Source organism: Brachypodium distachyon, chromosome 2, assembly GCF_000005505.3.
Source record: "Brachypodium distachyon strain Bd21 chromosome 2, Brachypodium_distachyon_v3.0, whole genome shotgun sequence".
Taxonomy (NCBI): domain Eukaryota; kingdom Viridiplantae; phylum Streptophyta; class Magnoliopsida; order Poales; family Poaceae; genus Brachypodium; species Brachypodium distachyon.
In genome coordinates, this window is record NC_016132.3 from 15,196,830 (window position 1) to 15,265,971 (window position 69,142).

Sequence of the window (69,142 nt, forward strand, 5' to 3'; positions counted from 1 at the left end):
ATTTGGCTTGTTACGGTAGAAGGTCATGTAATTCCTCCGTCCAACAATGGTGTCTCAACTTTGACTAAATTTCAATGTATCCATACACTAAGTCATGTCTAGATACATCCAAATTTTGACAAACTTGAGACATCTTTTGTTGTACGGAGGGAGTAATAGAGATCCACCCCAGACGGACCTAGATTGAATATATTAATAGCTTCATTTGGTATTTTGTCACCAAATTTTTATGTTGTCATATTGTTGTAGGAGTAGGTTCCATGCCAAATTATTTCAGATTATTTTGAGCAACATTTAATTTTATAATGATAAATTAATAAAACAAGAAAATGCTTTGCATAAAGCTTATGAATTTTCTGCTGGAAACTTGGCTGTGACAAACAAATGTAATAATACACTCAAAATGACAGGTGTTTTCTCAAGGAACACAAGGAATTTACGATGAATTTAAAACCTAATCTGGAGGGGGGTCAACAGTTACGGCTAGCATACTGGAAGCCGCCAAGAGGGCCACAAAGACTTAGCAACCCTAAGTCATGTGGGCATACAAACAGAGTGGCGGCTTTCTTTCGTAAACCCGCCACAGAAGGTGTCCAAAGTCCAAACCCCGTACCCCTTTGGGCACACAAACAGTGACGGCTTTGTTAGGTCGTACAAGCGCCACTGACGGGGTGCCGCATTTATATCCCCGGGAGCGGGAGTTGCACTACGCCAGAATGGGTTACTGGCGCACGAGCTCCAATGGCGGTACAGCTGGTCCAAAAAATTCACCGCCACTGGACGTCGTTGGAGGAATCCAAAACGAATACCAGTGGCGGTGAGCAACCACCGCCACTGCTAGTAGAGCACCGGTGGCGGTGAAAGCACCCGCACGACCAGCACCCCCACCGGTGCTCTAGCACCCGTGGCGGTGGTCATTCACCGCCACTGGAGCTCTTTAGTGGTCACCGGCCCACGAGCACTAGTGGCGGTTAAAGTGGTCGAAACAACAAACCGCCACTGGTAAGTCGTTAAAAGAATCTGAAACGAGTACCAGTGACGGTTAGCTTCCACCGCCACTGTTAGTGGAGCACTAGTGGCGGTGCCAGCACTGATGCGGCTTTCACTGCCACTAGTGCTCCTAGTACCAGTAGCCGCGTCAGTTAACCGCCACTAGTGCTCCTCAGAGATTCCCATCTCGGTTACCAGTGGCGGGCAGATTCTTTGAACCGCCACAGGTAAGTTATCTATAAAGCAAAGTTACTGTGGCCTTATCTTCCTTAGCTCGCGCGTCTCTGGACCAGCTGCGGCTTCTCAACACACAGGCGACGGCAAAGCTCTGCCAAAATTCCATGGCGCCGGCGACCGGAAGGTTGCTCCCTTTCCCTCTCCTTCTTCCTCCTCTCCCTCTCCTTTCCTCTAGCTCCTTCCTCTCTTCTCTTCTTCCTCGATGTGGCTGAAATGGCGCCAGTTGCCGGGAGAGCACGATCTCTCTCCAGGAGCTGTCCCGGGTGGCCCCCTTGCTGGGGAGGTCCCCCACTCTTCCTCTAGCTCCGTTTCTCCCTCACCTCTGTCTCTCTGGTTGCTGCGCGCGCCCCCTCCCCTCTGTCTCTCTGGTCCCCTCTCTCTCTGTGATTAATTAAGCTCTCTCTCAATAAAATATGTGTTGAATGTGCATGTTCCGCGACCATCTTGTCGTGTTTGTGAATTTTTTTGTTTGTACATGTATACGGGCCATCGTGCCGTTTGTGTTCACATGTGGGTGTGGGTGGGTGTTTATTTGACACGTTTTTGTAAAATTTGTAAATTTTATAGCAAAGGTCATGCTGAAATTTTGTGTGATACTATATGTAACTTGATTTATGTTTGTTTATCGTGTTTTAGCTCGATGAGCCGTGCTTGGATGTACGAGGAGACAAGAATTGCGAAGAGTGGATAAGAAAACTGAAGGACTTCACTGATGTCGCCACGGAACATATGCTGAGAAAAGGGGACGACATGACATGTTGTCCATGTAGCAATTGTTGTAACACAATGATGCTTCTGCCTAGCGATGTGGAGTTGCACTTGCTCCTACACGGTTTTGTGTTGGGTTATTCACGTTGGACTTGTCACGGCGAGGATGCCATTGAAGTTGAAAACGACCCAGAATGGAGAACATGGAGCATGATGATCCACCCGACGAACCATGCCGTGGCGAAGATCAAGAAGTTCCGCAAGGCAGGGTGGCCGAAATGCTAGATGATGTGCACCTGCGTAAACAGTTAGATGACGCTGACGATGAGATAGTATCCCGTAAATTCCAGAAGCTGAGGGAGGACGCAGAGACGCCGTTGTATGAAAATGTAAGGCTGGAGAAAACTGTACTGGAAGTAACGCTCGAACTTCTCCGAATGAAGGCAAAATATAACATCGTGAACTCGTGATTCACGGATATTTTGAGTTACCTTCGTACAGTTCTTCCTGCGGGCAACATGTTGCCTAAAAACACGTACGAAGCGAACCGCCACTGGTGCTACGAAAACATACCAGTGGCGGTGAGTCATGCTCGGACAAAATGCGCGCCTGAAAAGAGTCAAAGATATCGACTGCAGATACAGGTCACTCGATATATGCAAACAAATTTTGTCCTGTCAGCGGGCGCGTTTGAGTGCGAAGCTTCCTCGTGATCTGGAGCAATGAATTAAGTCCGGGACCAGAAGCTCGGATATATCTGCAGACGCGTTGCCACTTCCGCCTCCGCCGGCTGCCGGGATCCACCTCCACGCCGGCCAGCATGCAACGGGGGCGCAGCCGCGCAGGGATCGATCAGGAAACCGAGAATTTCTAGCAACTGCACCTTGTGTCCATGACTCCATGCATGTGCCACCATGAATTCATGATCCATCTTGTCTGCAAAACAAAGCCACACAGTTCATGTTCTGAGATTGGCAGCATCGTTGATTCAGCTAGCTAGCAATGCATGGCCATGCAATATAAACATGCACCTAGCTACATATAAAAGTAGAATGACACATATGCAGAGCAATATGGAAAATTAAGAAATCAGAACTGGTGAGCCGATTAAATTAAAAGCCAAATTGTTATGCTTCATCTAGTTCTGGAAGCAGCTGGTAATAATAGTTCACCACTAAGCACACGAAGTACAAAATCAACAGCTGTGGCACCGCCGGGCCGGAGTACTAATACAGACACACGATTTAAATTAACACCAGAATTTTTTGTTGCGTTCCTAGATAACACTAAGAGTAGATCTAGACGGGATTTGGGACTCGGAGAGAGAGAGACAGAGGAGAGGAGAGGAAGGGGAATACCTTCGCCTTGGCTAGACGACGAGCTCGACGGGGTAGACATCGGGACGAGAGCGACGGTGAGAGAGACGGTGAGGGAGAGCGACGGCGAATGGCGGAGCTGCTAGCGAGGCTTCCCGTTACTGCTGCGCCAACCTAGATCCGGAGGGTTTTCGGTGGGGTGTGCGGCACTGCGACCAACCTCGTGTTGCGTGCTGCCAGCCCCCACCTCTTTATATAGCGCAGTGTAACACGGGCCTGCCAATCATATTGGGTTGGGCGCCCCGATCAGGGCGCTGTAGATCTAAGGGCCCGGTGGGCCGTTGGGCCCACTCGGGAGGAGATCATCATCCTAACATTCTCCCTCTTGATCTCAACTTTTCTTTTAACTGTATACTTTTTACTTTACTTGTTTCACCACCGATTAGTACATAGAGCATGTTTCATCGTCCCAGCTCAATTGCCAATAGATTCAGACAGCTACAACATACATTTCTGTTTGAAACAAATTCTATTTCTTTTCAGGCCTTTTTTATCCAGGAATCATAGGCTTTCCCTTAAACCCAAGCCGGCTAAGTGTTCCTTGAACACACTGGGTGGTAAGCCTTTCGTAAGCGGATCTGCAAGCATATCTTTTGTCCTTATATGCTCCAGACGTATAGTGTGACCCTGGATTTTATCTTTCACAACATAATACTTTATCTCTATTGGTTTGGTAGCATTACTCGACTTGTTGTTTTGAGTATAAAATACTGCGAGCTGATTGTCGCAGTACATCTTTAGTGGTTTGTCAATACAATCCACTACTTTCAAGTCGGGTATAAATTTCTTTAACCATATCGCCTGCCCCGTGGCCTCAGAATATGCTATAAATTCTGCATACATCGTGGATGATGCAACTATTGACTGTTTGGAGATTCTCCACGAAATAGCCCGCCTGCGAGAGTGAATACATATCCTGACGTGGATTTTCTATCATCTTTATCTCCCGCAAAGTCTGCATCTGAATACCCTCTTATCTCTAGGGAATCAGATCTTCTATATGTTAGCATGAGGTCTTTTGTGCCTTGCGCATAATGCAATGCTTTCTATACCATTATCCAGCATGCTATGCCTGGATTTTCTTGATATCTGCCGAGTACCCCGGTGATAAAAACTAAGTCAGGGCGAGTGCACACTTGTGCATACTGTAGGCTTCCAACGGCCGAAGCATATGGAACCGCTTTCATTTGATCGATCTCATATTGACTTTTGGGACTTTGAAATTTCCCAAAACTGTCGCCCTTAACTATAGGAGCAGGTGTGGCATTGCTCACATGCATATCGTATTTCTTTAGAATCTTTTCTACATATGCATTTTGCGATAGTCCTAGAACCCCATTTTTCCTATCTCGGTGAATTTCTATGTCCAAGACATATGACGCTTCACCAAGATCTTTCATATCAAAATTTGAGGACAAAAACTTCTTTGTTTCTAATAGTAGACTGACATTGCTGCTAGCAAGCAGGATATCATCCACATACAGAATTAGGAAAATATATTTCCCACTTTTAAACTTTGCATAAACGCAGTTATCCTCAACATTCTCTTTAAACCCAAATTTCTTAATGGTCTCATTAAACTTTAGATACCACTGTCTAGAGGCTTGCTTTAATCCATAAATGGATTTCTTTAGGCGGCATCCCATGTGTTTCTTTGCCATCCATGATAAAACTCTTGGGTTGTTTCATGTAGACCTTTTCTTCTAAATCCCCATTTAGAAATGCCGTTTTTACATCCATCTGATGTAGTTCTAAATCAAAATGCGCCACTAGTGCCATTATTATTCTGAAGGAATCTTTGCATGAGACTGGTGAAAATGTTTCATTGTAATCTATTCCTTCTCTTTGTGTAAATCTTTTTGCCACGAGTCGTGCTTTGTACTTTTCTATATTCTCTCTAGAGTCATATTTGGTTTTGTAGACCCATTTACAGCCTACCGTTTTGGCTCCTTTAGGAATTCCTCTAAGTCCCAAACTTCGTTGGAACTCATCGATCTCATCTCATCTTCCATGGCCTCCAGCCACTTCGATGAGTGAGAACTATTCATGGCTTCTTCATATGAAGTGGGATCATTCTCCATATGAACTCTTTATGTATTATAAACTTTATAATCTTTTGGAATCGCTGACTTTTTAACTCTTTGAGACCTTCTAGGGGCCTCATTTTCTGGCACGTTCTGTGTCTCTACATGTCGCGCATGTTCAGGCTGCTGCAGCTCCCTTTCATGTGCAATAATGGGTTGAGTCGGCTCCTGAAGGACAGGTTCCGGACCTTCACTCATTGTTGCCATGTGTGGAGTTGCAACAGTTGTCGGCACCACAATCTCAGGGATTGTCGGTGCATCAACAACAGGTAGTGAAAAGAATGGCTCCTGGGTCATCGGATTACGTGCATGCACCCTCTTCTCCTCAAGATCAACTTTCCGAGCTACCGTGCTCCCCCTCATCAGTTCGTCCTCTAAGAAGACGGCGTGTCTCGTTTTCACAAACTTTGTGTATCTGTCTGGACAGTAGAAACGAAAACCTTTTGATCTTTCAGGGTAGCCAATGAAATGGCAACTTACTATGTTGGTATCCAACTTTGCAATATTTGGGTTAAACACTTTGGCCTTAGTTGGGGTCCCCCACACCCGCAGGTGTTGTAGAGAGAGCACTCTTCCTGTCCACAGCTCGTACGGTGTTTTGGGCACCAACTTGCTTGGCACTCTATTGAGAATGTGAATGTCGGTTTTTAATGCGTCCATCCACAATCCCAACGGTAATGTGGAATAACTCATCATACTGCGCACCATATCCATAAGGGTACGGTTACGCCTTTCAGCTACTTCATTTTGCTGAGGCTCGCCCGGCATTGAATACTGGGCAACTATTCCAGTCTCCTGTAGGAACCTTGCAAAAGGTCCAGGGACTTCCCCCCCCCCCCCCCCGGTCGGATCTTACTTTTATCATGCTGATTTTCAACTTCAGCCTTGAATATTTTAAATTTATCCAACGCTTCTGACCTTTCTTTTATTGGATAAATGTAACCATAACGGGAGTAATCATCTGTGAATGTTATGAACGAATCATAACCATCCACACTTTTCACAGGAAATGGTCCACAAATGTCAGTGTGAATAATTTCGAGTGTGCTGCTGCGTATTGCACCCTTTTTTATTTGTTTTACATACTTTCTTTTAATGCAATCTACGCATTGCTCTATTTTTGAGAACTCTAATGGAGGAAGAATTTCTGTTTTAACAAGTCTTTCTATTCTCCCCCTCGAAATATGGCCTAAACTACAGTGCCATAATTTCGATGATTCATTAGTCCTCTTTCTTTTCTTTTGTACTTTCTTCAACGCGGCAACATGTTCATTCAGTTTACACACAGAATATACTTTTTCACGTATGGATAATAAATAAAGCTCATTGTGAAGGAAGGCAACACCCACACAATCATTATTAAACCATATGGCACACTTGCCATGTCCAAAATGACATTCATAGTCAACTTTGTCCAAACGTGATACACTAATCAAGTTTTTGTGTAATGAAGAAACATAAAACACATCTCTAAGCAGGATCGTGAATCCATCGGGAAGCTCCAAGGAGATGTCGCCGACAGCTTCTACGTCCGCTTGGACTCCATTTGCAACTTCAATGCATCTTTCTTTTCTTTGCGTAGTCCGCGTCGAAAGGAATCCATGTAAAGAATTTGCAACATGAACAGTTGCATCAGAGTCAGTCCACCAAGTAGATTTCGAAAACTGTGTATAAAAGGATTCATTTACAAAGGAAATGGAGTTTATACCATTCTTTTCCATGATTGACTTTAGCCATTCCGGGCAATTTTTCTTGTAATGCCCAAAAGTCTTTTGCTGTTGCTGATGTTGCATGAGAGCTTTACATTGTGGCTTTGAAGGAGAACTTTGATTGCCTTGAGCAAAGTTCTTTTTCTTATTATCCCTCACATAGTTCAGTGAACCACCATATGAGGATTTAATTATGTCCTCTTCTTGCACACACATGGCTATAGTCTTTTCAATATCCCACCGCTCTGGTTGCATATTGTAGTTGACAACAAAAGTGTCAAACTTTTTTGGCAATGAAGCCATAACTAGATGAACAAGCATTACAAGCTTGATCTCTAGATCAGCATCCATGGGCTTCAACTTAGAAACCATGTTGCTCATCCTGAGGATATGCTCTCTTATGCCATGTCCTCCTCCTATGTACTTTTCTGTCACCAGCTGCTGCATATATCTTTGAAGACCAGTGAACTGGCTCTTTATCTTTTCAAGATACTCCCCTACAGAAGCACACTCTGCAATTGAGCCCACAATAGCGTGCTCAATTGTGTTCTTTATAAAAGCCATGCACTTTTTGTTGGCAGTGAGCCACTTTTTGTTCTCGAGGGTGTATGACATCTCCAATGGAGCATACTCCCTCTTCTTTTTCTCCCAAGCAGCATCATCATCTTTTACATCCCTGACTGGCTCTGTAGGCTTTGGTGGCTGTGGAGCGTCAACCACCCAGTCCACCTCGGCACAAACAAAAGCCAGGTCGACTTTCTATCTCCACTCGGTGTAGTTGTCACCCCTGAGAGTTGGTACGTCCTTGAGGCATCCCATCAAGTAGTACCCTCCTGAAACCACAATGACGTGAGAAGATAACAACAATTGCATGCATTAATCCAACGTTGGTCAAAATTAATTCATACAACTGTTTGTGCAATTTAACCTATAACACCGTTGGGCAGAAAATAGAATTAAATGCACACTTTAACCATTAATCATGATCATGCTTTCAATGACGTTGGTCAAGAAAAAACAACACGATCACAATTAACATAATAAACACTTTTAATCATTTTCTTTGCATATTTAAACAACACTTTTAGACTATTTGCAGCGGAAACTATGAACAAAAATTATAACTTTATACTTTTCAGAAGCATTAATTTTGCACTTTTCTATTTCCTCGTTGGTTCAGTTTGAATAGGACAAAAAACATGCCAAAATGTGCAAACACTGAACATATACTGTAAAAGAATGCCTCTGTAAAAAAAACTTTTGGCCCACAGCCTCCTTTCGCGCGCCCGCAGCCTACCAGGCTTGCGAGGCCCACGGCCCATTCCCGCGCGCACAGTGGCCTACGGCCGAGCTTTCTTCGTGCGCGCCCGGCCTGCCTGGCACGATGCGGCCCACGGCCCATGGCCTGGCCGGTCCGTGCCCAGCCCCACGTGGAGCCAGCACAGCCGTCCGCTGAGCGCCACTTTCGGCCGGGATATAAGGGGTTGGCTGAAAACCCTAGCCACATTTCCCGCCGAAAACCCTAGCCACACTTTCTCTGGCGACGGGGCGGGAGTTTTCGGCCGGCCGAGCCGGCCTGCTGGCCCTTCTCCTCCCGCCTCCCTTTCTTTCTCTGAGCATATTCGGCGGTGGCGGGGAGAAAGAATTTTGGCCGGCCGGAGGCACCGCCCACCGGCGACGGCGAGCAGCCCTGCCGCGCCCCCTCTTCACCCGCCACCCCGTCCCTTTCTTTTCCATCACCGGAGAGCACACCGGCGTGGTTAGAGCGGCGTCGTCCCCGGCCCCTTGCCGGCGGGCGTGCACCTAACGGTGCGCGCGTCGCCGTCAAGCGATCGGCGGCGGCACCCTTTCCCGGCGTCCTAGCGCCGGCGACCGGCGACGCCATTGAGACGACGGCCGGCGACTGCCTTCTTTCGGGTAAGTTGTTCTTTTAGGGTTAGGGTTCTTCTCTTTTGCTTTTTCTTTCTTCGGTTTCTTTTCTTTCTCTTTTTTCTATTCTATCCCGAGCATGATCTACCACTTTAACTTGCTCTGATACCATTGTTGCGTTCCTATATAACACTAGGAGTAGATCTAGATGGGATGATAAACTTTACTGTGAAAACGATTTGGGATTCAAGAGAGAGAGATAGAGGAGAGGAAAGAAGGTGGCCACGTGGACTTGATGTTGTAGTAACGGCGAGAAAACAGCACCGGCCTTTGCCGGCGGCAAGGCATACGGCAAAGATATTCTTTTCGTATTTTTCTTTTCTATCCCATTTCTCTTTTGTTTCAAATTATGATGTAAACCACCTCTTTTTGAGTTGAAAATTTTACTGTAGTTTAATTTGGCAATTATGGTGAGCAATGTGAATTAAAAACATATTTTTTATTTAAAAATAATTATTTATCAATTTCTAGAGCCGTTTAATAGGGGAAAATGAAAAAAAAATACTAAAACATTGTCAGAAAAGAACAATTTTTGGCATGGTGTCATTTTATAGGTATATAAACTTGGGATAAAAATTACTGGTCCATATACAAAATTTAAATGGTACATGTTTCACAAATTGCACCATCTTCGTATAAGTTCTCGAACTTAGCGCTCATACGTCCAATTTGAGTCCCGAACCAAGTTTGGCAATATATTTTTTCATTTTTTGAGTTGAAATTTTTACTATGATTTCATTACTGTTAATGATGAGTAATGTCAATTAAAATCACTAACCTTTATGTAAAACTATTATTCATCAATATTTAGAGCCGTTTTAGGGAAAATATTCAATAATACTAAAAATGTGTCAAAAATTAGCAAATTTTGTCATGCAGTCATATTATGGATATATAAGATTGTGATAAATTCAAACGAATACACAAAAGTGAAAGGGTACATTCTTCACAAATCGCACGACTCGAGAATGAACCTTCTAATTTGAGTCCCGAACCAAGTTTCGCAATGATGTTTCAAGTTTTTGAGTTCATTGTTTTACTGTGCTTTCATTTAGCATCAGTGATGAGTAATATGAATTAAAATCAACACCTAATATGTAAAAATAATTAATTATCATTTTATAGAGCCGTTTAATAGAAAAAAATGAAATAATACTAAGACTTTATCCAAAATGAACAACTTTTTGCATGGTGCCATCTTATGGGTATGTAAACTTGGGATAAAAATTACAAGCCAATATAAATAACTAAAATGGGTGAAACCTTACCAATTTTATACACGCAAAAGAAAAAGAAAAAAAATAGTCTTTGCCGGCGGCCTGGCCTTCGGCAAAGCCTGAAATTCTTTGCCGGTGGCTTGGCCTTCAGCAAAGACCTCGGCCACGTCACCGATCCGCGTGACCGCGCCACGGATCGGTGATGTGGCGCGATCCGGGCCGCTCATCTCTTTTCTGTCTCTTATCTCTTCCTCCTCCCATGTGCTCTGTGTCTCTTCCTCTTCCCGTGCACCTCTCTCTGTCTCTTCCTCCACTGTCTCCCTATCTCTCTCCCCCTCCGTCCCATCTCCCTGAATGGCGCAGCAGCACTAACGCGATGGCGAGTGGTGGCGCAGCAACAACGGCGGCCCACTCTCGCTTCTTCCTCCCTCCCTGCCTCTCTCTCTCTCCCTTCCTCCTCCCTGTTGCAGGTGAGAGGCAGTGCGGCCATGATGCCTGCAGCCGCTGCCCACTCCCTACTGCAGGCCGCGGTGGGGCGAGGGGCGGCGTGCGAGGTGCTGCGGCGAGGCGAGGGGCGGCAGTGGCTGCGGTCTGCGGCGTCGGAGCGAGGGGCGGCAGCGGCGGCGCGAGGCACGGTAGCAGGGGGCGCTCTCGGCGGCGGGGCAAGCGGCGGCAGCGCGCGCTCTCTCTCCCTCTCTCTCTGTGACCCGGCTTCGACCGACGGAGCGTGCGTGCGGCGGCAGGTGGCGCGAAGAGCATGGGCGGCGGCGAGGCGGGGCAGCGGTCATGGGCAGCAGCGGCAGGCAGGCGGTTCGCGGCGGGGCTGGGTAGCGGGCACGGCGACGCAGCGGTGCAGGAGGGCGACCGCAGCAGAGGCGGTGAGGCGCAGCCAGCAGCTCCGGCGGCGGGCAGACGCAGGCTGCCGTGGCTCTCCTCACGCCCCTATCTCTCCCCTTCTCTCCCCGGAGCAGCGGCGGCGGACGAGCGGCCCCCGAGCAGCAGCTTGACGGCAGGCTGCAGCAGCAGGCAGCTTTGTGCTGTTTTTATTTTTTTTTAAAGTTGGAATTTCTTTGCCGAAGGCCAAAAAGGGAGCCTCCAGCAAATCCACGCCGTGCCGTTTGTTCTCATTATCTCCTTTTTTTTTTGTTGAGAGCCACGAAATGCCGCCGGCAAAGGCTTTGCCGAAGGGCCCGTGAAAAAGCCTCCGGCAAAGAAACCTTTACCGGCAGGTCTTGGTACTGACGCCTTTTGCCGGAGGCCCCGATAAAAAGCCGTCGGCAAAGCCTTTGCCGGAGGTTCCAGGCCTCCGGCAACGCCCGTTTTTCCCGTAGTGAAAACAAGGAATTCAATTTTGCCACAAGATGAACAGTGCATGGACGCACCTTTATTTTGTTTTGGTCGACCGTCCTAGGATGCTTCATCGGACGGCATGGCAGCTTGCCGCCCGTCATCAGCATGAAATCCTCTTCTTTCTGATCCATACTCAGCTCAAGGCGGAACTTTGGCAATATCAGCTTCCTCTGCGCCGACATCGCTGCCAGCGTCTGTGCCACGTCATTGCCGGCCTCCGTCGCCGTCCGTCTCTTCTTCGGCACCGTGCTGGCCGTCGGCATCACTATTGCCTTACCTTTCTCTGCCGCCGTCGGGGCAGTTCTTCCTTTCCTCGCTGCCTCCCGCGGCGGCTGCTGCCGTCCGGGAAGTTCCCGAGCTGGCTGCCTCGCCACAAAGACCGGCTGCTGCTGCTGCGGCTGCCTCATCTCCGGGGCCGGCTCCTGCGGCGGCTGCCTCGCCACCGGCGCCGATTGCTCCTGCCCGGCAGAGTGAGAACGCGCTCCTCCATGGATCGCATCAATATGCGCTCCTTGAAGGATCTGCTCGTCATCATGTATACATGCATTTTGATCAAACAGTTTCAAACCCATCAAGTGTCTTTGTGCATGCATCCCTTGCTAGCTTTTTTAAGCTGCTGCTAGGGTAGCTGTACTGGTAGTACTAGTAGTAGCACCTAATCCCTCCTTTCCGTTCCTAAATACTTGCTGATGTTTTAGTCCAAATTTGCACTAAAACAACGATGCACTAAAACAACGACAAATATTTAGGAACGGAGGGAGTACTAATATGCATGGAAACAAAACGCTTTTCTTTTTCTTTGGGACTCAGGATGGATAAAAAAGGAATAGAAAAAAAAAGGTACAATGCCTGAAATGAACACGTTTCGGGTTTCTAAAGAATTAGAGATAGAACACATAGAAGGCTGTTCTAAGACCGACCGACCGGACCCGGCGCTCTCTGGCGGGAATTTACGTGGACTCGAGTAGATTAGCAGACTGGACCAGAAACCGACCTACCGAGGGCAAAATCGGTAAAACGAAAATTAACGATTAGGACACTAGACCTAGCTCTGGCGGATGACGGGCATGCCGCGGCGCCGCGACTCGCGCCGTCGTCTCCGACCAAATGACGGGGTTACTGTTATTAATTAGGGTAAGACGGAGGGAGAAGAAGGTTAATTACCTTTGGTGAGGGAATTGCCAGGTACGCCCGAGGAGCGCCTCTCTGGCGGCTTCTGGAGCGGGGATGAAGCCGGCGGAGTTGCTGGGCTTGAAGGTTGTCACCGACGCGGGCACGGGGGGCGGTTGAGTTGGAGCAGGCGACTTGGAGGACGACGAGGCAAAGGCACGGGAGCGCTTCTTGGAGCCCCACAGCGGCAGGGAGCCGCCGCTGGAGTTCCCGGAGCTGAAGTTGTGTTCTTCGAGCGCTGGGCTCCTGACGAAGGTCGGAGTCGGAGTGGACGCGAGCGCCGTGGCTGGGGTCGGGGGAGCACCCTCGTCGATGCTTGATGCGGGTGCCGGTGCAGGTGGTGGCGTGTTGCTGCCGCCGAGAAAATTGAACCCAGCAAACAAAATGAGGAAAACTTTCGATGAATCAAACAAGATCCAAGTCGAACAATCACAGTTTCTTTTCCCTTTTGAGGTCAAATCGACAAAATTCGAAGACAGATCTAGCTAGCACCTACACCAACGCACGCAGATCCAGAGAAGCAGAAGAGATCGAACGTATGCACGCCAAGAACACAGCGGCCGGGGCGCGAGAGACGGGAGACTGGCCGGGGGGAGATTTACCTGATCAGCATGTTCGTTCGTTGCCTGCACGTCCCGATCACGATCGAAGAGAAGCCTCTGATTTCTTTCACGGGCCGTCCCGGCCGGGGGGAAATGAGTCTTGCAGGCTGAGTTCTGATCTAATCACTAATCAGAGGCTATACCCGTAAGCATCGTCCGTTGCCCGTACAATGGTTTATAAGAAGAGCTTAGGCCGAGCTGCACCCCGTGTTGATTCTCTTGGTGCTCGAGTTCACTCTCTGCTAGCTAGCTGCTCAGAATATGCATTTGTGAAATAGCCCCCACCGGCCGGGAGTTTAACCACGTGAACTTGTATTAACTCAAGGAGAGGCTCCAAATAGGCTAGAGTCTGAGTTTGGTTAGATTGTACAGTTCCAACAAATCGAGTGTGGAGGCTAACTTTTGAGGATCTTTTCGAAAACTACTCAAAAGGTAGCCGCCACTCTCGATTTGACAGAACTACCTATCTGCATGTAATTCAGATTGTGTACAATCTCCGAACCAAACTCGGACTCTTGGGACCTCTCTTTTGAGTTAAAATACAAGTTTACGTGCTTAAACTCCCGATGGGGGCTATTTCACCAACGCCTATTTGGAGCAGCTAGCTAGAAGAGAGTGAGAGCGGGCACCTAGAGAATTAACGGGGTGCAGCTCGGGCTAAGCTTTTCTTATAAACTAGTGTACGAGCGACGGGCGATGCTTACAGCTTACGGGCATAGCCTCTGATTAGTGATTAGATCAGAACTCAGCCGAGGATCATTTTCCCCCGGCCCGTGAAAGAACTTAGAGGCTTCTCTACGATCAGGCTCGGGACGTGCAGGCAACGAACGAACATGCCGATCAGGTAAAACTCCCCTCCGGCCCAGTTCCCTCTCTTGCGCCCCGCTGTGTTCTTGGCGTATGTGTACGTTAGATCGATCTCTTGTGCTGCTGGATCTGCGTGCGCCGGTGTGGGTGCTAGTTAGATCTGTGTTCGAATTTTTCGATTTGACCTCAAAAAAGGTAAGAACTATACATGTTCGACTTGGATCTTGTTTGATCCACCGAATTTTTTCCTCATTTCGTTTCTTTGATTTATTTCTCTCGGCAGCAGCAAGACGCCACCATCAAGCAAAGACGAGGGTGCTCCTCTCCCGACCGCCGTCTTCCCCAGGAGCCCGGCGCTCCAAGAACACAACTCCGGCTAGATCCTTGAACTCCAGCGGCGGCTCCCTGCCGCTGTGGGGCTCCATGAAGCGCTCTCGTGCCTTCGCTTCGTCGTCATCCAAGTCGCCTGCTCCAACTCAACCGGGCCCCGGGCCCGCATCGGCGGCAACCTTCAAGCCCATCCTAGGCCGGCCCACGAACTCCGCCGGCTTCATCCCCGCTCCAGACGCGGCCAGAGAGGCGCTCCTCGGTCCTTGACCTTCGCTCACCAAAGGTAATTAACCTTCTTCTCCCTGCGTCTTACCCTAATTAATTCCATCATCCCTCGTCAGTGACGACGACGCCAGAGCGCTAGCTAGGTCTAGTTTCCTCCCCGATATTTCCGTTTTACCAATATTGCCCTCGGCCGGTCGGTTTCTGGTGCGGTCTGGTCCAGTCTGCTAGTCTACTCGAGTCCACGTACATTCCCGGCCGGAGCGCGCGGGGTCTGGTCGGTCGGGTCCGTCTTAGAACTGCCTTCCATCTTTAGAACCCGAAACGCGTTCATTTCAGGTATCGTACATTTTTTTTTCTCCTTTCGTATCCATTGTGAGTGCAAAAGAAAAACAAAGCGTTTTGTTTCCATCTTTAGTATACGACTGTACGTACTACTGCTGCTACCACTAAGTCATTGTCTTAGATTGACGAACTACAGACGCAGCATGTATATGGTCGTCCCGGAGATGAGGCAGCCGCAGCAGCCAGCGCCGGTGGCGAGGCAGCCGCAGCAGCCGGCCCCTGAAATGAGGCAGCCGCAGCAGCAGCAGCCGGTCTTGGTGGCGAGGCAGCCAGCTGGGGAAACTGCCACGACGGCAGCTGGCGGAGAAAGGGAAAGGAATAGTGATGCCGATGACGGGCCCAGGACTGAAGAAGAACAAAAGGACGGCGGCAGAGGCCGACAAAAGCGTGGCATGGGTTCCGGTCCGTGCCCAGTTTGTGTGCTACATTGGCGGCGTATGTAGCTGGTCAACCGTAGTCAACAAGTGTCACGTGTCACGCCATCAGAGTATGATAATGTATATGCATGCGAAATGACCCATATGTACATGGGACATTCACCAAGTTCACTGACCTCAGGTGTATTTTTACTCTTCTTTCTTATTCTATTATATGTTTAAATTCTAACATGGAGGGCCATCGATTCGACGTATATATCAAATAACAACGTAATAACTAAATGACAAATATTTGAATACGTGAAGTACTAACTAATAAGAGTGATATAATTTTTCACTTCCATTAGTATTAGATCCAACTTTATATTCAAAATGCATCTCAAGGTTATCTAGTACAAAAAATAACTTAACTTGAAGGTAAATAGAAAAGATAAACAAAAGGAAAGGAGTGAAAATGGGGAAAATGAGCTAGAAATTACCTATTTTAATATTACCTTCATTTTGTTTACCGCTTCTTCTTCGTTGCTGTGTACGATAAACGGAGATGAAAATGGTTCAACTTCTATCTTCGATGCCTCTCTCTCTCTCTCTGGAAACATGTTTATGTTTCCTTTAATATTTCATGCCAAGTAAGAGAACTATGATTAACCAATCTAAATAAGGACATAAAGAGAACAATACAACATAAAGTCTCCGTCGAGATCAGAAAGAGAATGTCATGATTTTATAGGATTAGAAGCCTCTTTAAGGAGATATGAAACTTAGACTACTAACAAACCTTAAGAATTTAGAATAGATTGTAATGGATCATAATGAAAGATTTTGAGAATAAGCGTGGCCCAATCCATATATAGATGGATATTCTAGAAATTAACAAGTAACGGTGAATCATTGTAGATCAGGGAATTAAACTTTTAGATCATGAATGAAAATCTTTAAGTGGAGGGGAGAAAACATACATAACCGACAAGGTGCTCGCAGCTGTGCACGCATCAGTATGGTGTTCTCCACCATCGAGGCCGCGTCCGTCATGCCAGATCTGTGGTTGTCGAGTGGAACAGAGGCAGCGTGCAAACCCCCCCCCCCCCCCCAACCCCCGCATGCCTCAAAACCCGTCCGCCATGCCCTCTCCGGCATGGTCCCCGCACACCACCGGAGGGTGGGTCGGGTTGTGCACGATTCAGATCTGGAGGTAGAGAACGGCGACCACACCTATGAGGAGGAGAGCGCGGTGGCACCTTCATTGAATATAGGCCCCGTTCTTTTGCGCTTCTAGACCAGCTTTTAGGTTCCAGGCAGCTAAAGCCCAAAAGAAGGAAAAAATTTCCGCTGGCTGCTAGTAGAAACCCAACCCAAATCATGTGAAAAAAGAGCTACCGGGAGAAACTGGTCTCGACTAGTTTTTGGGGCTTCTCCGCGTAGTATTTTCGGACTTACCCTCACGGTGAACCGTTTTTACGGTCAAAATGCCACCGCCAAGTTTCCGCAAACCCTTTTTTCCCGGACCCTACCGAGCGACTCCCGACCCCCTCCATCGCCTTCGGTTCCGCTCGCTCCCAGCGCTAGGTCAGTGCCGCCGCCGCCCCTCCCTCATCTCCCCGATGGCTGCCACCACCTCCTTCCATCCTTCCGCGCCCACCATCCTCCCCTGAACGGAACGCGCCGCCCTCCCCGTCTCCCATGGATCTGACGCCGCCCCTGCATCAATCCATCCGGCCGTCGCCACCCCTCCATCCATCCGGCTGTAGTCGTCCCTGCCTTCTCCGTCTGGCCGCTGATGCAGGTTCCCCGTCTCCCCATAAAGCCGGATCCGTCACCGTCCAGGAGCTCGGCGGCCCGTACGTGGTTAGGAGCTTGGCGGCCTGTGGTCAGAGCTCAGAAGCTCGTCGCCCCGCCGTCCACGAAGTTCCTTCTCCACCTTATGTGTTCCAAATTCAGATGCATATAGCAACCTCTTGCTATCTAATTGCACGGTTATTGAAGGTTCTGGTTCTGGATGCTTTGTCGGCAGTCCTCCCGTAGGAATTGCTTGATCTGGTGTTTGCTTCTTCTTTTTTACTCTCTTTTTTAGACAAGAGCTGATGTTTGTTTCTATGTATCTAGCTACCGTGCATGTTCAGATGCTCGTCTAAATTTCTATGTATTTAGTGAATTATCTTTGTTTTCCAAATGGGTTTGTAGAGATATGCGTAGATGAATGATCTACAGATGCAGATGTATTCACAGATATGTGTGTGTGTACAGTATTCATCTACAGATGCAGATGTATTCACAGATACGTGTGTGTACAGGTGAAAAAAATAATGTTCAAGTCTTATAGATGAATGTGTGAAGCAGACCAGATTCAAGAAATTGCAATAGAAGGTGATATGGATTAGATCCTAAATGTATGCATTGAGTAGTTGTATACATAACAATGTACATGGGTATAAATTGAACAAACTGGTGCCCAGTGGTATTATAGACTTTTTCTACTCAAATCAGAAAATAAGCCAAATTCCCAGAAGCCGAAAAGAAGGGAATAAGACAGTTTCTCGGAGCTTCCTGAAGCTGGTTTCTGGAGAAATTACAGCTGAAAAGAAGGGGGCCATAGAGGTGACGGAGGCGGCGATGTTTAGAGAATTAATGGAAGATCAGGAGTGGTAATTGGGGACCCGGCTGGTGTTGGAGATCGAGAGAGGTGGCGGCGGCGGAATCGGGGGTAGGAACATTTAAGGGGGACAAGGGTTGTGAGGGGAGGGGCAGTGGACCTAGGGTTTTGCATTGGGCTTTGTGGGCCTATCTATCAGTGGGCTTAATGTGGGCCTATCCATTACACATCTATGTTTCCAGGCGTCATCGGTACAATACTCACTACTGATTTTTTGAAATTTAGAAGCGTCGGTGGTAAAAACCACAGCAGCAATGGTGTCATTACCAACGGTTTTTGTTTTTGACATGTCAGCGATAAAAAAAATTTAGCTTTAACTATACAGCCTATATTAGAGTCATTTGTCATCCTACAGTGGCAAATGTTACTACTAGCTAGTGTGTCTAAGGTCCGTCTATAAGTGGTGGCCTTACCGGAAGAAAAAAAAGAGTTTCGTAGGTCTGCTGATCGAACTCAGGCAAGCGCTCCCCAGCGTTTGCAAATGGAGGCATGGACCCGCGCGCCGGCTCCGATCGGACTGCACCGGGAACTGAAGTCTTTTTGCTGGACCCGATGATGATATCACGAGAGATGAGTCATGTTCTAGTCGGTAGTTTGGTACTCACTTCGTTTCATAATTTTTGTCGAAATATTATATGTATCTAGACAATTTTAAGAATACATACATCAATTTTTAGACAAATTTAAGACAAGAATTATGAAACGACGGGAGCACCGTTTAATAATGAAAGGCAGCGCGACAAAATGAGCCTGGATGGAGGGAGGGTAGCAATGCAAACAAATTTCGTCCTGTAAGCTGCAACACATGTTTCGTTTGGCTGTTTTTCTGTGCAAATACATGGTTTTTGTAATTTTTTCTAAAAAGAAAATGTAATTAAAGAATGCCAATTGTTTTTCTGCTTCTTCACTAAGAACTACATCAGCGGCGTACCCAGCTGGACGCGATACAGCACGCCCTATATATTTGCAGTGGCGTCGTTGCTGATTGTGAGTGATCCAGCCAAAGCAAGCAACGCGCCCCTGGATCCTGCGGCCACCCGGTACCGTTTCGTTGGCACCGCGCGAGAGCGTTCGCAGATGGAGCGGCGATCGGTCTGCGAGCATGTTTTATGGAAGTGTCTGTTTCTCATTCGTCCGAGAAATGAGAAATAGTCGGTCGACAATCTTAACCATCCAATGAAAAAAAAATTATTCATCGAATCTGCATTAATCTTACATGATTTTTAATGATTGAATCAAAGTGTTGTTACCGTCGACTAAAAAATAGTTATTTCTCAATCGTCTAAGAAATAACAAAACTGTTGTTCTATTCTCTGCAGCATGGAGTGGTAACTGAAGCTAGCACGTACTGGCACGGGCTAGCCTCACCAGAAACAACTGAGGGCTTGTTTGGTTTTAGACCCAGCCGACCACGCCAAAACGGATGAATTCGCCGCCAGCTTTTCGCCCGCGCGTGGGCGTAAAAATGAACTGTCGTAGGCGTTTTTTTGCAGGCTTGGGCCGCTGATCTCAGAGCCAGCAAAGAAAGCTTACCTAGTTCCTACCGATTAAATACCACCTTTGTCGTTTTTTCCTCGAGAGAGATCGATCCTCAAGTTTTTGGTCCAGTTCACAGCTTGACAATTGGCCCAGTTCTTTTCGGCTTCCTGGACCAGTTTCTTCGAGAAGCTGTCCTTTTCCAGCTTCCCGGAGAAGCCGCCACCTAAATTTGATTAGGCCACCAAATTAGTTTGGCATAAACTACTTTGAAAACCTAGCTAAGTCTGAAATGCAGTTTTTCCAGAAAGTTAGGTGAGGACACCTTCTACGAGAAGCCGGTGTAAAAGCTGAAAAGAACGCAGCCAATTATATATGTGATTCAACTGCGTGCTTGCGTACCGTGTCGCCATCTCTTGATCGGCCCGATGGATATGGACACAAACACTTAGCTCTAATGCTGCCACATATGACGCAAGACACCTGGTGACGTCTCGGCGTGCAGCGACGGATGGAGCGGTGGTGGTTGCTGCGAAAATAGATGGGTGGGTGCTTTGCCTTTGCGTGCGAAGCTCCGTCGTCAGGAAAGAGATGACGCCCACGTACTTGGCTTTTTTTTTTACAGCATGTAGATTGGGTTGGGCCGTTGCAGCCACACGGCTAGCCGGTGGACCGAGCAAAAGCAACTCATGTGGATTGGCCTTGCGCGGTGGCCCCAAACAAGTTGATGGCCTCGGCTGGGCTTGTATATTCGTGGGCTAGGCCTGTGCGCTTCATGAACTAGACAAGGGCCAGTGGCGGAATGGGGCTTGGGGAGAAGAAGCATATGACCCAATGGCATGAGCCGCATCAGGAATCAGTCTTAATAATCGCATCAAAAGTCGAAACAGAAGCCCAAACAAGGGATTAATAAGCTGCAGCGCTCAAAAAAAGCTGCTTAACATCCTTTTCTTTACCCACTAAAAAAACATCATTTTCTTTTCTTTCGAGAGCAGCTTAACATCGCATTTTGTTTTTGCTTAGTACTTGAGAACAGAAAATAACAGAACCGCCCGGAGGGTGGATTCTATGGTTACGGATGATCTATGGCATATGCTAATAATGGGAAAACAAATACTATTCCTGCATACTGTACTATATGAGCCTTTTTATGCGATACTGTTTGGTCCTCTGTTTTGGTACCGTTTATTTTTAACTTCCGATAATGCCGAGGTTCTTGTCACAAAAAGTTTTGTTATGACATGACGATTGATTGTATCCATGAGTTGTTCAAGACTTTTTTTAGTGCATTCTTAGCATCTTCTAAACCCTAACCGATGGTGTTTTGGACACGGTCGCCTGCAACTTTACGATTGTCGGTGCTTATTTTGCTTCCTGAGCTCCAAGGCTCACTAGAAGCCGAATGGTTTCTTGTTTTCATCTAGTTCTCCAAGGCTCACTGAAGTAATAGCTAGCTCAACAACACTTATAGCGCAACCACAACCAAACACCAACACCAACATGCACCAACACCAAACAGTTGTGACAATGGCAGGGTACAGACGGAAAATTTAAATTAACCACAGAAATATTCACCTAAATGGAGCCTCAAAGGCTTAGATAAATAAAGAAAGAAAGAACAAGGTGCCGGCCGGCGACCACCCGGAGACGTGACCTAGGGATTGATCCATTTCTTAAGATGCCATTGTTCGTCGAGCGGTGTAGCGTTTCCCTCCGATTGACTACCTCAGCCAGAGTTGCTGCTGATATCATCAATCATCCCTTTCAGGCCCGTCTTGCGCTACTTTCTCCCGACAATCGCCAAAGAAAACAAAATATTCCGGGAAGATCTAAACTTATCGAGTGGGACAGTACTTCAAGTGTAGGTAAAATTCAGTAGTACGTAGCAGGGGATCAAATAGTGTATGTATATATACCTTCTTGGGTTTCCTCGTGCGCACGACGTACCTCCCCATGGTGAGGTTAAGTTGGGGAGATACGCCCTGTTGCGATTAAGTGCAAACACAAAAAATCAGTTTTAATGACACATTGTGGCATGCATGTATGTATGTACACGTGCACGTATGTTTATCTTTTTCTCCACAGTATTAGGATGCTTTTTGGGCGGTATGACAGCTTTCCGGCCGTCATCAACATATAATCTTCTTCCTTTTTGTTTTTACTCAGCTAGCTTGGTGCTCAACTTCGGCAGCACCAGCTTCCTCGGCGCGGACAGCGTCGCCAGTGCCTGCCGCGTCGGCATCAGAGAAAGGCAAATCCATCATGATGCCGACAGCAAGCCTGGCGACGAAGATGAAATGGAGGAAGCTGGTGGTTCCAAATGGAGGACTGAGCTGAGTAAAAATGAAAATTAAGAAGATTATATGTTGATGACGGGCGGCAAGCTGCCATACCGCCCGAAAAAGCATCCCAAAACGGTGGAGAAGATAAACGTACCGTGTGCGTACATGCATACCACACTGTGTGTCATCAAAACTGAATTCCTGATAGCTTGGTTTGCTCTATTGCTTTCTGTGTTTGCAGTTAATCCCACTGGGGGGCGTGTCTCCCCGATCTCACAGTGGGCAGGTACGTAGTGCGCACCAGAAAATTCAAGAAGGTATAGATATACATACACTATCAATCAGCCGCTAGTATGTACTGGCTTTTTACCAACACTTGCAATACCATCTCACTCCATAAGTTTTAGATGTCCCCTGAATCTTTTGTTTCTTCGCGATTGTCAAGAGAAGCAGCGCAAGGCCAGCCGGAAAGGGATGATGATGGACGAGAGCAGCAGCGACCCCGACTGAGCTCGCTCTCGACCGGAAACGCAACACCGATCGACGAACAATTGCATCCAGCAAGAGAGAAGATATGGATCGATCCCAGTGTCGCGTCTCCGGGTGATCGCCAGACCGCGTCTTGTTCTTCCTTCCTTTATTTATTTATCTAAGCCTTTGAGGCTCCATTTAGGTGAACATTTATGTGGTTAATTTTAACTGTCTGACAGAATACTGACGCTCATTAAAACTGTCTGACAGAATACTGGCCCTTGACAGAAGAAACGATGAGAAAGAGAAGAAATATTCTGTCAAGGGCCTGTATTCTTCTGTCAAGGGCCAGTATTCATGCGGGGGCTCCGCGCGGCCAGGCCAAGAAGCGAAAAAGGAAAAAGAAGAAACGATGAGAAAAAGAGAGATGGGCCAAGGGCCCATGGCTCGGCAGAAGCTCCTGTGCGCAAGAAGTTCGGGAATTTATTCTAGAAAAAGAAGTTTGGGAATAGTGCACCACTACGCAATGCTTTTAGTCCGACATCGATGGGGGACAACTAGCGGTGTGGAATGGATGCAAAAGCTGCAGTCCGTCAAAGAGTAATGCAGGGTTGGTGTGGAGGCCGGTTTTTCCTAGTCCAGTGATGGGGTGGTCCTGTGCGCTTAAGGGCGTGTTTGGACGGGCTGATGCCCACAGTTCATATTGTAGCGAGGATGCAGCGGCCGGGCTGCAAGCATGGTGGATGCAAACTGAAGCTGCAGCCCATTGTTTGGTGAATCTTGCATGAGCGGGCGGCGGCAGAGGAACAGCTGGCACCGGTAGGGGAGGCAGAGGAGCATGAGGCGGCGGCGGCGTTGTAGAGAAGGAAGAGGTGCTCGCAGCGGTGACGGAGGAGGAGATGCAGCCCACTGTTTCGCATGCGGCTACGCCCCTCGCCGCTGGTCACACCTGCCTCCACTCTGCCACTGGATAACTCCGCTCTATCGTCCTCGCCGCTCTCGCCGAGACAAACCGCAAGTCGCCTCGCCCTCGCCGAGAGGAATTCCAAGGCCCGTCGCCTAGTCGCGCGTCATCGGGCTGGGGCGAGACGTGGATGCGGCGGCAGAGAGGAAGGGAGACGACCACGAGGGAAGAGAACAGTGGGGGAAAGGAGGCGGCAACGAGGGAAGTGATCGTTCGGTGGAAGGAAGCGGCAATTGGGGAAGGGATCGATGGGGAAACGAGGCGGCGACGGGGAAAGGAGAATGTTGCACGAGAAAAACGCCCAAATCGGCCATAGCCCGAATGCAGGCTGAGGGACCTCGTTTTGCATCTGGACTGCAGGTGCAAAACAAGGCCCAGGAAACAAAACATCCTAACATTTGCATTGGGGTGCGGGCCAAGGCGTGGTGCAGGCGTCCAAACAGCCCCTAATAGACCGATGAGGTCTCCGGTTCCGGTTCAACCCGTGGTCCGGTCCGGTTTCAAAAAAATATTCGACGTATATATCAAATATATAAGTAATATTTTAATACGCGAAAATAACTAAACAAGAGGCATGTCATACTACGCTTCCATTTAGTATTAGATCCAACTATAAATTGAAAATAAATACCAAGGATATCTAGTAAAAAATTAACTTGATTGGAACATAAATAGAAAACATAAACAAGGAAAGTACTGAAAATGGGGGAGAAATAAGCTAGAAATTACCTATTTTAATATTGCCTTCATCTTGTTCACCATGTGTTCTCCGTTACCGTGTACAATAATAAGACATGAAAATATTTCAACCTCTATCTTCAACGCCACTCTCTCCGTGCTATGATTTATAAATCTAAAGAAGGAATAAAGAACATACGGTCTCAGTCGAGATCAGAAAGAAAATATGTGTCATGATATTTAGGATGATAAGGTATCTTTAAGGATATATGAAGTTTAGACAACTAACAAACCTTAAGATTGTAGAATATATTGTAATGGATCATGAAGAAAGATCTTGCGGAAATAAAAGTGGGATGATCCATATACATAGATCTAGAAACAAGCACATGTGAATAATTGTAAATCAGAACATGAAACTTTTAGAAGAAATTGTGATAAATCGTCAATGGAAATCTTTGGGGGTGGGAGGGAGGAGAGAAAACATACCTCAATGACGAGGCCGCGTCCACCTCGCCAAACCCGTGGTTGCCAATGGACGGAAAGGAGGCAGCGTGCAACCACCACCACCATGCACCCCGGCCCCTGCTGCCGCCTTTTGATACCACGTCCTACATGCCCTCGATGCGTAGTCCAGCGTGCCACGAGAGGGTGGGCCGAGTTGTGCATGGTTTAGATCTGGAGGGAGAGAGGCGGCGATGCCTACTGAGGAGATGGTGGAGGCGGCTATGTTGAAGATAGAGGTGGCGGAGGCGATGAGGTTCAGAGAATGGAGGATCAGGGTTGGAACTGGTGGCACTCATCTTGGAGAGAGCGAGGGCGATGTGGCGGCGGCGGCGGCGGAATCGGGGGTGGGAACAAGGGGGGTTGTGAGGCAGGAGGAGAAGACCTAGGGTACATTTTATAGGGTTTTCTAGCGGGCTTTTCATGGGCCTATTGGACCAGGAGGTATGTAGGCTTTGAGCGATGACACATCTAGGTTTCTAAGAGTAAATGGTACAATACAAAATACTCACTGCTAATATTTTACAATTTAGAACTGTCAGTGGTAAAAAACAGTCAGCGGTGTCATTACTGACGCTTCGTGTTTTTGACACCTAGACAATAACATTTTTTAGCTCTACCTGTAGGCCGTATTAGATTCATTATTTACGTTCGAATCCTGAGGCCACTCCATCGATCTGTCTATCCTCAGGCTAGCGCTGGTGCTGCACTAGAAACTGAAGCCGTCCGTGCCGATGATCCCTGCTAGCTCCGCCTGGTAGCATTTACTGAAAGAGAGTGTGACAAATGGAGTGTGATGCAACCAAACTTGTGTACGTGTACCATGCTTAGCTGGTCCACCAACATATTTTCTAGATGACCAGGGAGACCTTCTCCCCGGTTCCATTTCCATAGAACACGAAACCACACAGAAACCTACTCACACTTGCATTTCCGTCATCAAGAATACACCAAAAATGCAAAGGAAGAAAAACGAATAAGAAAATATCACACATGAGGCAAAGAAAAAAGAACTAAAAAAACAGGGCATCACCATTGCCGACAACAGAGGTCAGTCGATCAGTACGTGGGCGTGGGAGCGCTGTCCTTAGACCACCTCGTCCAGAGCATGAACTCCAACGCGATGACGGCCACGAGAAGAATGGCAAGGTTGAAACCATAGCCAATCTGCCACGAACTGTGGTTGCCTCCAACATGGATCCCGAGCACAATGTTCACAGCCGCGAAGAAGAGCGTCAGCCTGCCCGCCCAGTGGTGGTACCAGTTCCAGTACTTCCGGTACTTGGAGTCCGTGTTAGGCCTCAGGAAGAATGCCAGAACCTGCACCCAATTCATCCAACATTATTCAGGTGTGTTCATTTCAAACATGTTTTGGAGCATCTCAGTTGGTGGGTGACTGAACTCTGAAACTTCAGAGAAACTTTACCTGAAGGATGCCGAGGAAGAGGACGAAGATCCCGAGGCCTCTGTGGGCGGGGATGTCGGCCTGGATCTTGTTGTAGAGCGCGACGCCGGCGACGACGCCGGCGAGGCCGATGATGAAGCCGACGAACTGGATGCCGACGTGGAGGTAGAACCAGAGCGGATCCATCCGCCGGAAGTAGCGCGCCAGGATGGCCCCGATAGGCATCAGGATGCCCCACGCGAACAGGTTGAGCCCCCCGTGCGCACGCCTCAGCGCGTACGGGAATGCCCCGTCGGCAAACGTTTTCCCTGCAGACCATCAAAGAGCACATGCCACATTCTTAGAAGATAAATTTGAAGGGGAAAACAGAGTACAGTAGTAACTTTGTTGATCAATTCCAAGGGGAAAAAGAACTTTGTGAGAACGTAAGATGTCAACAACAGAGGTTGATTTGGCAACTAACCATAATTGGTACTACTTTGCATGATTACGACCGTTGCTTCAAGAAACGACAACATTAGTTTTCTGCTAACCGACGCACATGGCAATTCAAAATTTGTGGCCGAATCGAAAATTTTCCAAACAAGCATATGAGCGCGATTACACTGATGGAGTACCTGTGGTGAAATCGAAGGTGAAGGAGGTCTTGTCCTGGTGCTTGGAGAGCTTGTTGTTGACGGGGATCCCGGAGCCGAAGGCGAGGATGATGTGCTGGTGGGAGAGGCGGTAGGGGAAGCGGAGCTGGAAGGCGACGAAGATCTTGGCCTGGCTGACCACGACGGTGTGGTCGTGGTCGTTGGAGACGAGGAAGCCCCTGTCGACGGCCACGTCCTTCTTGGACCCGGACTTGCCGCGCAGCGCGAACTGCCGGATGTGGGGCAGGCCCTTGCGGCCCATCCAGCCCACCATGGCGCTCGAGCCCACCATCAGCCCGTCACGCGAGAAGCCCATCCCGACCCACCCCGTGCTGTACATCGTCGACAGCACCACCCGCAGCACGTTGTTCTTGTCCTGGTGGTACTGCACGCCCACACGAGAGCCCACAGGTGTGTAACATCAGGAAACCATGGGATGGATGCGAGCTTCATGTTGGATTAGTACATCATGTTGCTGTGGCTCATTATTGATTGCTGGACCCCTTTTGTAATTATGGATTGATGGCATGCACTAAACTTTAACTGGATCTTAAACTGCATTCTTACAGCTAACAGATCTCAACCCATTTCGAGCCCAGAGAGAAACACTACTGAATTGAACCATTCACCTTCAGGAGCAATGTTCAATGTTCAATGTTCTAACAGCACTGCAGAAGCTCAATTACCAACGCAATTATATGCATATGCAGACCCAAAGGCGCGACCAATGTTCTAAGGGTAGTAGTACCAAAGCTGTTGTTGCTGAGTAAAGAGGAGATACGTACCCGGAGCACGAAGTTGTTCCAGACCGGCTGGCAGGCCAACCCGGAGTAGTTCCCGACGAGCGACGGCGGCAGCTCGCCGCTGCAGCTGTCCATCTGCGCCGTCGCCGCCGGCGCGAGCACCGACACCAGCACGGCCACCAGCGCAGCAGCTACAACCGCCGCACGCTCCATATTCAACAACCTCTGTTCCTCGAACAGAGCCAATGGCAGCAAAGGCAAGCAGCAATGCCAATGGCACGCTGACCTCCGAAGAACTTGGCGCACGCTCAGATAGCTGGCTCGATCTGCAGATTGTTGCCAGAGAAGGAGAGAAGAAGAGTTTAGGAGGAAGGGTCGCTGGGAGGTTGCGGTCAGTTGGTGGCGCAGAGCTTTTTAATCCCTTGCTGGTATTTCGGGTAGAGTCGGATAGGGGGGGTCGAGGAGGTTGTTGCTGCTGCTGGTGGTGTGTCACAGGCTTCATCACAGCAGTGTCTCAGTGAGGCTGGAGCTTATGATTGATTGGTGTCGGGCACAAGGAAGTGTGGTTGGTGGTGTAAAATCGCAGATCTGGAGGCTCGAGTGACCGGCCGGGGCAGGAGATGGAGTGCGAAAGAGGCAAAAGTAAACTGGGGACGGTTTGCTCGTGCAATCGTTTGTACGTACCACTGACTGCATATGTTACACTGTGAGATTAGATCGTGTTCTTTCTTGGAGTGGGTCTCTGGATAGTAGTGGAGGTCATGTGCTCTGATGTTGGTGTCTGTCTAAGCTGCTGGAAGCAAGCAAGGAGCAAGCGGGTGCCGGGTGCTTTGAGCCTTTGAGGAAGAAGTAGAAGACGGAGACGACTCGATGTGGGCAGTACGGCGGACTACGGAAAACGTTGTTGTTGGGGAACTGTTGTAAATGACAGATGACCTGAAATCCTTGCAGGGGAAGAAGGACTCTGGCGTACCGTCAGTCACGCGTAGCTCGGCCATCGCGAACACGATTTGCCTTCGGGAGTTGGGACAGCCTTGTCTGGGCCAGAACCGTAGACACCGTGCTCGGAAATCTTCCATGTCAGCACTGTCATCTCATCCACTCATTGGCTGCAGAAAAGTGACAGACAGGCAGCTGCTGCAGACCACAGAAACTGAACTCGCTCTCGTGTAACAGGCCGGACAGGCAAGGGGATCACAGTTAAAATTCTCCAAATTGAGCATGGCAACGATGAAAACCAATTGAATGTCTTCCATTAATTTATAGCTGTTTACAACAAATTTTTACGCCTGCCTATTTCGTGATTTCCTGGGAGAATGTACATGTACAGTCGCCAGCCAGGCTACCGAGTACTATCTGAAAGTATGGATATTCTCTGTTTTGCCCTCTACTACATTTTACCTAAAATACAAGTCTGTATATCTCTTACTGCTATTCTACTGAAGCTGCTGCCTGACGCACAAGCCTGAGGGACTCCGCGAAGTCGTCCAGCAGCTGATGAGAGTCCGGGAACTGCTCGTCATCCACCGCGAGGACGAGTTTCACGATGTTCGAGTAACTTTGGAAATGTACGGTCAGAGCCTACAAACAGATCAAATCAAAAACATTTGAACTCGTCAGAATCAGGAACCTATGCAAGTGAACGACCTTGTCATTAACGAGCTAAAACTTACATGTGGATGCCCGTAGACGCTGGTGGCAATGTAGACGATCGGGTGGCCATAGAACTCCACCTTCTCTGCCGGTCCGGCCAGGCTCGAGAATGACATGGTGGTGTTGGTGAACATGCCGTAGCACAGAGCTGCTGCTGCCTGTATAAAATTGCAGGTCATGAACACAATCCCATGCAGACTAGTCAGTTTTTTCCACTGAATGCAGACTTGTCAATTAAAATTGGTATCTGTAAGTCAAGAGATTTCCAGAACATTGCTAAATTCAGTGATGTCAAAATTAGGGAGAAGACAGTACCTTGATGCCAAAAAGCTTGACCACTAGATTCCCGCTCCAATATGTGAAGACTGCTTCCAACGATCTCTTCTTCCTGTCCGCTGTCCTCTTTCCCCGTCGGATGTATTCAAGAGGATCGTCGTGCATCACTATATGGAACGGGAGCACGATGTAGCCAATCTGGTTCCCCCATTTCACCGTGTTGTTCTTACTATTATCCATCATCTCTGCCAATGTCTGCTCAGAGTAGAAACATAGATGTCAGGAATTCAGAGTTGATCATGAACAGTGTAACTTGCTATAGGGTAGTTTGTACATTGCAGCTATCATTCTTAGGCATGATCAATGGGTGTGCTTTTTTCAGGGTGATAGAGCAGTTTAGGATTACATGTAGGCCAGGCGTTTTTCTAATGTTGACGAGCAGAGCCGCTCGCAGGCGGATGTCCTTCTGCGGTTTTGTCCTATCGCCGCTGGTGTCATCTGTTGAAGCTTCAGAAAAGTGACAGATCAAATCAGTACAGTTTTTCTTCAGTAAGTACACTGCATTAGGAGTATATATGATCAATCGAACAACACCACTCACCGGTTTTGCGGAAATAATAGCGCGACAGTGCTGCCGAAGTCACTCCAATCAACACATCATTCACAGTCTGCCAATTGCCAAAGCAGAGATCATGAGAAAGCAGCCAAGCCAACACCCAGTCGATCCTTTCCGGACTAAACTGAGAGATTTATACTGACAAAATATGAGAAGGTGCTATAAGATCTTACACACTTCAGGGCGTTCTTGACGAACTTGACGTCGTCGAGGCTGAGCGTGCAGTTGAGGAACCGCTTGCGGCGGAACTCGACGCCCGGCACCCCCATGAACGGCGTGCGCTCGTCGCGGAGGAACCACGACGTGGCCACGAACCGCGCCACGTCGACCAGCGTGTTCCACGCCAGCACGAGGAGCGCCCACGCCCACGCGGCCCAAGCGGCTAGCATCGCCGCCAGGCCCCGGCCTGGGCCTGGCGGCGGCGTGGGCTGGGCCGGGAGGGCGGGCAGCCGGGCCGGGTCGGCGGCGCTGCGGGTGCAGGCCATGAGGAGCGAGATGAGCGAGACGCCGTCGCCGAGGGAGTGGTGCATCCGGATGGCCACGGCGGCGCGCGCCTCGGAGGTCGGGAAGTCCAGCACGTGGAACTCCCACAGCGGCCGGGAGTGGTCCATGGGCCGCGTCGACAGGGACGACACGTAGTCCTCCATGGCCTTGTCCGGGTCCGCCGACGTGGCCGCCGGGTCCAGGTCCGGGAAGATGACGTGGTCGTCCAGGTTCACCGTCGTCCGCACCCACCGTGGCTTCGCGTTCTTGTTTGCCTCGTCCAACACCTGCAATGCCATATCGATTTCAGTTATCGGCGTCAGGAAATTCATGGGTCGTTAAAGGACAAAATTAAACAGTATCCAGATATGAGATGATCGTTAAAACAACAAATTAAGCGCATGGTGCCTGGTTATATGGCCGGGAGACGGCCAACAGGTTTTCTGAAACTTAAGTCTGGACTTCCTTCAGATCTTTGGCTTGATTGCTGCCTGAGAAGTGGTCGCGTACGGGCTGCAGTATCTTGTTTTAGTGCTTTTCTAAGAGCCAGATTCACTTCGGCAGAATGCAGAGCAGCACTTCCGTCATCAGTAATACTAAGCTCTTCCGTGTTTTCAAACGCCCTGTTCTCTTCCTTTCTGGCCACCTCAAACTTTCCAAACCAAGTGAATATTTCTTTGATGTACTCCAAACATATGGGTTGCGCTCTGCAACCTTTGCAGGGCAGAAAGCTTTCTTCGTCTTGACATGATGGCAACCTCCACAGCTCAATCATGTAACATCCAAAAGTCTGCATCTTTTTCAGATCGTCGCTAAATTTGCTGTTTACCTGTGCAAACCAATCTGCTACCAAGGTTTTAACTTGGCAGACAGTCTTAAGCACCTTTTGCTGACATTGGTCAAATGGTAACCAACATGACCCCCACTTCAGCAAAAAAAAAAAAAAAGAATGACATGCACTTTAGGGTCTGGATCAAGCCAGAAAGATACGAAGATGCAACCTTTTCTACTAAGGAAAATATATAAGATGCAAGCTGACAGCAGTGCCACTAACTTCAACAAAAAAAAGAATGACACGCACTTTACCATCGCCAATAACTGAGAGCAGGCGCTTTCTTTATCACAAGAATAGGATTCCACCTAACTGTCGGTGCAGCATCTACCAACAATGAAGAAGATCCACACGTTACGATTTCTTCTCTCTAGATTTAGAACTAATTGCATCGGTCTGTCTGCACGTAATTGTCAGTACAGTAGTTACTGTTTTTGGAGGGGCAGAAAAGATGTCACGTAAAACGGTTTGTTATGCCCGGTAAACGTCTAGTCGATACTCGATAGCCATTTCCAGATCGTGACAAGACCGCAGACAGAACCGGGAACGAAAGAGGCAAAGAGAGTCCGTCCGGCCCCCGATTTGGTTATGGAACTTTGATTTGGACGTGTAACTGCCGTCTGGTCCAGCATGATCCACGGCTCCCGTACGTCCACACGCCCGTGATCAGATCGATCGAACACGACATGACCCATCGCAACGAATTAATTAATTCACTGTAATTTTTTCAGAGCCCGGGCTATGCCGGAATGATTTGCCGTGTTCGCCGTGCGTGTCTCCGCGGCTGCTGTCTTCTCAGTTTTCCAGTCAAACGCATGAATTATAATGGTCGGTCGTCGTGGTTATGGCCATGGTACGTCTCGAATGGCTGCTATGAAATTCCACATAATTGAAGGCTGGACGGAAATTAATTGGCAACGTACCGTTCGTGCGTACGTGTACTTCAATTGAGCCCCACAGTGTCTGTCCTCAGCCAAGGGAGCTAGTATTCCAGTTTCAGACATCGGTAGGCCTCGTGCTGACACGAACGAAAAAATGCCGGACCTGGACGGGGACTTTGGGGAGGAGAGAGTGAGACGGAGCGATCGTCTGCCACAACCAACAGGCAACAGCGAAGCCGAATCTGGCTTGGAATTTGTTTCCGAAAATACTCCGTCTGTAGCTATCTAGGCGACCAACTTTCGGTTCCCGTTGGCGACACGGCGACAACCGGAAAGGAAGGGCGAGTGTCGACATGGGTGGCACGGGCCACACCGTAATTTACTGGCGCCAATTTAGCGTGTGGAATCAATCGGCCGCAAAGCTCGCAATCGCGTCCATCGATGGCCTGAAGCATCTGATCTGATGCCTTGCGACACGTAGATAGGAGGAGAGTACTGTTTCAAGTCTGCAACGCATGTTTGATGATGGGGGCGCCGGCCTCTCCTGCCGTGTACGCCGCTGCATCCTCACAGGCAACAACCGGCAGCCATTCCGAGGGAACAGACTGGCGTCAGAAAACTTGAATTCGGTCGTCCCTGCACAGTATGAACATCTCCTGGCTCCGGCCTCTGATCCCGGCTTGCGCAGTCGAGAGCTCGGCTAGTCAACGGGGCATGTGCTCTGCTCTCCCTCTCTCGATCGATCTCGGCAGGACAAAAAGAGAAAAGAGACCCAAATGCTACGACCGACCGGGGGGAACCGTAGGCGTACCTGGACGCTGGAGAATCGCGGGTGGCGGACGAGCGTGTCCAGGAGCCCGGCGCGCGCGGCCTCCACGTCGAGCGGCGCGCCCAGACCCAGCAGCGCCACGATGTAGCAGTTGAAGTGCGCCTCCCTGAACAGCCGCCCCGCCGGGCTCACCGGCTGCTCCATGTCCGCCGTCTCCGTCTCCTGCCGCGCCTTGCTCTCCCGCTCCCTGACCACCGGGCTCCTCCTCCTCCTCCGGGGCCCTGGCGTGGCCGACGTGTCCACGGTCAGCGCGGCCGCGGCGGCGCGCTTCCGCGGCGAGGGATCAGGAGGAGACGCCGCGTCGGCCGTCGATTCGAGGGGATCCATCGGGGGCGTCTGCGTGTGCGTGTGTTTTATGTGGTGGGATGCGGGGTGATCAGCGGCTGCTTGCCGGTGGTGAGAGCGACGGCGGCGTTGGACTCTGGGGGGCGGAAAGCTTTGCGGGGAGGGGGGCTCCTGTTGAGTTCCCGACGACTTTGGTTGCTGGTGTCACGGTTTTCATGACTTTATCGTGTCCGGACTCCGGACCGGGTGGGCTGGGTTGGGTTCGGTTGGCCGGCGCTCGAACGGGCAACGGGGCCAGGGGCTTGGTTGGGTTCGGTACTTGGTTTGGTTGGCGTCGTGACTCGTGTGCGGGCCTGATTGGTGCACGGCAGGAACGAGTCCTGGTTCCTGGAGCAGTGCACGGTTTGAGCACTCGTCAAAGGAGGCAGCATCATTTGACTGGACGGAAATTGCTCTGCCTTTGGCCGGGTTGATTTGACTGGGGAATGGCATGGCCTTGTCCTGTCTATACGGTGTTGCTCTTCTCTTTCACGGGCGCCCCTGCCCGGGCACACGGCTCGATCCCGAGCTCCGAATGATGATCGTTAGATCCACTGCAAAATATTGTAGTATATGTCGATATTTTATGTTCTGAGTCTCGTTAAATTTTAGAAAGTTTCCCGGTCGACAGAAATACCGTTACCGGATTCGACATTTGAATACACATTATGCAAGAAAGGTGTACCACTATGTAATTGGACGTTTTTGTGGAGTGCCTGGGATACTTGCCAAAGGCCATATATCACACTCGACAAAGGTGTTGTGGTTCGATTAAGATCTGGTATGGTCAGTCGTGTCGACTTATCTCTAACTAAAAAACATACGACTTACAGTATCAAAATTGTAAAAAATTTACATGTTACCGAATATCACGAACAGTACAATCCAGCTTAAAGGCGTGTCTGCGTAAAACCAAGTAGTACTAATTTTAAGGAACCAAACCTCAATCCAACTAAGACAATTCGATAACAAAAACAGAAATGCATGCTAAGATGGTAAACTGTTACCATTTGACTTGATTCATCTACCACGCCTCGATCAGATCCAGAATGCATGCACCTTGTAACCCTCCACAAATCTGGAGAAGTGGAAGAAGCGATCGGGCCGGCTCGCAGTGGTTACAAGGTCACCATTCTTGTCGTACTTGAGTCGGAACGTGGCCACACGAACGGCGCTTCGGTTGCCGACGCTCCTGTAACGCTTGCTCCATAACTTTTCGTGCGACAAGATCTCCACGAGGGAGTAGGTGCTGTCGCCCATGTATACTAGGCTAGGACCGTGTTCGTGGCGATCCGGGTGGAATAGACGATCCTTCTCGCACAGTTTCCAGGCAGGCTGCGTGGGGCTCTTGTAGGGAGATGGGGCGTCGCAGGAGCAAAGGAGGCCGTCTGCCCTTGCCCAATGAAAGCCAGACTCGGACGTTTCTCCTTTGTGGAGGCCAATCCATGCGCCAAGCTCGTCGTCGTAGTGTGCTTGGCCGTAAAACGGCAGGTTCCACCCGCCGAGGTGCCTCCACTCGCTAGTCTGGGTGTCATAGGAGAAGGTTTAAGAGGTGTGGATGAAGCGGTCTTCGTCGTCTGTGGGCACCGGCTCTTCGACATGCCCGCGCACACAAACAGGTGGCGCCCTCCTCTCTCCGGGTGCGTCGCGATTGACTCCATGTCGCCGACCCGGAACGGGAGCGGCGTCGCGATGCCGTCCCAGCTCCAGTACCAGTGGGCATCGAATCTACTTGCAGATGACCGCATCTTTGAGGCTATACATGCCATTGTCAGTGCAACCCACACGACCATCCGAGTCGGTGCCGAACATGTACGGCGTGTTCCCGACGGCCGCGGCGTGGCGCCAGCCAGACGGCGCCGGCGGGAAGCCGGGAACAACGGACAGCCCCGCCGTCTCCGTGTCGTAGGCAAAGGGGATGTGATCGCCCACGAATTTTATCGGGCCCATGGAGACGATCTTGCTGCCCAGGGCGGCGAAGCTCCAGAGATCGGGGCTGTCCGTGGACATGCGGTGGGCCGGAGCCTGCCATGCCAAGTCGACTTTCTCCGCGCCGTCGTAGAGATCCAGCTTGTGGATGCTGAACCCCATCTGCCAGTCGTTGAGCACCACGTACAGATGCCGGCGCCGGAAGCCGTAGCCGTAGCCGTAGCCGGAAGGCGCAGCAGCAACTCCTTGCACGTCGTTGGCGTCCGTGTCGTCCTCCGACGACGTGTATCCACGCGACGGGGTCCAGTCCGCGCGGCGCCCTAGCTGGGCCACGGCCCATGGAGCGGCAGTAGTCGTGGTGGGGATGACGAGGGAGATGGGAGAGGATAGGCTGGGGGCGAGCGAGAAACGATCGCAGCATTGTGACTTGCTGTGCAAGCAGGCGCCGGGCGGCGCGGCGAGGCTGGCAGTTCTGGCTGCGGGGGGGAAATCGATCGGGGGGAGGCGGGAGCTAGGGCTGCTCACTGTTGTGCCTTTCGATGATCGAGATCACATCGGCCTTTTGCGATTGTGATCCCTTGCTTCTGGGCCTTGATTGATACGAGAAGTTGATTGGTGGGCCATGTGTTGTGGCCTCGTGGGTTACGTGGGTATGCATTCGTGACCTGGTTGGTTGTGTGTTGCACGGGAAGGTGCAGTGGGGCGCGATCAAATTGTGGTGCTAGCAAAAAGGAGAAAAGGAAAACAACTATTCTCCCCTCAGAAAAGAAAAGAAAAGAAAAACAACTACTCTCTCCGTCCCATATCAAGTGGCTCAAATTTGCCAGGTATGGATGTATCTATGTATAAAAAACGTCTGGATACATGTAATAAAAAGTCACTTAATATGAGACGACAGAGGGAGTGCATGTTGACCATAGAAAAATTAGTGGAACCTCGAATTTGTTAACACAGGTAAGAAAAGTAGAAATGAATTAAAAAGGAACACTTCAAGTAGCATCTACAAATATTACCGACTGCATTGTAAAAATACTTTGTCGTGAGGGTTTTATTGAACGTGTTGGAAACATCAGGAATGTAACATCTTGGTTTTAACTTTGGGACATAAGGTTGAACAAAGTTACTCTTTTAAAACAATACAAACACTAGCGTTTGCATCGTGTATAGGCCACATGCAGGAGTACTTGTGTACTAGGGCTAAAACCGTGTTCGCGGCGAACCGGTTCGAACGGATGATCCTTCTAGCAGAGTTTATGGGCCGTTAGGGCTCTTGTAGGGAGACAGGGCCCACGACGCACAAGCAAATAAAAGGTGGCCATCTGCCATTGCATGGTCAAAGCCAGTCGTTTTCCTCTTTTGGAGGCCAATCCATGCGCCAAGCTCGTCCTCGTAGTGGGCTTGGGCTAAACGGCAGGTTCCTCTCGCCCACAGAAAAAGTCTGAGAGTTGCGGATGGAGCGGTTGTCGTCGTAGTCGTCTTTGCGCCCCCGACATCTTCGACGTGCCCACCCGTACAAACGTGCGACACCATCTATTTCTCTGAAGAAGAAAAAATTGCTGGCTTGGGGACATCATAGGCAATAGAACTGAAGACGATGCGCTCTCTCATGTTTACATATAGGTGGATTTGTTGTCATGCGGAAAATAGTGTTTGTTTTCATTTGCTGGTTTTTCCGTCTACACATTGTTAGACCATTCAGGCTTTAGCTCCTTGTCATGTTGAACAGGGAAGCTTATTTTGATCTGCCAGAAAAAAAAAGAGCAGTCACAGAATTAAATCTGGTCAATTCAGCAACTTCACAAGTTCAAATTCGAACTGAGCAAGCGGTAAGATCCAACAGCAGGGGTCCACCGACCGGCCCCACCCAGCCCGGCACTTGCTCCCCGTTTCTTCTCCACGAAGAAGCCTTCCCAAATCCAAACCAACTCCTACGCGCACACGCCCGAGCACCACGACCATCTCGCACCATACAGCTCGAGCCCGACCGACGCCCACCTAGACGCGGCTCGGCAGTCGGCAGTCGTCAGTCGTCTCAGCTCCCTCCCTCCCCACATCGATCCCGCCCACCTCTCTCCGCCAGACGCCTCGCGCCGCGCGATCCGATCCGACCAGATCTCGCGCCGGCGGCAGCTGCGGCGGCCATGGAGAACCTGATCTCTCTCGTCAACAAGCTGCAGCGCGCCTGCACCGCCCTCGGCGACCACGGCGAGGACAGCGCCCTGCCCACCCTCTGGGACTCGCTCCCGGCCATTGCCGTCGTCGGAGGCCAGGTGCGTGCCCATTGCTTTTACGGCTTCTCCCTGCCGGATCTGGTGCTGGTGCCTCAGCTGTGCGGTTAGCTGCGGATCTCGTGTGTGCTGCTGGTAGAACCGCGCGATTTAGTTGTTGAAGTTGCCGTTTAGCTGCCGCTTGGATCTGCGATTACCTAGCGCTGGTTACTAGATTTGGGCCGCTGTTACTTCGAATCTGCTACCTCTGTTGCTCCTAGCTGCCCAGGCGACCAGTAATTGTGTAGCTAAGCTAGATACTACTACTTGGGATCAACTAGAGTGCTGTTTAAATGTTCACGTAGTGAAAACCCACGTAGTTTAAAGCAATTTTGCATCAACTTATGTAAGCTTATCTCAGTACGAATGGGTACATGGACACATGGTTCTGTATTTTTGACACCTGTACTTTTTTGATGCATATGATAGAGTTCTGGTAAATCTTCAGTGCTTGAGAGCGTCGTGGGGAAGGATTTCCTACCCAGGGGTTCAGGTATGGTTGTTCAAGTAGCAAGAGCTGTAAAGATTGGTGCTATTTTTGTTTTTGTTTTTGTTTGGTTTGATGCATTATTTGTTTGTTTCATTCTGCAGGCATTGTCACTCGTCGTCCGCTGGTCCTGCAGCTCCATAGGATTGATGGGGATAGGGAGTATGCAGAGTTCATGCATCTTCCTAGGAAGAGATTCACAGATTTCGGTAAATCCTCTAATTTTCTTTTTTTTTCAGCCATTTGATTATGAGATCATAGTCAAATGCTTGATTGAAGAGATATCATGATGATGTTGAACTACATCATTGAATGTGGAGGGGGACTAAAATGTAATTTGGGCTTGTGAGGCTCATCAAAACATTTGATATCATGGTTTACAATTATTCATTCTGTTGCACTAAGTCGTAGCTTATTGCAAGCTAACACATGCAATGGCAGAATGGTCTGTTATGTGCTAAGTTGTTTTTTATCTGTTTTCTCCAGCCCTCGTGAGAAAGGAGATAGCCGACGAAACTGATAGAGAAACCGGTCGTTCAAAGCAGATATCATCCGTCCCTATACATTTAAGCATATTTTCTCCAAATGGTAAGATCACAATGCTGGTAAAATGTCTCATTTGGTTAATGCTTTGATGTTGTTGCTTTGTCACGTAGTCATACACCTCCGTCTTATCTTCAAAGAAAAATACACCTATGTTGGTTTTCACATTTAAAAGATCCTTTGCTTATGGATTTGTGAAACTGTGATTTACCATAAGCCTAACCCCTTTATCAGTTGACTACTGATTCATCTCTTCCATTGATAAGATAGCCTTACTTTCCATTTATATAGTCTTTCTTGTTTGTGTTGTTTTCTTTATTTTGATTAGTGTCCTAACACTTTCAATCATTGCAGTCGTGAATCTGACTCTTATTGATCTTCCGGGGCTTACTAAAGTTGCTGTTGGTAAGTTGTTACAAATTATGAGCTATTTTCTGTTTATGTGTTCTTGTTTAAGCTGCGCACTCTTTATTTGCTACTGGTTTTATAATTCTTAGAGGGCCAGTCCGAGGGCATTGTTCAGGATATTGAAAACATGGTCCGAGCATTCATTGAGAAGGTATTTTGCTGTAACCTGCTTGTGTGTTACACATTAATATGTATCCAATATCCTTGCTTAGTATTATTGCTTTAACTGGATAAGATGGTGCTTTATCTATTCACAAATTTACAGGTACTTAAATAGTGCATATCTAATCTAGCATGCTCTGCTCTCTACCATACTGTAGCATCTTTGAGATAGGATTATCGTGTCATGCACTTTGTTAATGTTGCAGAACTTAATTCAATTGGTTAACTTTTTTCTTTCAGCCCAATTGTATCATTCTGGCTGTTTCTCCGGCCAATCAGGATCTTGCAACTTCTGACGCAATCAAGATTTCAAGAGAAGTTGATCCAAAAGGTATACCATTGTTGCATCCAGTCCAATGAATGGCATGTCTGTTGATGTGGTTAATATCATATTTTGTTCCCTTCTGTTAGTAATGCCTTCAAAGCTTATTATCCCAGATTCTTTACTTTTGATATGTTTGGAAGCTTCATTGTGGTGTTATCTTGAGAGCTAACTACTGCTAATACCTATACCCCATAGTCTATCTTTGTTGAGTAGTATGAATCAATACTGCTGGCAATCACTTTTTTGTTTAATACTCCCTCCAATCCATATTAATTGTCTCAAATTTGGCCAAATATGGATGTATCTATGCCTAAAAAGTGTCTAGATACAATATTTCGACAACTAATATGGATCGGAGGGAGTATGTTTTTTTTGTTTGATGCTATTTTTTGCTAACTCTATAGATGTAAAATCAAAATCACATAGTATAATTGTGTTTCATATCAAATTCAAATGCCCTCGGCAAGTTTATATCATTTTACGAGATTAATTTTATTTTTTGTCGACTCAGGTGAAAGAACCTTTGGGGTGCTCACAAAAATTGATCTAATGGACAAGGGTACCGATGCTGTTGATGTAAGTTGAGATCAGTTACAAATCAAGTTCTAAATGCTTACAACTCATGTAGTTAGGATATCTTCCTTACCAGGATTTCACTTACAGGTTACAGCTTGTTTGGCACCCATCATTTGGGGCTAGAATTGAATTCTAGAAACTAACTTGTTTGGTTGGCACGGAATTGGCTACATGAATTCAATTTGCAATTCCATGGAATCACACTACAACTAACCTCAATCCCTCTCTAAAAGCCATCATTTCTCTAGAATTGTCTCTCACTCTACAAATCTATGTGGTAGACAAACATGATTTTTGAACTCGGAATTCAAATGCAACCAAATGGAATCCTATCTAAAATTTGATTTCATTTCATTTCTACCAAATGAAATGAATGGAGGGTTGCCAAACAAGCTGTTAACTGTTCTGTAGTCCAATACTCCAACGACCAATCAAGCTTGTTGCTACTATCGATCTCTCTGGACATTTGTACATCACTATACCCCACCTATTTGTAACTTATCCCTCATGTTCACCGTTTTCAATATGAATATGTGGACTATTAATCTTTTCACTTGTAGATCTTTCTTGATATATTCGTCCAATGTTTAGTTCCTATTTGTTGGAAAAACACACACTCTAGCAACTGCCCAATTCTTGGGCTGTGCCCCCCCTTCACCCTCAAGTAGTGATGATAAACATATCATGCATGTTGACGAATGAGGCATAAGTTTGCTAATCTTTTATTGTGCAGATACTAGAAGGAAGATCATACCGTCTCCAATTTCCATGGATTGGCGTTGTCAATCGATCCCAGCAAGACATCAACAAAAATGTGGACATGATTGCTGCTAGGCGTAGAGAGCGTGAATACTTTGCAACTACACCTGAATACAAGCACCTTGCTCATAGAATGGGATCAGAGCATTTAGGAAAGAGTCTCTCAAAGGTATGTCTTTCCTCTTTAATGCAGAATATGTCTTATGTTGTTCTGCTCTTTGACTTCCTTTTGGTGTGTCTGCAGCATTTGGAATCTGTTATTAAATCAAGGATCCCAGGTCTCCAATCTCTTATAACGAAGACAATTGCAGAGCTGGAAACAGAACTTAAACGACTTGGAAAGCCCATTGCTAATGATGCTGGGGTAAGACTGTAATTTGCTTATCATTTAATCAGAACCCAGTTTGCTGGACCTAATCCAGTACACATATATTTCCACAAGTCTTTGTTTCATGGTGTTAATCAATTTGTATATGATGAACTTATTTTATGCTCTATGTAAAGTACGATTCTCGTTTTTTTAGTTCCTGCCTGTCACCTTTCCAATTTTACCACTTATGGCATATGCACTGATGTTTTTTCACTGTAATGTTTGGGATTTAGTGCCACTTTCTTTTTTTCTGGTATGAAGCACTTCGGATAGTGTCTCGTTCTCTAAATTTACTTTGCATACACCATGACTGATCACATGTTTTGTGACATGCAGGGAAAGCTGTACACGATTATGGAAATATGCCGCATGTTTGACGGAATATACAAAGAGCATCTAGATGGAGTGTATGTGTCAAATGAAAGTTTTCTTCTGCTCAGTTCTTCTAAATATTATGCTTGTTATGTATGGCAGGCTGTCCTGAGTTTTAAATGATTGATGTTTTATCTTTTCTTGTCTGTATAGGTATTCTAGAACTAGTAAAAAATTCGAGTTCATTTGACTTATTTGGTCTTATGGTGTTACGCAAGTTAATAATCTATTTTTAGTTTCTTGGCTAGTAACTATTCCTGTCTTATATTTTGTACAGAGAGAATGCTTTTTGTTTGGTTTCTTTTGAATAAACGTAGGTTTACCAGGCTTTAGATGCATCGCCATGCCTTTTTTGTTTATCAATACTCACTACCACTTAGGATCTGTCCCTCTTTATTTCTTCCGACATTGAAAGAACCATTATGTTGTTAGTAGGAACCTCAAAATTGCTTGCTAAATGAGCTACTAAATTGCTGCTTTTTTGTGATATTTTACATGTTTCGAAATATCATGCAACATTCTCAATCCTTACCACTGTTCGCAACTTGGCCTATGTGGTATTCTTTTGTGATGGTGCTATACTATTGGTTTAGTACTCATGGTCACCAACCGAATGTTCATCCAGGCGCCCCGGTGGTGAGAAAGTTTACCATGTCTTCGACAATCAATTTCCTGTGGCAATTAAACGGTTACAGTTTGATAAGCAACTGTCAATGGAAAATGTGAGGAAGCTCATAACAGAAGCTGATGGATACCAGCCACACTTGATAGCTCCAGAGCAGGGCTACCGGCGCCTCATAGAATCTTGTCTTGTTAGTATCAGAGGTCCTGCTGAGGCAGCTGTTGATGCGGTATGCTAACTATATACATTAATCTGAGCTTCAAAACTCAAATTTGTTTATTTTTATCACTCAGAACTCCACCAAGCATTAAGCTTCTGACATATTGGCAAAGCTGTTATCGATAATTTGAGAATGTGAGTTATTTTTCTGTCACATTGGCAGGTCCATGGAATCCTCAAGGAACTAGTCCACAAGGCTATCAATGAAACACATGTAAGTCTTCCTACTGATCCTGTCACTTATAGTTTCTTACGCTTTCTGCAGGATGCAAGCATAATTTAGAGTAATGTTTTATACACTGGGGCATGTGCGCTCTTTGGTGGTAGGATGACTTGCATTAATTTCCTATTAGGAGGGAATACATTTTTAAATCAGGATAAAATTATAACTTCTGATTTTCTAATAAGACTAGCATCATATAGCCTCGTTCTTATTGAAAATGAACTTACATTTTGTTCACAACTTTGAGCATACAAGATTGCTGGTGAAAAATGAATGACATTATTCTGCTGGATTCCTGTCCCATCTGAGGTCATTTGTTCCCATGTTACGGTCTTGTGAGGACTGGAGTTCCAGTACTGAAGGTCAATGTAAACTGATGAACTATAAAGAAACAATTGAGTATGCTTTGTTGAAAAGTCACCTGAAAAAGTGAAGAAATCATTTTTTTTCAGTGTAGAAGGTTGACCTCTCTTTTGCATAATATAATTACACACCATTCCTAAATGTAAGAAGTCCTAGTTATGCCTAAGTCAAATTTCTTAAAATGTGACCAAGTTTATAGAAAAATATATCAACATTGACGACCCTAAATTCGTTTTATTAAATCCATCATGATATACATTTTGGTACTTCCTCCGTCCAACAAAGGATGTCTCAACTTTGACTAAATTTGAATGCATCTATACACTAAGTCATGTCTAGATACATCCAATTTTTGACAAACTTGAGACATCTTTTGTTGGACGGAGGGAGTAGTATACTTATTTGATATTCTAGATGTTGATACATTTTTCTATAAACTTGGTCAAACTTTAAGAAGTTTGACTTACAACAAAGCTCAGTGTATAGCTTGTTTCCATATCAACTAGCTTTAATTTGTTTTTCTTGCTTTCGTAAAATGTGATTATGAAGTCACATTCAGGAGGAAAATAAACATCAATAGAATAGGAAAAATAACACAACACTTAATAATGATGTTCGGAAAGTGCTGACTAGAAATGTTCAATTACCTTTTTTCAGGAGCTTAAGCAGTTTCCCACTCTTCGGGTGGAAGTTGGCAATGCGGCCTTCGAGTCATTGGACAGAATGAGGGATGAAAGCAAGAAAAACACATTAAAGCTAGTTGATATGGAAACAAGCTACTTAACTGTAGATTTCTTCAGGAAGCTTCCTCAGGATGTTGAGAAGGGTGGAAATCCAAGCCACTCTATTTTTGATAGATATAATGATTCGTATCTTAGACGAATTGGTAAGAAGTCCACCTCTTACTCAATCGCTCAATTATATTTCTTCAGAGGGTGATACGGTAAATCAAGAACTAGCTCAAAGAATTTTGAAGTTCATGTTGATTTAATAGCTTCTGGCAGCAATAATTTCAATTATTGATGACAATTGAGTTACAGCTGTTATAGATGTTCCATATTTATTACTTGATAACTTATACTCCCTCCGTCCCAAAATAAGTGACGGAGGGAGTATATATTTGAATGAATCATTGCTTGATAACTTATATATTTTTTATTTACTGCTCAACCTCAGGAACGACTGTTCTGGCCTATGTTAATATGGTATGTTCAACCTTGAGGAACTCCATCCCAAAATCTATTGTCTATTGTCAAGTCCGGGAGGCGAAGCGCTCACTGCTTGATCATTTCTTTACTGAATTGGGGGCAAGAGAGGTAGGATTTTCTCGAAACATGCAGGTCTTTTGTCTTTAGCTTTCACAACATGTTCTAATTGGTAATGATACTATAGATCTGTTCTAGTGTTCTGTTACTGCATCATGTTTCGTTTTATCTTCTGTAGACTAGCTGGTGGTGTGCCTGTAATTCTTAGCACATTCTAAGATGAAATATTATGTTCATGTAACTCTTACCATGTTCTATGATTAATGCATGTGCATCGCATGCTCTAGAAAGCCCCTAATTTGTTGGTTTTAAGTACAGTCCCATCAATGGTGCATTTTACTCTTATGTGCATTGACTACTGTACGTTGATTTGGATGAAAACCTTTCATGTCTAGTCAATTGTCAAATAACTATCGTTTCATAACTGGATATGCAGATTAAGCAACTTTCAAAGCTTCTTGATGAGGACCCCGCGGTTATGGAACGAAGGACAAACCTTGCAAAGAGGCTCGAGCTATACCGGAGCGCTCAGGCAGAGATTGACGCAGTTGCGTGGTCGAAATAGTCTTGGTTGCTGAAGTTCACCTTTTGCCCTTGTTCGATGATTCTCTCCCCTATCCCTGGGGCATATATAGCTGATTCTTTGTGATGTTTATGCTTGAGGATCTAGTAGGTTCTAGCTGCTGTACCTTTTTTTGTATCACGAACAAGTTGGCATATTATGTTTTTCATAATGCAAATCCACTCTTGTTTTCGTCTTTAGCACCTCTACTCGGCTCCATTTCTCGTCAAGCTACGTTCATTCTCTTCTATTTACACTACTGTACATTTCTGCAATCAAAGTCAGTGCAAGCAACACTGCAACCTTGTTTTTTTAGAGGGGGCAGGGAGGAGAATTCATTATCTGTTAACAGAGTTGCGCCAGGTATGAGATCCTCTTTGATTTGCAGGATTTTAAAATAGAAAAAAAATGCCTGAATCAAATATAATGCAATTAGGCAGTAGATAACATGACTAGTATGACCAAATAACCTGATCATTAGGGGTAAAAATATGACAACAATAAAACAACGTGAAAATATGACAACAATAAAACAACGTGACAACTAGACAGTAGACAATATGACTAGAATCAAATAAACTTGTCACAATAGAGTAGAAAAAAAGGCAACTAAGAAAAAGTAAAACAACATGACAACTATGACCAAATAAATTGGTCACTACGGATAGAGATCCCACGTACTGAGAGCAGCTGCGGTAAAACAACACCACACCGTAACAATAACATCATGACAATATGTAGTACGCAACATGGTAACTAGTATGTTTTTTGTTCTCGGCAAATATTTACTATCACACCGTAACAATACAACATGACAATATGTAGTACGCAACATGGTAACTAGTATGTTTTTTGTTCTCAGCAAATATTTACTATCCACCAAGATAATTATAAAAATCATTATTAATGGTCAATGAATCAAGTCAAGTTCACTAATTCTCTTCGTGTACATTTAATTGAGTCAACATGAGCGAGATTGAGAGAAAATATGTGCATTTTATGGGGCAAAGGCGTGTGTCACATCCACAACAAAGCGTCCTCCGGAACCCCGACCTTCGAGATCCTGCCCGGGAGACGGTCGATAAGGTTTTTGGGGAGCGTTCTCACGCGACTGCTCGCTTCTTCACGTCTCTGTTTCGTCGGCATCTTCATCACCAATGGCCGACGACCTCGGAGATCCCGCGGCTCAGGCTGCTGCTCTAACTCAGCAGCAGCAGGCTGCACAACTCCAAGCACAGCAGCAGGCTGCCCAACTCCAAGCCCAGGCAACTGCTGCTGCACAGGCGCAAGCGCAGGCACTGGCCGCTGCTCAGGAGGTAGTCAAGGCTGCAGCTGCTGCCGGCGTGAACATCGACGCCATCGGACTCGTCATCGACCTCAACAAACAAACACAAGAAAAGAGCACAGCACCGTACGTAATCTGCTCTTTCTTGTTGATTTTGATTAGTAGTTCTATTATTCATGCCGTGAAATTAGATGAGTTTTATTGCTGTGCGTTGCTATTTAATTTGTCTAGTTTGCATGATATAATGTGCTACATGTTTTACACACTGTCCTTCTGGATTAAATATTCATCAAAATTACCTAATTTTTCAACAATCCAAAAACCTTACGCGTGTAGGCAATTTTCGATGTCTCACTTTGTTGTCGCATTGAAACCACTTGTGTTTACTGCACTTTAAGAGGTGGCAGTATAAATGTCATATGTGGCTCGTGGCTATGGGCGCATGGTGGGTGGTACAACACGGGAAGACTCAAACAATTGCTTCTCAGCAGTTGTATGTTGAGGCTTGTGTTGTAGTCGTCGGTGCGATCTGCAGTGTGCTGGGAGATAAGCTCGCTGATGTTTATATGCACTATCAGGATGCCAAAGAGTTGTGGGATGCGCTCAATGCCAAGTTTGGCGCATCTGACGCTGGCAGTGAGCTGTACGTCATGGAGCAGTTCTTTGACTATAAGATGGTTGCAAACCGATCTGTAGTGGAACAAGCTCATGAGTTACTGACTATGGCTAAGGAACTTGAGCAATTCAAGTGTCCACTACCCGACAAGTTTGTCGCCGGGGGCATCATCGCCAAGCTTCCTCCCTCGTGGAGGAACTTTGCTACTTCACTAAAACACAAGAGATAAGAAATCTCTGTGGAGAACCTGATTGGGACTCTTGATGTTGAGGAGAAGGCGAGAGCAAAAGATGCTGGCCCCAAAGGCAACACACAAGAGGGTACGTCCACTACCAACATGGTTCAGAGGAACAACCACAACAACAGTAACAATAAGGGAAAGGGAAAGGCATTCAATAATGCTGTACCAAAGAACACTACCACTTTCAAGAAGAAGAAGAAAGGAGGCAACAAGGACAAGGATTCTTGCTTTGTGTGTGGAGGACTTGGCCATTGGGCTGCAAGGAGCGCAAAGGAGGACAGATTCGACAAAAGTTTGCTAATTTGACCATTGGCAACAATGAAGATGCAGGCAGGTATGGTAATTTATTTACTGTATTTTCTGTATGTCAGTCCACCGGTTGGTGGGTCGATACAGGCGCAACTATTCATGTGTGTGCTGATATTTCCTTGTTTTCTTCATATCAGGCCATCTGCTCCTCAGTGATGATGGGGAACGGCGCCCATGCTTCTGTTCATGGTGTTGGCACGGTGGATCTGAAGTTTACTTCGGGAAAGATCGTGCAGCTGAGGAACGTGCAGCATGTGCCCTCCATTCAGAAGAATCTTGTTAGTGGATCCCTCCTTTGCAAGGACGGATTTAAGTTAGTGTTTGAGTCCAATAAAGTTATCGTGTCTAAGTATGGACAATTTATTGGTAAAGGTTATGAGTGCGGAGGTTTGTTCCGCTAATCCCTTTCGGATTTTTGTAATAAGGTCGTGAACAGCGTCAATTCTATTAATAATGAGTCTAATGTTTGGCATTCACGACTTTGTCACATTAATTTTGGTTGCATGACGCGATTAGCAAATCTGAGTTTAATCCCTAAAATCACTGTGGCTAAAAGTTCGAAGTGCCAAACTTGTGTGCAAGCGAAGCAGCCTCGCAAGCCTCACAAGGCTGCTGAGGAAAGGAACCTAGCACCGTTAGAGCTCATACATTCTGATCTTTGTGAGATGAACGGTGTATTAACCAAAGGTGGAAAACATTACTTTATGTCTTTCATTGATGATGCGACTAGATTCTGTTATGTGTATTTATTAAAATCAAAGGATGAAGCATTGCATTATTTTAAGATCTATAAAGCTGAAGTAGAGAATCAACTTGAGAAGAAAATTAAACGTTTGCGGTCTGACCGCGGTGGAGAATATTTCTCCAGTGAGTTTAATTAATTTTGTGAGGAACATGGCATAGTCCATGAGAGGACGCCTCCCTATTCGCCCCAGTCACACGGGGTTGCTGAGAGGAAAAACCGCATGCTGACTGACTTGGTCAACGCCATGTTAGACACTGCTGGTTTATCCAAGGCATGGTGGGAGGAGGCGCTATTGACTTCGTGTCATGTCCTAAATCGTGTTCCCACAAAAGATAAAGAAGTCACCCCATACGAGCTATGGGAAAAGAAGAGACTCACACTTTCTTACTTACGGACTTGGGGCTGTTTGGCGAAAGTCAATGTGCCAATCACCAAGAAACGTAAGCTTGGACCAAAAACGGTTGATTGTGTCTTTCTTGGCTACATATTTCGAAGTGTTGGCTATAAATTCTTGGTTGTAAATTCTGGAGTACCTGACATGAGCCTCGGTACAATTATGGAGTTCAGAGATGCTACATTTTTTGAGGACATATTTCCCATGAGAGATATGCATAGCACATCTAGAGAGGATCATGATGTACCTGCTGAACCCGTCAGTTCAGAGGAACATCAGGATCATGGTGTAGCTCCTGAACCCGCCATCTCAGTGAAAAATCTTGAACAAACACGCGATGAGATTCTTGAGGAGTATGACAATGAAGCCCCTCTTAGGGGTAAGCGACAAAGGATTATTAAATCCTTTGGTGATGATTTCATTGTGTACCTTGTAGATGACACCCCTAAAACCATTGATGAGGCTTTTGCATCTCCGGATGCAGACTATTGGAAGGAAGACATTCGTAGTGAAATGGATTCTATCATGGCTAATGGTACGTGGGAGGTCGTTGACCGTCCGTACGGGTGCAAACCTGTAGGATGCAAGTGGATATTCAAAAAAAAGCTTAGGCCTGATGGTACTATTGAGAAGTACAAGGCGCGACTTGTGGCCAAGGGTTTTACCCAGAAAAAAGGTGAAGATTTCTTTGATACTTACTCACCTGTAGCTCGATTGACCACAATGAGAGTATTACTATCACTGACTGCCTCATATGGTCTGATCGTCCATCAAATGGACGTTAAGACAGCTTTCCTTAACGGAGAGTTGGACGAGGAAATTTACATGAACCAGCCAGATGGATTTGTAATAAAGGGTCATGAAGGCAAAGTGTGTAAGTTATTAAAGTCTCTATATGGCCTGAAGCAAGCTCCTAAGCAATGGCATGAGAAGTTTGACAAAACTTTAACATCTGCCGGCTTTGTTGTAAACGAAGCTGACAAATGTGTATACTACCGCCATGGTGGGGGTGAGGGAGTTATACTTTGCTTGTATGTCGATGACATACTAATATTTGGGACTAACCTCAAAGTGATTGAAGAGGTTAAGACTTTCTTATCGAAGTGCTTTGACATGAAAGACCTTGGTGTAGCTGATGTTATTCTGAACATCAAGCTCGTGAGAGGCGACAATGGTGAGATCACTTTGGTGCAATCTCACTATGTGGAGAAGATCTTGAGTCGTTTCGGCTATGCTGATTGTAAACCTTCTCCAACTCCTTATCATCCAAGCGTTCTGCTTCGAAAGAATCACAGAATTGGAAGAGACCAACTGAGATATTCTCAGATTATTGGTTCACTCATGTATTTGGCTAGCGCAACTAGACCTGACATCTCTTTTGCTGTGAGCAAACTGAGTCGGTTCAATAAGAATCCAGGAGATGATCATTGGAGTGCACTCGAGAGAGTCATGCGCTATCTAAAGGGCACAATGGGCTATGGTATACACTATACTGGGTACCCCAAGGTACTTGAGGGTTATAGTGATTCAAACTAGATATCTGATGTTGACGAGCTAAAGGCCACGAGTGGATATGTGTTCACACTCGGAGGGGGCGCTGTTTCATGGAAGTCTTGCAAGCAAACGTGCTTAACCAGATCAACAATGGAAGCAGAACTTTCAGCATTAGATACATCCACAGTTGAAGCCGACTGGTTTCGTGAGCTCTTGATGGACTTGCCGATTGTTGAAAAACCAATACCGGCGATTCTTATGAACTGTGACAATCAAACTGTGATAGTCAAAGTGAACAGTTCTAAAGATAACATGAAGTCATCAAGACACGTCAGGAGATGTCTGAAATCTGTCAGAGCAATGAGAAACTCCGGAATAATAGCATTGGGATATATCCCAACGGCTAAAAATCTGGCAGATCCCTTTACAAAGGGTCTATCAAGGAATGTGATAGAATCTGCATCAAGGGAGATGGGATTGCGACCCACGTGAGTTACCATGGCGGTAAACCAACCTATGTGATCGGAGATCCCGTGAATTAGGACCTGGGAAACAAGTCATTGGATAACTGAGGAGAGTGTACATTCTTTATCCCACTTCGTTGACGATGCATTACTCTCGTGTACTGTATGGTAGGTTGTTTAACTTAATGTATTCTAACGCGTTGCATTAATTTGCAAGGGAGATACCGTCCTACAGAGTAGTCTCTAAATAACACACCTATATGAGTCTGACTGTTGGTCGCAGTCTATGAGATTTGGGTGGTCTCTAGTAAGCTCATGAAAAGGTCTGGAGAATGACTTATATGCTCCACACCGCGGGGTATCATTCGGCAGCCCAGTACCAGACAACAATTTAGTGAAGCTCTAACACAGAAAACTGACAATTCAAAGTTTGTCCATTGTTCAGTTGTGCGTGAGTGAAGCAATTTGTTTAGGTGGATGTTCAACCTTAACCGGTCTCCACTGAAACATTGGTATGTCAAAAACAGAGTTTTGGATCAATGGCAATTTTATGTGCTTATGAGATATTGTGGGGGATTGTTGGAATTTTGGGTTAGGTCCTGAAATTAATTTCTGAAAAATCTCAAAAGCCCATTCATGTAGTGGGATGAGAAAATGCGAATAGTCTCACATTACTATTTAATTTTTCTAGTTTGCATGATATAATGCTACATGTTTTACACACTGTCCTTGTGGATTAAATATTCATCAAAATTACCTAATTTTTCAGCGGGCAAAGGGGAGGAGGCGGACGAGGATGCCGAGGGTGAGGAGGCGGACAAGTATGAAGCCGAGGGTGTGGAGGGGGCATCTGCCCAGACAAGTCGCTGGCAAGACCAGCCGAGGCGCGGGAAGGCCGTCGCCGATGCCTCATCTCGTACTACTGCGTGCGTATATCTTCTCTGTTTCGATTTAGTTTTACATGTTTTCTTCCGCCTTCCTAATTAAGTTGCTGATTCTGCAATTCAGCGAGCGGGCGCGCGGTGCGGATTCTGGGCGTCGCCGCGACATCAAACCAGAGATGGGGTTGTCTCTGTCGCAGCTGGACAGCGCACTGAGAGGGCTCGCCATCAAGGGCGACGACGAGCTGTCCATCAAGGACGATGCTGACATTGCCGGCGGCGGAGGAGGACCGGGCCGCAGAGGCGGAGGAGGGACAGCCCGGCTTCCTCCGTTTCCACAACGTCAGCCTAATTTGAAGTGTCAAGCCGAACAGACGGATTTGGATGCAAGGTATTGCGTGCTCCGTGTTAGAGTGAAACATCTCATCCCCTTCTAGTTTAGGCGAGGCGATTTAGTTTTGTTGGTGTGCTTCCTTCGGCGTTTGTATTTAACTTGTTGTTTGTGCAATTCAGCAACCGAATGGTCGTGGTGGATTCCGGGCTTCAAGGCGACGTGGAATCAGGAAAGGGGTTGTCGCTCTCAGATCAGCTGGACAGCCACGAGGGTTCTCTCCATCAAGAGCGATGCCCAGCAGGTTTCTATTTGCCTTTCTATTTACCCAGCAGGCCTTAGCTTACATCTCAGTAAAATCTTAATCTGAATACAGAATTGTGCTCTTACACGCGGGCGGGACCAGGAGGTCGGGAATGGACGCCGGCTGGAACATGGGGGTTCGGGGTCACGAAACAGTGGAGACCGCGGCTGCAAAGAAGAAGGCTCGGGCCACAGGAGGACGGGCTGGCCAAGAATACGGCGGCGGCGGAGGTGGGCCGGGAGGCGGCGGAGATGGGCCGGGGGGCGGAGGAGGTGGGCCGGGCCGATTGCCTCCGTTTCCGCACCGCCTCCCGTACGTGAAGTGTCAGCCACAAGACTGCCAGACGGAAGCAAAGTACTACTACGACCCATGCTACAGCGTCTACTGCAATCACCACGTCTGTGCTTGCGCCGGACGCCACCAAGTGCCCCCACCAGGCATTTCTACTTCTGACATCAGGATCTACCAGCCTTTTATGTTTCCCAGCGCTCCACTAATGTTTGTTGGTGCATTTCGCCAAGACATGGCATTTCCTAACCTACAGCGGAGATCATACTACTTCTGTGATGCAAGACAGGTGTTTAGTACCATGGAGGTGCTTCCGGTGGTTGTTCGCCACTTCGACATGCACGGGCAGTGGATTTCCAGGATGATTCCTGATGTATCGATGATCAGGAGAGATCTCATGTTTCCCTATCCCCAGTTTTTTTGGGTCTAGCTGTTATGTCTAAAATGCTCTTGATGTGTGTCGGAGGATCTTTTCTATAACAGTACTACTAATGTTCAAGGATTTCTGGGACTAATCTGGTTTTACATATGAGAGAGTTTTGCACTACTTGTATTTATGCGTACTACCAGTTGATGGGCATGGTCTTGGGGGTGATAGTCGGTAGGATACTTGTATTTATGCATACTACCAGCTGCTACGACTACTACTACTCTCTTGATTGGTAGACTAGTTCGGGGCTATGGTAGACTAGTGCTCCTACAGCACGAGCGTGCCAGAACTTTTGATCGCTCGATCAGAGAGCTCTGCCAACAGAGTGGGGAGGCGAGCTTTCCCAGCACCCAGGTGCTCTCTTCTCTGGTGCCCCATAGCGTTTTTTTTCTGGCCAGGTCCGATCTAAGCTGAAAAAAAGAAGAATGCAGTACTAGTAACATTTTCCGGCAAGTCTTCTTACATCCATGTTTAAACAAATATAAAACAATTAATATGAAGGGAGTACCAAGACTCTTTTGTTCGACGTGGCGACTGGCGACGCTATACTTCTTGACGCAAAACTATAACCAGTTGGCTGCAGACCCGCGACACTTCGCATGCATGCTGCGTGCCATCATTTGAGAGAGATGGTGGTGGAATTAATGTAGGGGCATATCCCTTCTGTCCGTTGAGCCCAGGTGTTCATTTGCTGCATGGGATGAAGAAATTGTGTGGGATGTGGACTAGAGGCCACCACACTTGGAGAGGGAAAGGATGTGGACCCAAGCCCAAGAAAGCCCCACATGCCGCTTCCCCATCGGAGTTGTTCGGTCTCCAAGGATTGATAGTACTACTAGTACTTAGATAACTCCTGAGGTATGGATGGGCTAGTGTTTTGCAATTTCCAGGCCCGACGTCACATCCGTAGCTGCGGACTGCATACAGACAGGGAAACATTGCTGAACAGCCTGTCCACGACCTGTCAACTTTCCCGTGGCCCATGCAATTTTGTGAGGGAGAGTTGGGCTGATTGCAGCCTTGGCAGGATATGGTCTGCTTTTGCAGTTTTCATGAAAAGAAGGATAATGAAAAATCAAACAGGTGTCCCCAATGCCCAAAAGGTGTTTAGTTCTGTTTTCGAGAACATAGTTTTTTTTATACAGAGCGAGCAAATATAATTAGACACGAGGAATCTCGATCGAGCGGATCCGTGTCTTGGGGCAAATAAGTATCCTATAACTATTAACAAAGAAATCAATACACAACTAAGATGCTGCTCCTTTTATCCACCGATGCTCACAACTGTAGTCTTTAGTTTGATCCGGATGTCTTTGCCTAACGTAAAGAATTTGTTGAATTTTGCTTAATCACTTGATCAGGTAAAATATCGACTGTCGCATGTGTCTTTGTAGAATGGTTGAATGATACTGTACTTCCGTGCTCCGTCCTATCTTTAACATGGCCACAAAGGACGTGGAGAAAATGTGAATGTGAAAACATGGCCGTAGCCCCGCCCTTCACGGCTGCCTATTTCGTCTTCCTGCCACCGCCCTCCATTGGCGATGACGATACCGCGCGGCGAAGCCCGCCTTTTGGGACATTGTGATAAACAACTAGTGCGGTGCTGCGGTACGCTCATCTCTTGACCCCTGGGCACAGTTTTTTCCCCCGCAAAAAGCTTGGACACACGTCAAGCTCTCCGTACAAACGATGATCTAAAAAAAAGTCTGATACAAACAATTTTTTTCTCGCTCGGTCTAACATTTCATCAAATCATTGAAACACCCATTAGCAATCTTTTTGGGCAATGTAGACTTGATAATTTTCATATTCGAGAAAACCCTTTACACCGATGTCGTTGACACCGGTAATAACAAAGCCAACTCGATAATTTTGTAGACCAAGGAAAAACCAATTCTTTCTTGGTCCCTACCATCTTTGTAGCCAAACTTTCAAGATCAATCAATGAAGAGACTGCATCATGACTTCTCATATGAAGAATGTAAGTTTGAAGTTGGCCTTAGGTGCAACCCAACGTGAACTGTCCGCCGTCTAACCACTGCCCTCTCGCCGGAGGCTGTAGCCCATAGGCCTTTGGAGTAATTGGAGATCTGGGTTTTCGATTTAAGGATTTGCTGGATTGAGGTTTTTGAGAAGGGAGACGAAGCCAACATGACACGAAGAAACGAACAGCGGAGCACTGAAGAGGCGACCAAGACCGAGGAGATCGATCGATTGACGGCCTCAGCCTGAGATCGATTGCGAGAAAACCAGGCCTAAGCGCCCATGGCCCAAGGCCAGGGATAGTGTCATGGGAAAGTCACGGCAGATCCCAACATAGTCATATATAGGTGGCTTACTGAGGGTGAGCTATGCGATTTAGAATTTATCAAGTAGGGGAGTATTTCCTTAGGGGCATCTACGCGGTGCGCGGGCACGTTTTAGACTACATTGGCTGTGTGCATCGCTTCGATGTAGAGGCCGGGGAGCCCCCCTTTTTGAAAAAAAAAACGTTTTAGACTACAGAGTGTGTTCCGACAGGATCTATTTAGGAAATTCGTATGTGACCCACTATTTTTCGAGATAGCTAGTCCGACAGCCAAGACGTATTTAGAGGATTAGAAAAAGCATGTGTGGTCTTGCGCGTTACGAACCAACTGCTTCGCCCCAGCTCCCAGCAGATCCGCCTCAACTGGCTTTTGTAGACCTGACCAAGACATCAGAGAAGAGCACGCAGCAAATAGAATTTCGAAGAGGGAACGCAGCAGAAGCTTGGAGATGGCTTTCTCCTTGCCACTGTGTTGATCACCCAGTGCTCAGGTAGGAATGGTCGGTGAGGATTTCAAATGGCTACGTTGCAAGTAAGACCAGACAGCCATTATCACGGTGGGCAGGACGGCACCCACCCCGGTGTTGCACACGTGTGTCTCTATGGTGAACGGCAAACTAAAGCCCAACCGGTGTGCATACTTGATCATTTCATGAGAAGCCCAGTTGATACTCCCTCCGATTCAACCATGTACTAAATGACACTTGTATATTATCAATCGGAGGGAGTATCACTGGTGAGTGGTTTAGCGATGATACCGTAACAATCCACAAACTTGCTATAGTACCCTGTCAGCTCGAGGAACCCACACAATTCAGTGACTGAGGTGGGTGGCCGGTGGCCAACTCGTGATTATAGTTGTTTTCTCATCCTTTGTGGTGACCATTTCTAAGAAACTAGATGATTCCTCGCACCTTACTGCGGAAACATGTTAAAAACAAATGTATAAATAATGCTTAAAATTAACTTAAAATAATGGAAATTATATAAAAATGTTCTTATTTTACATTTAAAAACAATAACCTAAGAAGTCCGTGACAAAATGATGTATAAAAACAGAAAAAAAAATCACAAAATAAATAAACATGATTGAATTAATTGGGTGGCATGGTTTCAATTGTATAATAGTGCAAAATGTAAATAAATGCATGCATGACTTCAAACAAATACATGCATGACTTGATGATGACATGTGCATGGTTGGCATGTGGTTGGCCCGATGATGTTGCATGTTGAGAAATCGTCTAGTGGAAGTCTTCTATTTAGATATAGAAAATGACATGAGGCAATTATTTGATACTCATCTGAGCAAAGGAACACTTTGACCGTTTTGTATAAAGCTTAGGGTGACGAAGAACCCTCAATGGTACCGCTGAATCCAATTAGCATCATTCACCTTCCAATTAGCATCCTTCACCTTCGGGAGTAAAATAATGTCCACAAAGGTGAGGCGATGAATCGGTAGTAGACCGGCGTGGAATTTAATAAACATAGCCATCAGGTCATATTTGATGACATCCCGAAAAACCTGGTAAAACTCGGTTGGGAAGCCATCAATTCCTAAGGCCTTATTATATATGTCTCATATCAAAAACCGCTTCGCTAGCTTCTCGGTAAACATGGCTATAGGGAACATGACTAAAACTTCACTTTTGTGGTGCCTCCCATTTGTGTTAAGATGAAATAACCTTGTGTTATTGTCTTTGATACGATGCATCACTTTGCAGCGATGGTACTTTTTGAGCTCCTCCATTCCGCCTTAAGAACCAGAGTAGAATTTCAAGAATTGATGTGGATGGGACATAGGAAAATATTTAAGAACCGACAAGAAGAGAACATAGAAAATACCGAAATGAGTCATAGGCTACACCCAATAGTGGTGGGTGGCACCACTGATGACCGTCCATCGATGACATGTTTGTAACACCGGTAACTGACGGGGGATGGGGCAGAAATTCGAGGGAAATAATTCGAGAAAGGGGATACCGCTGTTCACCATCATTTGCAGGGCCCACCTATCACACAGTCATTTTAAGACATGTTTGCTTTACAACCAAAATGAGCCATGCCAAAAATTGACTTGCCCACGGTATTTTGGTTGTTGTTTGGATTGAGCCCGAAAAATTGGCTCGCCCAGCCTGTCGTGGGTCGCCCGTGCTACTCCAGCGGGAAAGTTGGCGAAGTGAGGACCGCGAAAACGTTTGCCAAAAAAAATCCTTAGTGGGCCGCAGTCATTTTTTATTTTTTTTCTCCATTCTCTTTCTGGCTATGCATCGAAGCAGAGCACGGATATCTCAACTTTCTCTCTCACTTCTCGATCCAGTCGGTGGAATTTTTTTCACTTTTGTCTATTTCCTTTTTCTAATCCATGATTTACCTCTAGCTCTAGATCTTCTTTGCTACCTCGCCAACTGAGAAATAGATAAGTTAGATGTTTGAGTACTTGGTTGCAAACCAAATGCAAATCTAAAAGGTTGGCAAAACTTGGATACAAATCAAACAACATCAACTTATCAAAATGTTGGTCATGCCAACATTTGTCAACCCATTTCTTCCTCAACCCCTTTTTCCCTCTCTCTTTCCCATTGGACTCTCCTGGTCCCTTAGAGCATGTACGATGCAAGATGTTTAGGTGGGTGTTTAGAAAAATTAACCGGTTTTTGTTAAGCACTGATGCTTATTTAGACTAAGCGGATGCCTAACTTGGCACCTCCTCTATACAAATAAGCACTGATGCTTAAAAAAGTGCTTGGTTTATTTTCGAAATCGCCCGTCTTGACGTCTTGCATTATACATGCTCTTACGGGCCCCATCCTCGCTGCCGCCGGCTCCCGCTCCCGCGGCAGATGCCCTCCAAGTCAGGCTACCGCCACCGCTAGCCGCCGGAACGCCAATCCCGCAGCGCTCACCGCCCCCTCGTGCTCTCCGGCATCGACGCGCTCGCGCGCAGCCCCACCCCTTGCAGCAATGGGCGAGGCCTCTGTATGTCTACCGCCGCCGACCCCTCTCCGTCCTAGGAGTCAGCATCTCGCCGGAGACCGACTCTTCGGAGCTGGAGATCCTCGCTGTTGGGCGTCGGGCCGCCGGAGGCCGACTCACCGCCGCCATGGACCCGCCTGGTCCAAATGCTGCTGCGCTCGTGCCGCTCGACCAGCCACCGCCAACACCTCCCCCGCCCCTGCGCCAACCACCCCCCTGCCGCTCCAGTTTCTCGGCCCCTGTCGCGCGTGGCTTCTCTGCCCCCGCTGCCAACCTACCAGGAATTCAGATAAATGACCATCCGAACATAGGTTTGTTCTTTCCTTATTTTTTAGCTGCTGGATGGATTGCGTTTGCTGTTGTTCTTGCGACATCTTCGTATCTCGAGTAAGAATGGGAATGATATGTTCATGATCAGTGATATGTACTCCCTTCGTTACATAATTCTTGTCTCAAATTTGCTCAAAAATGGATGTATCTATTCTTAAAAGATGTCTAGATACATGTAAGATTTCGACAAGAATTATGGAACGGAGGGAGTATTTATTTTTCCATGAGTAGTGACTAGTGAGTACTACATGCACCCATTGATTTTATTAGAACACATGTATGTGCATATATTTTCATTTTCTGAATAACACAGGACAATGTGTTTTTGTTCTTGATGAATTTTTATTCATCAGCAGTGAATGGTTATTTCTCTCGTGAGTAGTGAGTGTTACCTGTATGATACATGCATGCTGAAAAATAACCCGGCATTCCTTTTCATTTATTTCTACTCAAGCTGCAACTAATCAGTTTCATACTTGCAAAATCATAGAGGGGGAGTAGTATTAATTATGTTCAAATCATGTACGGAGTATATATCTGCAAAATAGATTAAAATGAGAAAATAGTGCATTGGACAAATGGGTATTCCCATTGGACAACATGGATTTTTATCCATCCATATTTGTCCACAGGCCCCCAAAATAGACAAATAGTAAGGACAAATAACAACTCACCCTTAAAGATGCCCTAATGCCTTCGTTCCTGCATGATAAATCCGCTCCCTCTGCCCAGTGCGGCGGCGCTCGTCGCCACGAAACCCTAGCTTCGTGCCATACCTCCACCATCCAGTCTATGACAGCCTACGAAGCAATGGCACCAACGCCGTGCGTTCCAGGCGAGAGCCTTCCTGGTCTGGTCCATGGTGCTGTTGACCAATGCCCAAGAACAGAGGCGGAGGCAACAAGGGATCCTCCTGGTGCTTCTGTAATCCGGAGATTAAGACTGTAGGCAACGGCGCTGGCTCTCATTGGATCAAGACAGAAAACCAATTTCCATTTATGGCATTTAATTCAGCAAAGGTAGCCATTTGGAAGCAGCGAATGAGGCAGTTGTTGAATTATTGAAGCCTAATTCTTTTCTGCTATTAGACATGGTTATGAAGTAATCAGAAGACCGAAGTAAGGCCAGAGTCAAATTGCTAGCTTGTACAATATTTATAGAAAAGAAAGAGGCCGCAGTAGTGGTTTAGAGTTTAGGCACTTCACAGTTGTCAGGTAAAAAATTTAGCTGGTTTTCTGTGCTTCACAAGGACTAAGATCCTTGGCATTTTTCGTAGTACATACAGTGAGAAAGATCTTACTGGAAAATCCACAGAACTATTTTTTCTCAACATATTAGGGAAAACACCTTAATCACTAGAAAATCATATGGAACTGTTTTTTTTAACATATTTGGAGATTGCTGATAGGTGAACTGATGATAGGTAATACAGGTTCACTCATTTCATTTTTTTCTTGCTTATCATGCCCTTGCATTCATGTTTCTCTAAACTTTTGAGTTGTTATGTCACAGAAATAGAAATATGAGCTCACCACGATGCCACGTGGCCCTCTTGACATGTTGTGTTGTTTCAGTCAAGGATATGGACATTTCAAACCCCAATGTTTCTGAATATCTCCAGGCATGTTGATGATCAAAGACCCTTTTGAGAATATATAGTCAGTTCTTCTACGGGCTGCTCAGATTTACAGTACTTTGAGGAACTTTAGTATTGCTGAAAAGGTGAGATGAACCGTGTAGTAAAAAAAAATTAAACCATCTTATCATATGTTACAGATAGCTAACAAAGTGTTTTGCGTTTGCTAGGCTTGGCATCTCATTGACCCTGATGCTAAATGTGTTTTCGGAACATTGAGAAGGGTTGTTGTAAGAAAAAGCTGTTGTATCCAACTTCGACACCCATCTTCGGCCACTTCTGCAGACCATGAAATGCGACCACTGGTTTGACACAGTTGCTTTATCTGCTGAGTTGAGTTTCCATTTTCACATGAGCTACTCCAGCTTAGCCTTATACGAGTTATAACTGACCTTGACCCTGTAGGTGACATGGAAAATGGGTAACATATGTAAAAATGTTGAAGGACTCATGGTGTCACGTGTGTGATCCTTGTTGTTAATATTTTCGTATTAGGGATATTACTGCATTTGGTTGATGAGCTAATAAAAGATAGATCTTCCTGGTGAATAAGGGATCTACCTTGTTGTCTCACATAGGTGAGTTCTCCACCCAAGCGACTCCCCGGCTGAACTTTTGCTACAATTGTGAAACGGTGTTCTGTTCTCTCTTTGTTGGCATATCATTCAGGATGCAACATTTAGAGTTGCAGTTGGTATTCCTCATTTAGAAACTTAGGATTATTAGAAGTGACATATTTTTACGTACCGAAAGATGACACATATATTTGTTGTCTTTGTGTGTATATGAAGGTCTGTTTCACTCATTACAAAGTTGTTACTCTGCTGTGTCTAGCTATTGTTTCAATACTCCCTCCAACCCATATTACTTGTCTCAAATTTGTCCGAATATGGATGTATTTATGTTTAAAAAGCGTCTAGATACATGTAATATTTCGACAAGTAATTACGGCCGGAGGGAGTAGCTTTTTTTTTAACTCTTTTTTTTTGCAATGTTTGTATATTTGATGGACTACAAAATTCTTTTTCAGTTCCATTATCAGAAAAACTTATCCCCGGCATTGCTAGTTTCTTCTTATGCAGGTTCTAAAAGATCAGTTTACCGAGTTTTTTCTTCATTTAGGTTTTAGGATCCACAATGCAAATCAAAAGATGCAGAACTAGATTAAATTTTATGAGCTATGTCAGTATGTTACTTACATGATTTACGTAGAGTTATATAGGTCTCTTTGCTAAACTTCAGTTCTGTCCTGCGCTAGAAATTTGCTTGATGAGCATGGATAGGACTGAGAAACCTGTGTTCATTATCTTTGCAGCTTTCTCTTTGTTTTTCAATATCATTTCCAATTTTTCCTTGGGGAATTACATTCTGTTGTTGAATCAGTGATCCACAAAAGAGAAAAGCATTAGCATTATCATATTTGTTTGGCTAAATCATTATCATCGGGTCATGTTCTAATTCATGCTTTAAATCATTGTCCAATTTCGGTAAATAATATTAGGTATCAAATTGCTTGTTGAGTTACCATTGTCAGGACAGATGTTCTTGAATTTTTGCTTCTGAAGTGCTAGAGCATTTGCTACCAGGATACAACTAGTAAATTTTGCTTGATTTTTCTTTGTGGGACTGAAAATTAAAGAACCTTCGTGACTGACCATTGACCAAGCATATTGAACTATGGATTAGCTTCGTCCTCCTGGCCAGTCTCTCGCAGGGGCGGAGCCAGGCCTGGTGCTGCCTGACAAGGATAATCTACTAAGTATTTAGTTCATTAGTATGGAAAATTCACAACTATAGCACCATTAGTCCCATCTTAGCATCGTCCTTGTTCAGTTTCTGGCTCCGCCGCTGGTCTCTCGTGTAGAGAAAGCATGAGGGGTATCATGTTTTCACAACTGGACTCCCTTTGTAATATGTATCTGTGTTAGAGCATGTACAATGCAAGATGTCTAGTTGGATGCTTAGAAAAATTAACCGGTTTTTGTTAAGCACTGATGCTTATTTAGACTAAGTAGATGCCTAACTTGGCACCTCCTCTGTACAAATAAGCGCTGGTGCTTAAAAAAGTGTTTGGTTTATTTTCGTAAGCACCTGTCTTAGCACCTTGCATTGTACATGCTCTACTGTGTATGTTTAGAGGCAAGAAAAAAAGTGTTATGTTTACTGTTCTTAATCTCTGGCATGTTCAAGTTGTGTCTGTGTTGGTAGCCTCTTGGTTAGCATAATTTCATCATTTTTTCAGTCTAAAACAATACTAATGACTTACATGATGCAGCCAAGTCAAGATTTCAGGGGCAATTTTCTAAATTTTATTGCACTTTAATTTAAGAGTGAATGAATAAAAAAACTTTTGGAGTTAATTCCATTTTTACCCCTAATTTTCACTTTTGTGACACAATCTACCCCATTTAACAGAATTTCTACAAATTTACCCCATTTAAGCAAACTTGTGACACAAATTACCCTATTTAGTGTTATTCCCCATTTAAGAAAATCAAATCATTAGTTGTTTTGTCCAGAGGATGCGAATGAAGAAACTGAAGCAAAGCAAGAACGATGCTAATCTGGGACTGAGATCGATCCTGGATATCTGCAGATTCGGCTGAAATCGATTAGGCCTGTCCATAGGGTTTCGGTTAACAAACCGATCAAATAACAATTTCCTTTGCATAACGTGGGTTAACCGCTCGTGTGTGCTCGGCGCAGCCGCGGCCTCCTATGGACACATGACGGAAGATGTTGTGCAGCGACCAGCCTCCATCGAGTCACTCGGCAGTCGGCAGGGAAATGGATTTCATGAATTTTTGCACCCAAGGAGAGGAAATAAGCCAAGGAGGTGGCTGCGCGGCTCTTCCAGCCCCTTGCAAAGCTCAATTGACTAGAATGGCCTCCTTTCAAACGGAATGTCCAAAATGGTCTGACGAAAAGCCTGAAAAGAAACACTTGTGACCTCTTACCAATTGAGTTTTTCAATTGTGTTGGCTGCTCGGTCTACCGTGGTACACAAAGTGTCTTTTTGTGAGGAAAAAAAAAGTGCTTTCAACCAACTCAATTAGCAATAAGTGGTTTTCGTCATGTCAATTGACAACAAATGCTTTCCGTCAAGCCATTTTTGACATTCAACTTGAAAGGGGACATTTTTTGTCAATTAAACTGGCGAATGGGCTAGACGAGCAAAAAGTTCGAAAATAAGAGGACGCTGTTGTTCTCCGCGAAAGGTCGAACCCAACGCTGGGGCTTGCGCTTCGTGGTAGCAAGAAGTGTGCACGCCAAACTATCCAGGAACCCTTGCAAGGGGAATCTGATGTGTGTATTCGGGCTCTGGCCGCGTCACGGCTTTGGGGCCGACAAGAATCCATGTCAAGACAGATGCGCCACTCCCGGTCGAAAGCAGTAAATGGCACTGGCAAGATCTCTCTCCAATGGCGTCCTCATTTACCTCTATTTAAATTTCTCGGTCCGTAGTTTCATCCATTGCAAGCGTTCTTCTAATACTGTAGCCGATTCTCCCCGGCGGCAGAGTGTGTGCCCTCGCACAGAGCTTTGTTGCAATCTGATGGAAGGGTCTTCCATTAAAAAGTATTATCTTGAAACTCATACCTTCTTTATCCCTCTCGAACAAAGTATATCTAAAGCCTCCCATAAAAAGTATAAAAATAAAGCCACATCTCCAATTAAAGATAATAATCTTAATGTAAGTACAATAAAGATTACTATCACTTCCTGTTTTCACATAACATAAACATAATACTTCTACAAGCAGAACACAAATGTAGGACAGGACAATGAATTACATCAAACATGTTGGTAACAATGTTGAAAGAAACAATGGCCCCGTTCACAACCCTGCCTCGTTCTTGGCTGACTTATCCATGTATAGCAACCTTCAAGAATGGCAGGTTTTCACAGGCAAAGGCTGCGTTTGGCTGGAGTATACCTGGGCAAACCCCGGGCCGGGCTTCATAAAAGCCCGATGGCCAAACCTGAAGCCCGAGCCCGGCCCGGCCCGAAACACCGAAAATAGGCCATTTACGCATTAAAATAATTATTTTCGAAATAAATAAATGATATTTTATACCTATTTTTCCTAAAAATACCCGTTTTTAGCCATTTCAGGCTTTTTCGGGCTTTCAGGACGGGCTTGGGACTGAAAAGGGAGACCCGAGCCCGGCCCGGGATGTCGGGCTTCGGACCGGCCGGGCCGGGCCACCCATGCCAGGTATAGGCTGGACACAGTATTTGGATTTGTATAAATAGTATAAGCTGCATCACAACTACAGTTTTGACAAGATTTGAAGTCCTTCAAGTGATAGACGTTTTCCACAACAGTAACCTCTGGTTTTTATTTTGCAGTCTCTAGTGTTTTGACAATGTTCTTCTGGTTTATAGTATGGCTGAATGATTTTTTAAATCTCAATCAATCTGAGCCATTGCTTGCACAGAAATTTGGACCACAATGCTCATTTAGTTGGGGGCAGTAGTCCCTTTAGTCACCTTAGCCAGGGTAGATGACGTGGCTCGGTCTTCGATGGTTTTATGCACTGGAACAAGGCTCTCTTCAAATAAACTGAATCTTGAACCAGGGAGGAAACTGTTATTCATGTTGTATGTCTCTGTGGTTGAGATAATGGTTTCTAGAACTTGATGAATATGATCATAGGTGTAAAGCTTCTTCTGAAACTTGTCATAAACCTTGTGCTCGCTAGTAGCAATGATTATCTTCTTCCCTGACCCACAATTGCCAACAGAACCAATGACTCTCACAACCTGTGGCTCACGTAAAATCCTTTCGACATGCCCAAACAGATCGATCCGATGCATCAGTGACCAATCACCAGAGCTGTAATCCAGCAGCCTCCAAATCTCCAAAGTGCTACGAAGAGGGATTCTATTGCGAAGGTCTCGGACTATACAAAGTTGGTTCTCCATCTCCACTAGGTGCTCTCCTTCTGACTGGGACCAGGAGAGCAGGTGCACTTCCGATGTCCAGAAGGGAGGTGATCGGACACATCCGAATGTCTCCTCTGCGACAGAAAATGTTATAACAGCAGCTCTTGGTCTTCTAACAGTAAGACAAGGATTGATCAACCAGTGCAGGAATCCATTGGCAAATACAGGCGGTATTTTGTTCATCTCTGAATGAGTAACTGCAGAAGCTGCAAACTGGGTCCAGCTAAAGGGTAGTCCTCCGGCCGCCGGCCTCCAGCAATCAGCTCCGGGCGTGTACACTTCACACTTGGTCGAGTCGTTGTCTGGAAAATACCCAAGGATCAACCTTACCACCTTGTACTCCCTTGTCCTGGCATCAAATCCCAGTCCAGCACTGGACTGACGTCCCCGGAAACTGTAAGGTGGCAGACGTTGAACTGCCCGTGTGGCAGCATTGAAAACAAAGAAAGCAGGCAGATCAGCATCATGGAGAAGGTTGAGTCCACAGCATGGTTTGGGCATCACTACTTCCACAGAGTCATGGCCCACACAGTCAAAGTTGAAGAGTAAGTCATATCTGGGGCATGACGGTGAGCATGAGTATACTGCGGTGGAGTCCAATCTTGCTGTGGGCGAGACCACAAGTAGCTTTGGTGGTGCAGGCACCGGTTTAGAGGTCGCCATGTAGAGGCTAAGGAAATCCTTCGAGGAGAACAGTGCAGCCCAGGAGCGGCAGACAGCTCGAAAGCGGAGAATGGATTTGACGGGGAGGCGAAGTAGCACCTCTAATATCAGGTCGTCAGGAAGCAACAGTGAGCAGACAGATACAACGGCCTTCTTCCTCTTGTTGTTGTTTGGGAACACTTCCGCTGTCATCCTCGCGGATTCGACATAGGATTGGATGATACTCTTTCTCTTGCTACCATGCGTCATGTTACCCTCAATATCTGCTGTAATTAATATGGCGAGAATGGTCTGCAGTGAAATCAACACGGGGGGACAATTTGGGTGTTAGCATAGTGAACATCCAGGCAAAATTTTATTATTTTGAAAAGCTTTGTGGTGAACTTAACCCCAATTTTGTTCTCAGTATGATAAACAGAGCAACAGACTGCTATTTGTAGTAGTGGTAGTTTTGGGTACTGGACATCAACACATTACAGGGTTCGTTGGGCCGCACCTTGGACAGTACATATGTGTATATCAACCCAATGTTTTTATTTGTAATTTTACCTTAAAAAATAAACTGGCTGCTCTTAAGGTGTTATCCCCATCCCTCCCCCCACCCCATGGATAATAATACAGTAATACTAATAACTTCAGGGGGGTTCAGATCGACCTTGAGCAAGACAGATCTAACTGGCTGATTACAACAAATGAAAGACGAGAGCAAAATGGGGTCTGGTTTACAAAGAAAAGAAAGGAGATAGTAAAAGGAACAAGAGATCCGAGCTAGGTAGGGCTTCTTAACAAGAGCTCACTCCAAGCGAATCCGCCAGAGGCGGAGAAGGAGGACGCCTACGACGAACAGTTCCTTAGCTGGCGACGCGGGCGAACGAAGGTGAGGTTACGGCGGCTCGGGCCTCAGGGAAAGGCTCGATTTTTCTCTCGCGAGGAACGGAAGAACAAAGGGAACCCCGTCTTAGTTATAGTTACTCCCTCCGTTCAATAAAGAGATTGGCTAACTCGGGAGTCGGGATTTCCTAGATTGGATCGGATGCCTTCTCCGAAACCGACGAGAGTTCCTTTTTTTTTTCTCTTTTAGTATTCTAATCTTTCCGAGAGGTAACAGTACGAGTTTTTTTTTCTTTTTTCTTTTTTGACAGGAAGAAACCGGTACGAGTTCTTTTTTCTCGTGGAGAAGAGTTGTTTCTTTTTTGTTTTTTTTAAAAGACGATTTTTTGCGGTTTGGAGGAGAGCGCGCGTACGAGACGAGACATCTAGGGGAATTTGAGGCGCGGTCCAATTTAGCATTCGAAATTGCAAACAGTCGTTTTGAATACTTGAACTTTTATTACTCACATACGGTCGTGGTATGGTATTTCTTCTAACAAACCGATCCCACCTGTAAGCCGTACTTTGCTGACTCGGTTTGACCATCACTTTTGCAGAAAACCCCTTGTCTATTTATTTTCCACCCGCGGCCTCTTCTTTTAGCCGGTAAAAATACCAAACTTCTTCCACACGATTTCCACGCGCCCTCCCCCTCGCCTTGATTTACCGAGCGTTCACGACTCAATCGCCACCACTCTGACGCGACTGAGACTAACACCGGCACCGCACGCTCCTCATATTGTTGCAGACTGGCCAACATCACGACTGTTGCCTCAGTGTCATGGAGTCGGAGGTCGTGTCCCAGCTCCTGTTTCGTCGTCACACAGGCGCCATGGTCGCGCTCGATGTGGGTTCCCCGGCAGAGGTCGTCTGTCATTTCTCCAAAATACTCGAGACGCGCCGCGGCGTGCAGCTTTTGCACACCTTTGCCGTCGTGAGACTCGTCGGCCGTGCTGATTCATTCTAGAGTAATAGCCGTCAAGCAATACTACTACCTGGTGTGGTATGGTGGATGCACGCGGTCGGAGCTATAGGAATTTAGCAGAGGCGGCGAACTCATACAGGAAGGGCCTGTCGGCCCCAGCGCCGCCACTCTCCCGCTACTCGTTCCCTAGCACCACTCCCTTTCCCATGCGTCCTTCCCCAGCGCTGCCCCTCTCCTATGCCGACCTCGTCCGACTGACGCAGAAGCAGTCGGCGTGTGCGGGTCATTCTGGGACAAGTTCAGCTATGAATACTACCGAATTCAGATTGTACGTTGTACGCTCAACAGTTTTTTTTTCTGCTTGATTTTGGTTAAACTTTCGGTCCATTTTGTCTGCAAATTTATTTCTTCCTTTTGTACTCCATATAACGTAGTAATTAAGATTTCCTGTTTTGGTGCTGAAATTAAGAAACAAGACTTAGAAAGTTACTCCGTCCGAATCATAAAGATTGACACGGATTTGAATTAGCTCTACCTCAAAGGCGCGCCAACCTTTATAGAATAGAGGGAGTACATGTTACCTTTCCTGTTCCAACCACATTTTTACCCAGACTGACCCTATACCTACATCAGCCTTTCCAAGTTAGCTTCTGGAGTTCCAATTCAATCAAATACATCAAGGAGTTTAATTATGTTATTTAATTCCTATACTCGACCCTAGTTGCCAAAACAAAAACAAACAACGTGTACAAATATGACCTTCTTCCTAAATTTCACCGAACGAAATACTATTGCCCTTGTATAATTAGAAATAAAATGAAACAAGCAAAAGTAAAAGTAAAATCAAAGAGAGATTTCAAAAACATGTTATGTGTCAAAGATAAATTAAATGTAAAAAAAGTTGTTTGCCACAACTTCTTGAGACATTGAATAAGTCGCTGGAGTTTGCTAAGATGCTGGATAAAAAATAATATATGTGCTTCTAATACTTGTGATGTTATTGATGCAAATATACATACTAAATTTCTAAAGCTTATATTTTTACAATTTGCAGATAACTGTAGGTTCTTTTTCAGTTATTTGCATTTTTTTGTAAACAGCAATCTCATATTTACTTATTCTATTGATAGTATCAATTTGATTACAAAAACAAATCATACAAACATCATTTCAAACTATCTATAGTTAGAACATGTCCTAAGTAACAATATTTCTTAATTTGTGTATCAGTATGTAAAAGTAAATATGATACATAGGAGTATATCTTTATATCAGTACTAACTGGGCCAAGTCAAGAATTAATACATTTCATGACCATGTATAATTGATCTGCAGAAGATGATAGCATAGGTCAGTACTCACCGTAGCACGTGGAGGTTCGACAAATAATAGGTCTATATATATATGGAACACTCTCCCATGGTAGGGCTGAGTAATGCACTGTGGCTAGGAAATTCTCAAAGCCATCCAATCAAGGGAGTGAAACTGAAGCCTGAATGTCGAGTGCCCTTGCCCACAGGCATAACCTTTGGCCTTCTGTGCATGTTCTTATATGTTCAAGGGAATCAAGGTATGACTGAATGAAGCTTTCACTCTCAGTCAATCTGAGTCACTAGTTGCAGATAAGCTTGGACTGCATGACTGATATTTAGCTTGGAGGCTGAGTAAGATCTCTCAAGTCGCCTTAGCTAGCCAGGGTCGTAGATGACAAGGCTATCTCTTATTCTCTTCATCTGTTTTATGCACCGGAGTAAGGCTCTCTTCGAATAAACCGAATCTTGAACTTAAAGGGGCCATGCTCCCAAAAGATGTGCGCGTCTCCGTGATCGAAAGAATGGTCTCTATAGCTCCAGACCTAGTGTCATATGTATGGACCCCTTTCTCAAATGTATTGTGAATCTTGTGTTTGACAGTAGCAATGATAATAATCTTCTTCCCTGACCTGCAGTTGCCAATATAACCAATAACTCTCGCAACCTGCGGCTCACGTAAACCTCTCGCTACGCACCCCGACAGATCAACCCGACGATCCAAGGACCAATCACTAGAGCCATAATCAAGCAGTTTCCAAATCTCCAAACAGCTACCG

The 69,142-nt window shown here is 46.2% G+C and overlaps 5 protein-coding genes and 1 long non-coding RNA gene across 10 annotated transcripts in view; 3 read left to right on the forward strand and 3 right to left on the reverse strand.

The window, feature by feature from the left end:
• Positions 1 to 25,272: 25,272 nt before the first annotated feature.
• Positions 25,273 to 27,764, reverse strand: LOC100831638 (cytochrome b561 and DOMON domain-containing protein At3g61750). The gene is made up of 4 exons (XM_003567880.4): positions 27,304 to 27,764; positions 26,501 to 26,903; positions 25,905 to 26,191; positions 25,273 to 25,798 (listed from the first exon to the last, which is right to left on the reverse strand). The coding sequence occupies exons 1-4, from the start codon at positions 27,472 to 27,474 to the stop codon at positions 25,538 to 25,540; spliced, it is 1,122 nt and encodes a 373-aa protein (XP_003567928.1). The 5' UTR covers positions 27,475 to 27,764; the 3' UTR covers positions 25,273 to 25,537.
• A 726-nt stretch (positions 27,765 to 28,490) lies between these two features.
• LOC100841724 (O-acyltransferase WSD1) lies at positions 28,491 to 33,319 on the reverse strand. 2 transcript variants are annotated; one of them, XM_010232745.2, is made up of 7 exons: positions 32,814 to 33,319; positions 29,980 to 30,576; positions 29,792 to 29,858; positions 29,597 to 29,697; positions 29,230 to 29,445; positions 28,935 to 29,072; positions 28,491 to 28,842 (listed from the first exon to the last, which is right to left on the reverse strand). In XM_010232745.2, the coding sequence occupies exons 1-7, from the start codon at positions 33,156 to 33,158 to the stop codon at positions 28,693 to 28,695; spliced, it is 1,614 nt and encodes a 537-aa protein (XP_010231047.1). In that variant the 5' UTR covers positions 33,159 to 33,319; the 3' UTR covers positions 28,491 to 28,692. The 2 variants fall into 2 exon arrangements, with proteins under 2 accessions (XP_010231047.1, XP_024315250.1); XM_024459482.1 differs by lacking the exon at positions 32,814 to 33,319 and adding an exon at positions 31,376 to 31,393.
• Positions 33,320 to 36,993: 3,674 nt separating this feature from the next.
• Positions 36,994 to 44,807, forward strand: LOC100831947 (dynamin-related protein 5A). The gene is made up of 16 exons (XM_003567881.4): positions 36,994 to 37,354; positions 37,781 to 37,844; positions 37,943 to 38,047; positions 38,325 to 38,426; positions 38,736 to 38,786; positions 38,879 to 38,940; positions 39,192 to 39,282; positions 39,788 to 39,852; positions 40,586 to 40,780; positions 40,856 to 40,975; positions 41,318 to 41,388; positions 41,979 to 42,204; positions 42,358 to 42,408; positions 43,438 to 43,666; positions 43,957 to 44,096; positions 44,482 to 44,807. Exons 1-16 carry the CDS (start codon positions 37,226 to 37,228, stop codon positions 44,608 to 44,610), a joined length of 1,830 nt encoding a protein of 609 aa, XP_003567929.1. The 5' UTR covers positions 36,994 to 37,225; the 3' UTR covers positions 44,611 to 44,807.
• A 3,534-nt stretch (positions 44,808 to 48,341) lies between these two features.
• LOC112270711 lies at positions 48,342 to 52,384 on the forward strand. The gene is made up of 6 exons (XM_024458751.1): positions 48,342 to 48,576; positions 48,634 to 48,732; positions 50,925 to 51,081; positions 51,164 to 51,427; positions 51,550 to 51,671; positions 51,744 to 52,384. Exons 1-6 carry the CDS (start codon positions 48,342 to 48,344, stop codon positions 51,989 to 51,991), a joined length of 1,125 nt encoding a protein of 374 aa, XP_024314519.1. The 3' UTR covers positions 51,992 to 52,384.
• Positions 52,385 to 57,545: 5,161 nt separating this feature from the next.
• On the forward strand, positions 57,546 to 60,450 carry LOC106866222. 2 transcript variants are annotated; one of them, XR_002963210.1, is made up of 3 exons: positions 57,546 to 57,990; positions 59,584 to 59,731; positions 59,816 to 60,450. It is a non-coding gene; the product is annotated as an uncharacterized LOC106866222 (long non-coding RNA). The 2 variants fall into 2 exon arrangements; XR_002963208.1 differs by lacking the exon at positions 57,546 to 57,990 and having other exon boundaries at positions 57,997 to 59,731.
• Positions 60,451 to 63,296: 2,846 nt separating this feature from the next.
• The window catches only part of LOC104582596 (F-box/kelch-repeat protein At3g23880), a 7,283-nt gene continuing 1,437 nt past the window's right edge, over positions 63,297 to 69,142 (reverse strand). Inside the window, exons 1-3 of one of the 3 annotated variants that reach the window (XM_024459087.1) lie at positions 68,416 to 68,552; positions 66,056 to 67,677; positions 63,297 to 65,549 (exon numbers count right to left, since the gene is read on the reverse strand). In XM_024459087.1, the coding sequence (XP_024314855.1) occupies positions 64,110 to 65,507 (1,398 nt within the window). In that variant the 5' untranslated portion in view covers positions 65,508 to 65,549; positions 66,056 to 67,677; positions 68,416 to 68,552 and the 3' untranslated portion in view covers positions 63,297 to 64,109. Of the gene's footprint in view, positions 65,550 to 66,055; positions 67,678 to 68,415 lie in introns of all 3 variants that reach the window. The other 2 variants (XM_010232747.3, XM_024459088.1) reach the window with 2 other exon arrangements.

What these genes read in the sequence shown, in the direction of transcription:
- LOC100831638 (XM_003567880.4), bottom strand. Translation starts at nt 27,474, where the DNA reads ATGGAGCGTGCGGCGGTTGTAGCTGCTGCGCTGGTGGCCGTGCTGGTG. An exon ending in GGAACAACTTCGTGCTCCGG is followed by an intron (nt 26,904 to 27,303) that starts GTACGTATCTCC and finishes GTGGGCGTGCAG; the next exon opens with TACCACCAGGACAAGAACAA. An exon ending in TCTTCCTCGGCATCCTTCAG is followed by an intron (nt 25,799 to 25,904) that starts GTAAAGTTTCTC and finishes AATTGGGTGCAG; the next exon opens with GTTCTGGCATTCTTCCTGAG.
- LOC100841724 (XM_010232745.2), bottom strand. Translation starts at nt 33,158, where the DNA reads ATGGATCCCCTCGAATCGACGGCCGACGCGGCGTCTCCTCCTGATCCC. An exon ending in CTATTATTTCCGCAAAACCG is followed by an intron (nt 29,698 to 29,791) that starts GTGAGTGGTGTT and finishes ACTTTTCTGAAG; the next exon opens with CTTCAACAGATGACACCAGC. An exon ending in GCGTCTACGGGCATCCACAT is followed by an intron (nt 28,843 to 28,934) that starts GTAAGTTTTAGC and finishes ATCTGTTTGTAG; the next exon opens with GCTCTGACCGTACATTTCCA.
- LOC100831947 (XM_003567881.4), top strand. Translation starts at nt 37,226, where the DNA reads ATGGAGAACCTGATCTCTCTCGTCAACAAGCTGCAGCGCGCCTGCACC. An exon ending in TTGCCGTCGTCGGAGGCCAG is followed by an intron (nt 37,355 to 37,780) that starts GTGCGTGCCCAT and finishes TGCATATGATAG; the next exon opens with AGTTCTGGTAAATCTTCAGT. An exon ending in AGGCTATCAATGAAACACAT is followed by an intron (nt 42,409 to 43,437) that starts GTAAGTCTTCCT and finishes ACCTTTTTTCAG; the next exon opens with GAGCTTAAGCAGTTTCCCAC.
- LOC112270711 (XM_024458751.1), top strand. Translation starts at nt 48,342, where the DNA reads ATGAGCCTCGGTACAATTATGGAGTTCAGAGATGCTACATTTTTTGAG. An exon ending in GCCTCATCTCGTACTACTGC is followed by an intron (nt 51,082 to 51,163) that starts GTGCGTATATCT and finishes TCTGCAATTCAG; the next exon opens with CGAGCGGGCGCGCGGTGCGG. An exon ending in TCAAGAGCGATGCCCAGCAG is followed by an intron (nt 51,672 to 51,743) that starts GTTTCTATTTGC and finishes ATCTGAATACAG; the next exon opens with AATTGTGCTCTTACACGCGG.